Source organism: Pavona decussata, unplaced genomic scaffold, assembly GCF_977016875.1.
Source record: "Pavona decussata unplaced genomic scaffold, jaPavDecu1.1 SCAFFOLD_174, whole genome shotgun sequence".
Taxonomy (NCBI): Eukaryota; Metazoa; Cnidaria; class Anthozoa; order Scleractinia; family Agariciidae; genus Pavona; species Pavona decussata.
In genome coordinates this window covers 1,124,784-1,196,872 of record NW_028145585.1, presented here as the reverse complement: position 1 = coordinate 1,196,872, position 72,089 = coordinate 1,124,784, and the positions used below count along the sequence as shown (strand labels likewise).

Genomic DNA, 72,089 nt, shown 5'->3' with positions numbered 1-72,089 from the left:
GTCGTAGCCGAATGTAATCCGTTGATCAGTTCGCAATTAAAGATTAGTACTAACACGCTTTTGTGCGGGCCCTCTCGATCATTCCGCTACATTTTCGCTTCGTTTACGTCTCAGAGGACAAAATATGATATTACAAATCATGAAATCAAGTTGTGAATTAAGAAACAACTACTCACATTTACATTTTGCTGTCCAAAGGACGCACGGAGCAAGCTCGTATGTAGCCAAGTGGCACTGGGCTAGCTATCGATACCAAAAACATTCAATATGATCGATACTGGGGTATCGATACTCGCAAAAAATATCGGTTGGTTCGCACGTTCGATACTGCTAACGTAAGCACATCCCAGCATTGAGTTTGTCGGTTTTCAAAACAAAACAGACGTCTCAATCAGGGGCAGGGCTTAAACTTATGGATTTATTTACTATTTATTACCACAGACAATGGAGATATGTAGCAAAAAAAGTTTGAAATAACTACAAGGCTAATCTGACTGTTTAGAAAACTTAACACGACAGAGACCAAACTGAGAGTCAAAAATGCAATCGTGTACAGCTGTTTCGAGCTGGTTGGCTCTAATCAGGACGGTGTAGCAGCAAGAAGTAGAATGTTCAACCAACGCGTGGGTTTGGCTTAGCATTCACAAAGATGCTTACAAAAAAATTTGCAAGAAAACGGAACCGGCTTACAAGGTACTTGATTTTAACTCCACCTTTGGAAGTGGAGATTTTTAACATGAAAAGAAAAATCCCGTTTGTGTTTATTCGATAAGGACGATAGTTTAGATAATAGTCAAACCCCACTCCAGAAACTATGGGGAGAGTGGTACGAGTGAGGAATTATGGGATCGTTTGGGTAGACGGATGGAACTTGCGCCCCAATGAATAATTACAGTTTCTCGACAGTTGTACAGGAAATACCCTTTTAAGTGAAAACTGTTTAACAAGAGCCAAAAAAAATTCAGAAATGCACTTATTCGTAGGCGCGATGTCCTCCGGCCATCCAAACGATCCTAGAATTCCTTTTTCGTACCAGTCTTATCACAGTTGTTGTAGATTCAGTCGGTATAGGCCATTTCCGAGTTGTTGTGAACCTCGTTATAAAAGCGAGGCTAAGTGGAACGTTTTTCACATAAAAATTAGTTTTGTTTGCATATGAATGAAAACTAATTTTCATTATAAAGACTTTGCATTTAGCCTCGCTTTCATAATGAGGTTCAAAGCAACTCGGAAATTGCAAATGGGAGGATGAAAGAGCTGAAGACGGGCATGCTTAGACTGACGCCTTCATGTTTTTTTTTTTTTTGGCTCTATAACTGACCATAACTATCTCGGTAAACTTAATTAACTCATTAAAAGGTAATAAGCAATGTTTCTTTCCTTACTGGGTGACCTACAAGGTTATATGAAATGAGGAAGGAGTTCTTTTGCTTCTCTGTTGTTTACGTTGTTTGTACCATTTTGCAGTTGTGTGCTTAGTAAACTGGCCTTTGATTGGAAACAGGACTGGCCGGATGATTTTCCTCAGATACAACCCTCAGCGCTTTTCATATGTAAATGCCAACTTGTTACAACAAGAACAGTATGATCTACTTGTGAAAAGCAATGAGAATTCCAGTAACGCAAACTGCAAGGCTGATACTACGTGAAAAAGTTGACTTTGCGAGACAACAACTCGACAGAAACCGACAAAACAGGGCTGCAACCGTGGACAGCTGTTTCGTTCTTATTGGAACTCATCAGCACGGTGTAGCAGTTCTATATGAAACCAGCAACAGAGCCAGCTCAAATAAAATGCAACAAAACCCTTGCCCTATGAAGTCTCGTACTTTGAACCTGCCCGCTCCCCGAATCACGCGTTGCCACATATCGCGTGCCTCAGGGAGAAAGCAGGCAAAGCATCGAATTCCTGTCCCGCAAAGTCAACTGAATGTAGCTGGATTCCAGCCTCGTTTCCAATCAAAGGCCAGGTCACTAAGTACACAACTATAAAATAGCGTATTTTGCAGCTTAGTTGGGACACCATTTCAATAAGGCGTCGCTCTCATTGGCCAGCTGGAATCGAAATTTTACTCATTGTGGAGAAATTCACGTTTATGTCATATATACCTGATCATTTTAAGAATATTTGAAACTTATTAACTTTCGACTAAGTCTCATGCAGGGTATAGTCCCTGTACTATTTTGTTATTCTAAATCTATGTATGTTGTTAGCTTTTCAATGATACATTTTGCATTTCAATACCTCCCTCCTTTCACCTTTTACTTAGCTTTTAGTATCAGCGTCAACGTTTAATCTTTTGATGAAAACCTGACGCGTTACGAGCGGAATGAGACTGGCAAAGCGCCGACGAAGTCTCGCGCCAGCCTTTCGGGCAAACCACACACACAAAATCAAATTCATGCCTTGTCTGGAAAGCGTGCTTTGCTCCGCGAACTCCCGCTAAAGTACTCTTTTGCAGTCTTTTGACTGATGTTAAGTAGTGTCTCTATACAGATGGCATCTAAACATTTTGCAAAGGGTGTTCTATGTTTCGCAGCTAACCAAATTGTCTAAACAAAGGTATCGCTACTTCACCTGCAAATTTGTGCCCGGAGATGATTTTAAGCAATTTGTTCATGCGTGTGATAATCAAAACTTTATTACTGACAAACATTTCTTGGATCTTGCTCATTCTGTCAGTTCAGCCTATTGAATGAATCGAAAGATCAAATAATTTTTTTTTAACACCGACAACAGCACAAGACAATTAAAAAACGACGTGCAGCAGAGTTAATGTTGTGTAAATAGTGTGAAATAAAGAATGAACCAATGAACCATATGAGAAAACGAAAAACAAAAACGCTAATTAATATGCTAATTAAAAAAGACTGGGATTTTCCTTGTTTAATAAATTTCTAATGAGTTTGCAATCCGGTTAATTATCCTATCCTGATTTGTTTTTCTACGGCGGCATCAGCAAATAATGGATCTGCTCGATGCGCGGATAAATGATGACATTTTCCTCAATCTCGTCCAACGGGCCTTCTTCACGACACACACAGTTTCATACCAACTAAAGAAGAAATGCATTAAGTCTGTTTAAATTCCATTCAGTGGTTGAAACATGACCAAATAGAAACAATTTAAGCTCAGTAAATAAAAAGCAAACAAAAACGAATGAGTAACAAAACCTTAGTCTGCTCAATGTGAGCAAGTTCCTTCAATCTCTGAGATAACCTTTGTTATTTTATGGTATATAACCCAAGTTTACAAGTCCATTTCATTACAAAAGATAATGCATTGCAGTCCGTCAAAATTACTCTACATTACGTTAAATTCGTTAGTTTGTGTTCGGAGAAGTTCTGATAATGTAGTCAGTTTAAGTCAGCCCTGACCTCGACAATGTATCCAACAGCTCGAAATACGGAAGAGAATCAAAAAACTGGCGAGGCATCATCACCTTGCAGATGGCGTTTCTCCTTTTGCTTGATTTAATGAACATTGCTTTTAGTCTCTCGTGCTCGTTGGCCTTAAGTTCCTCTTTCTCCGGCAATTCTTCGCTACGAGTGCGCCGACTTGGTCTTTTCTTGTCCAAAAATTGAAGCATTGGTCTCTCCCAAGATTCTTCGAAACTCGTCTCCATTTTGGAATGGGAAATGATTAACGCTCTAAGAAACTCGTTAAAGGTGATAGAAAACCAAAGGTGGAATCAACAGAGGACGACCTGTAGTATAAAGGGATCTTTCGTTTGTGTTGTGGTTGTTCTTTCACTTGGTTTGTGTTTTAAGAGTTTGTGTTTGTTCAATTAAGGACCTTTTCGTTTATTACCTTTTTAATTTACTTTCCTTAATTCAGTTATAATTCCTTTAAATGGATGACTAGGCCATTTAATTCCTTAATTCAGTTATAATTCCTTTAAATAGATGACCTTGAACATGCTAAGATCAGAAAAACAGGGCAAGGCTACTAAGCTATTTTACCGGTGGAATAGGTCATTTCCAAGTTGCTCTGAACCTCATTGTAAAAGCGAGGCTAAGTGCAAAGTTTTGTTATGAAAATTAGTTCTCATTCAAACACAAGCAAAACTAATCTTCATATGAAAAACTTTGCTCTTAGCCTCGCTTTAAGGATGAAGTTCACAGCAACTCGGAAATGGCCTATTAGCGGCACAAGTTCAAACTGGTTCGCTTTTGTAGCTCTGTATTTGTTCGTATGAAATGGGTAGTAAATTAAAATCTCATAACGGATCGATATTGGCAGAGTTGAAATAACGTTTTTACCGAGTAAACACCTATTATAAAAATGACTTTTATTCAATTCAGTGTTTTGCCTCAGTTTTCTCGTCACTCGGCAAGCTTAGTCGAAAGGTTTTAAGCGTTGCACCAGTCTTGTTCAAACAGATGTTTGGCTAGCCGAGTTGATAAGGTGATTTGGCTACCACTAAGAGATTCTAGTGCTGACGTTTCGATCGTTGGCGAATTCAGTAGCCTAACACTTGAAACATCAGCGCTCTTAATGGTGGCCAAATTACCTTGTCAACGCTGAACAACTTATTCAAAGTTCAATTATGTACAACAACGAAATTTATTTCACAGTAAATCATGTATTCGGCACCAAATAAAAGCTTAATTAATGTCTGCTTCAGTAAGCGGCTGAATGTAAAAAGTTTCTTAATTGACTTAAATTACTTTTCAAGAGTAAATACAAATCGAAATAATATTTTACAGGAGTAATTAACGCCAGCTGCAATACAGAAGTTCCGTGAGGAAAATTAACACATTACTAAATAGTTACATAACAAACTTTGTTATGTAACTATTGAAAACCTTAGTTTTTTCAATTTCTCTCTTACAGGGCCCGCGCAGCAAGTTTTCGAGTTGGGTGGAGGGGGAGGGGGGGGGGCTTGAAAGACAAACGAGTAAGATGGGTCAACTATCCGGGGGGGGGGGGGATCCGGGGGCATGCTTCCCCAGATAATTTTGATTTTAACTCCTCTCAAATGCCGAGAAATGCATTTTAAATTAATCAATGAATTCCTTAATTACTATACTGTTACCTAATAGAACCCGATATAATCTTATTTTCTCCGATCTTTAAATTCACCCGTCATACAATGATATCTCCTTTACTGACACCAACTCAAAAATAAACCAGGAATCCAAACGATTTAACTTCCACGGCATTCAACACAACGATGTATAAATGGTGCATCAATCAGAACGAAAACAAGGCAAAAAACTGAACCGGGAAGTGGCTGATATTTACTCTGTATCAGATTCCTTAAAAATACCAAAATTTCCCCTTTCTGTTATCGTTACGGGCGGCAAATTCGTTAGCAATATCTACAAGAGAAAGTCTCTCTGTTCTTTCTTTATGACTGTTTAATATTGTCAGGTTGCTAAAGCCCTCTTGTGTCATTGTGGAGCGAAGCCATGTTTTCAATCTTCGGGCAGTGGAAAACGATCTCTCACCAGATGCACTTGTTGCCAGATTTACCAAATGAATAAAAGTTTACATACTGAAATAACTTCGTTTATAATGATTTTTCTTTCTGGGGTAGGCAACTCTTTCATTTTAACTACGATGTCGTCAAAACATAAAAAATCACGTTCCTTCAGTAGTACTTTGAAAATTTCCAGCTGGGCAGTTAACATTCCAACATGGACATCATCAGCGTAAGATATTTCCATGAAGTGTAGCTCTCTGGAGTTGTCCTGCGAGTTGAGGGCTCCATATTTGCATCTGCAGCAACGCTTGGTTGATCAAAACGCTGCTTAAGTCAATAGATTCAAAGTATATCTGCCTGTAATAGTCTTGTGTCGTCGCAGGATATGCTGGTTCTAATCTCCTACCCAGATCTCAGTCGGTTCGGGAATGTAGAAATGTGACTCCTTTTCGCCAGACCGTGGGAGATCTGGGTACGAGATCATGCTGGTTCTCCAGTACCAATTTCAATCCTCCCGGGGGGGGGGGGGGGGGTAAAATTTTCAAACTGTCATTGCAGTGGGGGGTAAAACTTTTGCTTGAAAGATTTTTTGGGTGGTAAAATTTTCATACACGCGATTTTTTAGAAAACCAGCGCCCCCTCCTAGGACGTAATAAATGATCGGTCCCTAATCAAAAGAATAAACGTTGTCGTTGATACTGAAAGCTAAAAAGTGAAAAGAAGGAGGTATTGAAATGCAATATATATTAGTGAAAAGCTAATAATATACATCGACTACAATTAGAATAACAAAATAGTACAGAGACCAGACCCTGAAATGTTCCTAAAATGATCAGGAATATACATTACTTGCAAAAAAATTTGGGACGTTAAAATTTGGGACGTTTAATTTTCGGACACTTTTTCCTTCGTTTCGGACAATTTTCGGACAAAAATTTCGGACACTGCGCTGAAACATGCCTAAAGTAAATTTACGACTAAAAAACATGAATTAGAGGTACAGGCCTTCTCCAATTGCAAAGGGAGGGCTTGAGATAGTCCTCCGAGCTACGTTTAAAATTGAAGACAGCTAGCGGTTTCTTCTTCTTCTTCGTCTCAAAGAGCTTATTCAAAAGAACTATGAACTTCTTGATCTATCACCTCGGTCACCGACAGCTACAGATGAAGAACGACACGCTAGTGACAATGAAGAGGACCTTTCAATTGTGTTGATTGGTGATGATGAAGATGAAGAGGATTAGCACCATTGGCACTGGTAATGCAATTACTGTATCATAAAACTGGGCTAGGGTCGAAGATTAAAATATAAACTGCAAAATGGAATTTATCTATGTTTTTGTCTTTCATAAAAGAAACAAATATTTTCCTTTCCAGGGATAAAAAGAACGACTTTGCAAAGCCGCCTAATCCGAATTCTAGCCATATCATGTATAATCATGTATATTGGCTTTGAATATGTGATGTCGTCGTTTTATACTATACTGTAAAAATTTCGGACGGTTTTAATTTTAGAAATTTTTTTTGTCCGAAATTAAAATCGTCCGAAATTTTTTGCAAGTAATGTATGACATAGGCGTGAATACCTCCAAAATGAGTAAAATTCGGTAGGATTCCAGCTGGCCAATGAGAGCGAAGCCTTCTTTAAATGACTATTACTGTATAAAAACGTTCTGTAATAGCAATAAAATTAAATTTTGCTTGAAAATGTTCTCGTTTGGCGCTCCTTCCATAGGTTCAGTTGATTGGTGAAGACGCCCCCGTTGTACCGTTTCAAACTAGCTCTGTTCCTGACAGTGTGTGTATGCAGTAGCTCAAGGTATTTATTAAGATAGTTGAAATAGTCACGCGGTGTCAACATCTCACTATACTGCCTTTCGTCTTGGCCCTACCATTTCACCCGATTAAGTTAAATTTTTACTTTCAGTGGTCGTCTGTGATGTTTTGCGAGAATTTTCTTCTTTGTTTATTTTATTCTACCAGGTTCTTTCGCTGAAAACTGACATAAAAGATGCAGGAATTATTCGAAAGGAGAAACACAGAATTGAAAATCGACAGAAGAGGAAATGCATATACAAATCGGGTATAGAACACACTAGTGTTAAGCGGGAGTAACTCAGTAAGGTTGGTTGTTGTTTTCGTCACAAGTTGTGCGTTTCTTGATTACTTCCGTCACAGAATCTAATTATGTCAATGCTTTCCTCAGTAAGGTTACAAATAGCTTAATTCTTGTTGATTAAAATGCTTTTGTTCTTTAAATGGATTGGTAGGAGCCCTGTTTGGGTAGTATGTTATTTTAAACGTTTGCTTCGGTGTGCCAGAAAAACAAGAGCGGGCTTTTTAAACGTCACGCCCGAGTATTGTGATTGGTTCATTTCGATTGTCACGAGTCACACAAATCTCGCAACACAGTCGTCTATCCTGTTAGGAACAGTCAGCAGTGAGCTGGTCATCCTTGAAAATCTTCTAAGATCATCGGATAGATACTTTATTCCGCACAGAATTCATAAAGCTAACACTTATCTACAACGAAGCTGGTAACACTAAACACAAACAGGTCAAGAGTTAATCTATAAAAGTTAAAAATTGCAATATTAATTACAAACAAGTTAAAACAATATCATACATAACAGGTTACAATATATAACATGCATATTGAAATCTACACGCGTCGGACAAATAATTGGTAGAAAAAGACCTTAGCGAGCTGGAGCTTTTTGTAATAGCATTTAGTCTGTTGTTCAGACTGTTGAAGTTATTTGCTATATAACTGATCTGCTTGTTGCGCCGACCAATGGTGACATTTTTCTCAACCTCGTCCAACGGGCCTTCTACAGGACACCCAGTTTCATACTAACTAAATAACAGATGCATTAAGTCACCTTAAATTCCATACAGTGGTTGAAACGTGACCAAATAGAAACAATTTAAGAGCTCAATAAATAAAAAGCAAACAAAAAAGAATGAGTAATAAACCTTAGTCTGATCAATATGAGCAAGTTTCTTCAATCTCTGAGATAACCTTTGTTATTTTATGGTATATAACTCAAGTTTAGAAGTCCATTTCATTACAAAAGATGATGCACTGCATTTCGTTAAATTCTTTAGTTTGTGTTCGGAGAAGTTCCCGCTGTGTAGTCAGTTTAAGTCAGCCCTGAATTCGACAATGTATTCAACAACTCGAGATATGGAAAAGCATCAAAATATTCGCGAGGCATCTTCACCTTGCAGATGGCGTTTCTCCTTTTGCTTGATTTAATGAACATTGCTTTTAGTCTCTCGTGCTTAGTGCCCTGAATTTCCTCGTTCTCCATTTCTTCGCTACGATTGTTCCGACGTGTCTTTTTTTTTTGTCCAAAAATTGGAAAATTGGCCCAATGCTCTATTTTGGAATGAGAACAATAACGCTCTAAAAAAAACTGGGTAAAAGTGATAGAAAACCAAATGTGGAATCAACAGAGGACGATCCGGCTGTAGTATAAAGGGATCTTTCGTTTGTGTTGTGGTTGCTCTTTCACTCGTTCTGTGTTTTAAGAGTTTGTGTTTATCCAATAAGTGATCTTTTTATTTTTAATTCCTTCTTTTAAAATTAATTCCTTAATTCAGTTATAAATCCCTTAAATAGTTGACCAGGCCACTCCTCTGCGACGTACGTACATAGCTTGTTGTTTTGAACATGCTAAGTTCAGAAAAACAGGGCAAGGTTACTAAGCCATTTTACCGGCAGGACTTACGGCACCCGGTTCAAACTGGTTCCCTTTTGTGGCTCTGTATTCCTTCGTATGAAGTCGGTGGTAAATTAAAATCTCATGACGGATCGACAGAGCCGAAATAACGTTTTTACCGAGTGAACGCCTCTTATGAAAATGATTTTCATTCAATTGTTTCGCCTTTTCTCGTCACTCAAGCGTAGTCGAAAGGTTTTTTTACCACAACTGTTTCTAATCTCGCAATCTGATTGGCTAAGTTTCTGTTGTCGATAAGAGTCTAGACAACGCTGCTCGCGTCAATCAGCGCGCGGAAATTTTGACAGTTATTGTAAAAATTTTCTTTGGCGTTGATATTGTGGTAAAAAACAAATCGAATGTGGTTTAGCGTTGTCTGTACTCTTATCGACAACGATATTCGTCATCACAGTGGTCAAAATTGGTTGTAGACTCACTCGGCTGCGCCTCGTGAGTCCACAACATTTTGACCACTGTGATGACGAATATCGTTGTCGATAAGAGTACAGACAACGCCAAACCACATTCGATTTGTTAATTTTACCACAACTGTTTCTAATCTCGCAATCGGATTGGCTAATTTTCCGTAGTCGATAAGAGTCTAGACAACGCTGCTCGCGTCATTCAGCGCGCGGAAATTTTGACAGTTATGTAAAAAAATGTTTTTGACGTTGATATTGTGGTAAAAAGTGCTGGTCAAAATTTGTTGTGGACTGTCCACAACATTTTGACCACTGTGATGACGAATATCGTTGTCGATAAGAGTACAGACAACGCCAAACCACATTCGATTTGTTAATGAGCGTCGCACCAGTCTTATTGAAACAGATTTTTTGTTAGCCGAGTTGATAAGGTGATTTGGTCACCTCCCATGGGCCACCTCTAAGAGATTCTAGTGCTGACGTTTTGTGCGTTGGCGAAGGCCAAACACTTGAAACTTCAGTGCTCTTAATAGTGGCCAAATTACCTTGTCAACTCTGTTGATAAAACCAAACATTCGTGTTATTCCCCCACCGACGCAACACCACAGTTTCTTTACAAACTAATCCTCTTATCTACTTGTTGAAACAGAGGATGTTGTTCATCCTGTGCCGACAGTAGTTATAATCAGTTACAGTTGTTCTCCGCTACATTTCTTCGACAACGCTGAACAACTTCAAAGTTCAATTATGTACAACGACGAAATTTATTCCACAGCAAATATTCGTCGCAGAATAAAAGCTTAATTATTGTCTGCCTTGGAATGAAAAAGTTTCTTAAACAGTGGCCTAAATTAACATTTCAAGAGTGAATACAAATTGAAATATTATTTTACTAGAGTAATTATCGCCAATCGTCAATACAGAAGTACTGAGGAAAATTAACACATTACTAAATAGCTACGTAACAAAGCTACTCGCTAAAACATCAGTTTTCTCTCTTCTGATGACCCTTAAACTCGAACATTTCGAGAGAAGTTACAACTGTGTAGTCAGTTTAAGTCAGCCCTGAATTCGACAATGTATTCAACAGCTCGAGATATGGAAGAGCATCAAAATATTCGTGAGGCATCTTCACCTTGCAGATGGCGTTTCTCCTTTTGCTTGATTTAATGAACATTGCTTTTAGTCTCTCGTCTACAGTACCTTGAATTTCCTCGTTCTCCATTTCTTCGCTACGATTGTTCTGACGTGTCGTTTTTTTCTCCAAAAATTGAAGCATTGGTCTCTCCCAAGATTCTTCGAAACTCGTCTCCATATTCGAATGGGAATTGATTAACGCTCTAAGAAACTCGGTAAAGTTGATAGAAAACCAAAGGTGGATTCAACAGAGGACTACGATCGCCAAGTATAAAGGGATCTTTCGTTCGTGTTCTAGTTGCCCTTTCACCCAGTCTGTGTTTTTAGAGTTTGTGTCTGTCCAATTAGTGACCTTTCTAAATTTAATTCTTTAAGTTTTTAATTCCCTTAAATGGATGACGTACCAGGCCGCTCCTTTGCCTCCCACGTACATACCTTGTTATTTTGAACATGTTAAGGTCAGAAAAACAAGGCAAGGTTACTAAGCCATTTTACCGGCAGGGTACAAAGGGTAAAGGGTGTTCTATGTTGTGCAGCTAACCAAATTGTCCAAACAAAGATAGCGATACTACACCTGCAAATTACTGCACACAGATAATTTTTGATGCGTATTATAATGAAAAAAAACTTTATTACTACAAATATTGCTTGGATCTTACACATTTCGTTAAACTTAGTTAGTGAAATAATAATAATAATAATAATAATAATAATAATAATAATAATAGTAATAATAATAATAATAATAATCTTTATTGAGGAAATGACTTTCACTAATAAGTGATTTACAAAAGAGTCCTCAAACAGTTTTGTTTTCCAACACCGACAAGGGAGTTAAAAAACGACGTGCGATTTATTTTGGGTGAAATTCGTTTGTATTCACTCTTGAAATGTTAATTTAGGCCAATTTAAGAAACTTTTACATTCCTCTGCTTACCGAGGCATACATTAATTAAGCTTTTATTCCTTGCCGAATACATGATTTGCTGTGGAATAAATTTCGTTGCTGTACATAATTAAACTTTGAAGTCGTTCAACGTTGTTGAAGAAATAGCGGAGAAAGTAATTGATTATAACGACGGAGGTCGACGTACCGGCGGCACAGGATGAACAACATCCTTATTGGCCTCTGTTTCAACAAATAGATAACAAGCTTAGTTTCTAAAGAAACTGACGTGCTGCGTCGGTGGGCGAGTAACACGAATGTTTGGTTTTATAAACAGAGTTGACAAGGTGATTTGGCCACCTTTAAAAAACGTTAAGAGCGCTGACGTTTCGAGCGTTAGCGAAAGGCTAATCAATTCTGTTGATAAAACCAAACATCTGTTTCAACAAGACTGGTCTGAGACTCAAAACCACAGTTTCGACTAAGCTTGAGTAACGAGAAAAGGCGAAATAGGTGAGTGAAAATGAACGAATACAGAGCAACAAAAGGGAACCGGTTTGAACTTGTGCCGCAAGTCCTGCCGGTAAAACGGCTTAGTAACCTTGCCCTGTTTTTCTGACCTTAGCATGTTCAAAACAACAAGGTATGTACGTACGTGGCAAAGGAGTGGCCAGGACAACCATTTAAGGAAATTAAAAAATTAAGGAATTAAATTTAAAAAAGAATCTAATACCTTAAAGAAGAGGTCACTAATTAGGCAAACACAAACTCTTAAGACACAGATCGAGAGAAAGGACAACCACAACACAAACGAAAGATCCCTTTATACTTGACGATCGTCCTCTGTTGATTCCACCTTTGGTTTTCTATCACCTTTACCGAGTTTCTTAGAGCGTTAATCAATTGCCATTCCAAAATGGAGACGAGTTTCGAAGAATCTTGGGAGAGACCAATGCTCCAATTTTTGGACAGAAAAAGACCAAGTCGGCGCACTCGTAGAGAAGAAATGGAGAACGAGGAAATTCAGGCCGCCGAAGACGAGAGACTAAAAGCAATGTTCATTAAATCAAGCAAAAGGAGAAACGCCATCTGCAAGGTGAAGATGCCTCGCGAGTTTTTTGATGCTCTTCCATATCTCGAGCTGTTGAATACATTGTCGAATTCAGGGCTGACTTAAACTGACTACACATCAGGAACTTCTCCGAACACAAGCTAACGGATTTAACGGAATGTTATGCATTATCTTTTGTAATGAAATGCACTTGTAAACTTGAGTTATATACCATAAAAGAACAAAGGTTATCTCAGAGATTGAAGAGTTTGAGTTTGATTACTCATTCGGTTTTGCTTGCTTTTTTTTATTGAGCTTAAATTGTTTCTATTTGGTCATGTTTCAACCACTGTATGGAATTTAAACTGACTTAATGCATTTGTTATTTAGTTGGTATGAAACTGTGCGTGTCGTGAAGAAGGCCCGTTGGACGAGATTGAGGAAAATGTCATCATTTGTCCGCGCATCGAGCAGATCCGTTATTTGCTGATGCCGTAGAAAAACACATCAGAATAGGATATTCAACCAGATTGCAAATTAATTAGAAATTTATTAAGCAAGAAAAATCCCAGTCCTATTTAATTAGCATATAATAAGCGTTTTCATTTTTTCTTTATCTCATGTTTAATGCCTTGTTTGAGAAAATTATCGCTGAATACTCGAATTATATCCAAAGGAACTCTGTTGCACGTCGTTTTTTAACTGTCTTGTACTGTTGTCGGTGTTTGAAAAAACTTTTTGATCTTTCAAGAAATGTTTGTCAGTAATAAAGTTCCGATTATCACACGCATAAACAAATTGCTTAAAATCATCTCTGGGCACTAATTTTCAGGTGAAGTAACGATACTTTTGTTTGGACAATTTGGTTAGCTGCGAAACATAGAACACCCTTTGCAACTGAAATGTTCAGATGTGATCATCATCGTCCAGTTCATTCGTTAACTCCCCGAGATAGTCCCCAAGGGCTGGCGTCCAATCATCTGGTTGACTTGTAAACATAACAGAATCCGTGTTAAAATACAGGACTCTTGTCTGTAGACGTTCTAGGACAGAATAGAGTTTGAGTCTTGCATGTGCTGTCATGAAAGCAGCAATGACAACATTCGTCTTGTCTGATCCTGATATAAACCCTTCCCCAATCGTGTAGTAAACTTCTATGCACTCATCATTGACAAACTCAATGTATTTTACTTGGGTTGACTGGCAGGTGAAGAGCCGAAATCTCAAACCTTACAAAAGTTGTTTTGATAATTTAAATTTTTTTTTGCCGAAATAAAGTTTGGCATACTTCTTTGCATACTGTGAGTAAAGACGAGAGCGATTCTCGCATGTGTTTAAAAAACCTTACCAAAAATGGTGTTCATCTAATCAATTCAAACAATAAAACATTTCAATTATAATTGAACATGGCGTTGAAAATTAAAATGACTCGAAACGATTAACGGTTCTTAAATTTGGCTAACCTCATCGTCTAAAAGGTAGTCGTAATCCCACATTTTTACTGCGTTTCCTTTTTGCTGTTTCTCCCAACATTCCACTGACATTCCATGAATTTACTGTCCGTTACATCGCACTCAAAATCATTCGTTTCGTGCTGATTGCATTCTTCTTCTTCTTCTTCTTCTTCTTCTTCTTCTTCTTCTTCTTCTTCTTCCTCCTCCTCCTCCTCCTCCTCCTCTTCTTCTTCTTCTTCTTCTTCTTCTTCTTCTTCTTCTTCTTCTTCTTCTTCTTCTTCTTCCTCCTCCTCCTCCTCCTCCTCCTCTTCTTCTTCTTCTTCTTCTTCTTCTTCTTCTTCTTCTTCTTCTTCTTCTTCTTCTTCTTCTTCTTCTTCTTCTTCTTCTTCTGGTGTCGAGTTTTCCAGAAAGATCTCAGAATGGAATGATTCCAGTTCAGCTGCGGCTTCCGTAACATTATCATAGTTGAATTCAGGTGTTTCTGGCGTGTCAGGAGAGGCCATCAATTCATCCACGAGATCGGTTAGCCAGTGTTCTGATTTCTGTACTCGTTCAGATAATTTGTTTGACATTTTGTTAATGTTCTTTTCTTCTTTAAATTGATCTTGCACCCTTCGTTCGTGAAACGGAACTATCTGATGTTGCTCAACCATAGTTTATTGAGGGACTGGTTAGGAAATCTTGCCACGAAAACAATGGTGCTGCAATTTATGTTGAAAGGGCCGCGACCCTGCACAAACCTTTGTTTTAACGTTCACACCACAGTTGAATATCTTCACAAAAACATTTCGACCAGTCAGTTGCTCCAACACATTCCAAATTCTATTGTTTTTTGAGCAGGGTCAAGGCCAAAAAAGAAAAAAAACACATATAACAAAGACGTTTGTCAGGTTTCATAACCATTGCCTTTAATTAACTATGGCTCTACGGATGGGAAAAGATACATGCATTTTTCGCGCCACAACCGTTCACGATTTCACTTTTGTCCACAGACAGAATGGCTTACAGCCCAAATATTTAATTTCTATATGAACTGACGTCAAGTCGACAGTCTGACCAGCTATGTGAACCAATTGATTCCACGTCTCTTCCTCATACACGGTCCATAAGGCTTTCACGAATGTCCTGATACAGTGGAAGTCGACATTTCTTTTGCTGTAGGTCATGTGCACGGGCACTCTCTTTTGGGCGGCGTTTATCAGTTGAAATTCAGAATTGCGTGAAACAATTTTGTACCGTTGCTGAATCCGTCTTTCTTCTTTTGTTGAAAACAGCATTTGAGACGTCAGCGCCGTTGAACACTACTTTTAGCTTCATTTTCCTGAGGTGGAATAAAAATACTCGTACCGCTTCTGTATTTTCTGTATTTTTACAGCCAATTTTTCGGCCAAAAAGGGCGCTGTCAAACCAGGTACGATTTTAAGGCAAAACGCTTATAAACCTTTCAGAATAAAAAGTAGCGATATTAAAACATGACGTTTCGGCGACGACATGTCACCATTATCAAATGTAAATTATAATAAGATTGGTAACGTTATATAAAGAAAGGAAGGTGTGAAATTACATTAGATCCATTAGATACATTAGATAAATTACATTAGAAATTACATCTCGTTTTTACTCTAATGTAATTTCACACCTTCCTTTCTTTATATAACGTTACCAATCTTATCATAATTTACATTTGATAATGGTGACATGTCGTCGCCGAAACGTCATGTTTTAATATCGCTACTTTTTATTCTGAAATGTTTTTCCAAATCCTTAGTTATCAGAAGCTTATAAACCTGTCAGATTTAAATACGCCAATCGCACAGTAAATTGTTTGACGTTATTTTAACGAACTTGTAAATTGAACGGTTGAAATTTAAATAGATGAATCAAAGCGTTTTGCAGATGATACTAATTTGTTAATGTCTCATAAAAATCTGGATACACTGATAGCCAAAATAAACGAAGAATTAGAAAAAGTAACCATTTGGCTACAATTAAACAAATTATCACTCAATCTCACAAAAACTAACTTTATGCTATTTAAATCATCAAGGAAGAAAATAGATCATGAATTAAGAATTAAGGTAGAATACCATTGTATTACTCAAGTACAACATACAAAATTTCTTGGAACAATAATTGATGAACAGTTGAAATGGACTGAACACATCAATTATGTAGCAAACAAAATATCAAGATTTACAGGAATATTATGTAAGGCAAGGCATTATATAACTAAATCTTTGCTGAAATCAATTTATTATGCTTTAATCTATCCCTATATTTATTATGGAAATATTGTTTGGGCTAATGCATACCCATCCCATCTAAACAGGATATATAAACTACAAAAGAAAATTGTACGGATAATGACTTTCAAACAATACAATCATAGCTCGAAACCATTATTTGATGAGTTGCAGGTACTGAATGTATATCAAATTAATTATTACACCATTGCCATATTAACAAGACAATTCATAAATAATCAATTACCTACTTCTTTGATGAACATTTTCAAGACTAATGAAGATGTGCATAATTATAATACACGATCAACCAAAAAATTACACAAGCCTTTAATCAAAACAAATATAAGAAAATTTAGTATAAGCTATAAGGGAGTAGATATATTTAATAACTTGCCAAGTGATCTTAAAAAACCAGGTGTCAATCAACTTTTAAACGAAAACTAAAAAACTTTATCCTTACAAATCAAATATAGATATAAACAATTCTTGTTTTTTTTTACTCTTCGCTAATTAGGATTTTTTCTCTTGCATGATCTCTTTGATGTTATTAGTATATTTTAGTTGTAGCTCGTTCCTTGCCCTATTATATGAATTTATAATTTAATGTAGATTAAAATAATTTCATATATCGCCAGAGTTATTAGTAACAGTTAGTAAGGGGGGTCTCCTCGATAAGCCTAGAAAGGCTTCTGAGACTTCCTGCTCAATGCTGTTTCTTCAGTGATGGATGAAATATTGTAAAAGATGTTGATTTTGGGCAAATAAATAAAAATAAAAAAAGCGTTCATCTTTTAAACACCAATCGTACAGTACGAAGTTCAATAATAGTTTTACGCATCGTGGCCAATCAATTCTTCCATAAACTAATTTATTACACCCACTTTGAAATCACTGGTGATCCTTGCAATCTGATTGGCTTTCAACAGTGCGATTTATTCCCAAATTGCACCATTTTTGCTCTGAATCGCATCCTTTCTTTAGCCTATCAAATTGGAAATGAAGCAACAAAAATAGAATATTAATATTGACAATGATACCCTGTGATTTCAAAATAGGTGTAATAAAGTGGTAATTGAGCTTTGTGTCGTGCAATTTTGGTCTGAAATCATACTTGTGATTTCAAACCAAATCTCACGGGTGTGATTTCAGACCAGATTGCACTCCACCCAGTTCAATTACCATTATGAATCACCGTGTATGAGTTATTATTAAATTCTCAGCCTCGGATATTGCATTTCTAGCGTTCTGATTTGTTCACTAAATCTCGCTAATCAGCTCATATACCGTAGTTTGACCTTATATGGAAAACGAAAGCCCCAGGTGTCGCTAAGCTAACTTTTTTTTTCGGCGGGAAGCAAAAGTTTCTTCGGAAAAATGTACAAAAAAAAAAGGAAAAGAAAGAAATACCAAACAATGCCATCTCAATATAACAACAATAAAAGCCGCAAAGTTCGGTATGACACTATTTAATGGTACGTATCTCTGAAGTTTCCTTTAAAATCTTCAAAATTGCAAGATTTTACGATTTTTAGATCACATAACAACGACAATAACAACCGGTTACCTTCAAAAATTTCAGGATGGCTTGCAAATCCTGACGGTAAGAGGTTAAAGCCAATTGAAGAAATTTCTCACGAAGAGCCTTTATGTTTTTACGAATTTACGAGGACTCCAGATGGTTCATCTACGAAATCCGTACGAGCGGCGGCCATAATCACCACTCAGCAAAACATTTGCACTAGTGTGCACAGCTCTTACGCTTCTCAAATAAGCTTGAAGTTTAAAAACTTGCACTGAATGCTTGTCTCAGTGCGTTTGTACCTCGTACACTTGGACTTGCCTGAAGTGTTTTAAATCGTTCGCGAGAAATTCAGTTCAGCATGAAAAAAGCCGTCCTTGCCCTGATCTCTTCCTTCGCTCGGCACCACACAACAGAACATTTGCTCAAATGTGCACAACTATTACGCTTCTCGATGAGCTGGAACTTCAAAAGCACTTGAATGCTAGTCTCAAAAAGGTTATAATTCGTACAGTTTTCTTGAATTTTAGATGTCCGATTTTCTTCGCTTTCGATTTTTCATTCAACTCCGTTTGCAAAGCGCTGCGCGTGTCATGTGATCATTAGGTTTCGCGCGCTTTGGTCGGAGGTTGCCTCAACATCCGGTCGTTTAAATTTAAAAGAAATTTTTGCTTAAAATATAAAAATTCAGTAAACTTCAACAGCAATGTCCAAACGCGGAGAATTTAATAAAACAATTATTCCATTCGCGCTTGTTGGATATGAGATTGGTTATAGCCAACTCGGCGCTTCGCGCCTCTTTGGCTATTTACCATCTCATATCCAACGCGCGCTCATGGAATAATTGTTAAATATCCAATCAGTAAGTTTTTACTGAAGTCATGTCCCCAGAGCCGCTCGGCTTTGACTACGTCACGTCAACATTCATAAGCAAGAGGGAAGAGCTCTGGTTGTGTCAAATGGTTGGATCAAAGAAACCTTGCACGCTGTGTTAAACTGAAAACGAGTTGTCTTCTGACTCTTGTGCTTCTTCTGAAAAACGAAACGATACGAAAGATGGACTGTGAAATCACAAGAGTGATCATTAGGTTGGTAAGTAAAATTATCCATTATATATAGTTTGTGTTATTGATGTCAAATGCCGGAAAATTATATTGACTATATTGCGTTGCTCTTCAATGCTGATTATGCTACGAATGCGCGCCGCAAATGGGCGACAAAAACCTTTTTTCCTTTAACTCAAGAAACAAAGCTGTATTTCTCGAATATAGTTTGCGTTAATGATGCCAACTGAAAACTATTTTGTGTTGTTCCATACTGACTATACTTACCCAAGGGCAAAATAAGATCAACTTTAAGAATTACTTTACGAATGCGCGCCAAAAACCTTTCAGTTTCCTTTAAGTCAAGAAATAAACCTGTGTTTCCCGAATATAGCTTGTGTTATTGATGCCAAATGAAAATTAATTTTGTGTTACGCCTCAATGCTGTTTATACTTACTGGCTGAGAAAATGATATTAACTCCTGTCACTTTTCACTTGGCGAAAATGATTTACAATAGCGCGTCACAAATGCGCGACAAAACTTCGCCCTGAATTTGAAGTCAAGAGGGAAGAAGATAATGCTCTCAAATATGATTTTGGTTTCGAAAACAATTTAAACTTTCTGTTACGAGTATTTATGTTAGTAAATTGAATAAACACGTTGGTACACTCGGAGTGTTCATTTTGGAGGATAACTTTTTAAAGGAGTTTTGTTTTCTTCTTTGGTGTACACCTCCAAAATCTGAATCTCTTAAAACGTTTTGAGGTAAAATAACGAAAACAAAATAGATCTCTCGCAATTTCTTTGACATTAAGTGAGAAGAATGTTATGAAATGTTGTTATGAAATTATATTATTGAACTGGATAACCTTTGACTGAAAAATGTTCTCTTGCGCAAATACTTACTACTTCGTTCAAAAAGATTTACAAGTCAATGTTAACTTTGCTATTTTATTTTATTCCTTGCAAACATGACAAAACTTTATTTTTGCCTTCAACATTTTTTTGTTTATTAAAAAGTGAAGTATGAAAACATAAAACGACGCGCTGAAACGGTACTTGCCTGTTGATATCAATTGAAAAGATATTCTCTAAGGACGTCTTTTGAAATCAATACACGTTATGCGACAAGCGAATCAATGTTATGAACTGTTGTTGTATGAATTAATTAAAGTAGGCATCCTTTGGCTGAAAAAAGTTCTCTAGCGCTGTTTAAACTTACTAGCGGAGAAAATGACATAAAATGATATAAACTCCTGTAACTTTTCACTTGGCGAAAATGATTTACAATGGCGCGTCACAAATGCGCGATAAAACTTCGCCCTGAATTTGAATTCAAGAGGGAAGGCGATAACGCTCTCAAATATGATTTTGGTTTCCGAAAGCAATTAAAACTTTCTGCTACGCGTATTTATGTTAGTAAATTGAATAAACACGTGGGTACACTCGGAGTGTTCATTTTGGAGGATAACTTTTTAAAGGAGTTTTGTTTTCTTCTTTGGTGTACACCTCCAAAATCTAAATATCTTAAAACGTTTTGAGGTAAAATAACGAAAACAAAATAGATCTCTCGCAATTTCTTTGACATCAAGTGAGAACAGAATGTTATGAAATGTTGTTATGAAATTATATTATTGAACTGGATAACCTTTGACTGAAAAACGTTCTCTTGCGCAAATACTAACTACTTCGTTCAAAAAGATTTACAAGTCAATGTTAACTTTGCTGTTTTATTTTATTCCTTGCAAACATGACAAAACTTTATATTTACCTGCAACATTTGTTTTCTTAACAGTGAAGCATGAAAACAAAAAACGACGCGCTGAAACGGTACTTGCCTGTTGATATCAATTGAAAAGATATTCTCTAAGGACGTCTTTTTAAATCAATACACGTTATTCGACAAGCGAATCAATGTTATGAACTGTTGTTGTATGAATTAATTAAAGTAGGCATCCTTTGGCTGAAAAAAGTTCTCTAGCGCGGAAACTTGTTACACTTCGTTCCAAAAGATTTACAAGCCAATGTTAACTTTGCTGTCTTGATTTTTATTCCTTGCAAACGTGACAAAACTTTATCTGGTAAGATTTCCGCACAGCCCCATGCATTAATTATGTATACATTTTGCGACTCAACTGATTCTATTCATGTTCGTTCTTTGTGTAAGAGGATTAGTATGACATTTATACATGTATAATTAACGTATGGGGCTGTGCAGAAATCTTTCCCTTGCCTATTGACATCAATTGAAAATATATTCCCTAAGGACGTTATTCGACAACTGCTTTGTAAAGAAACGACGCCACACTAATGAACTATTGCTAACTGTATTCTTTTCTTATACTTTATTACAGGTTCTAAAACTGTAAGCTTCATATGAAAGATGCCATGTTGTGACAACTTTGTGCACGTAAAGTGCGTCAACAGGTACGACAGATAGTAGCTTTCAGTAGAAACAAAATGCTGTTAGGTCCTGTATGATATTTCAAACTCCTAAACGATTTATTTCATTTCAGATGGATAGGAACAAGAATAGAGAGCAGTTATCACTGCCCAATGTACAGGGCGGAATTTCGTCAGCCTTCGGAGGAGCATAAGCTAGGCGGTTGAGGAAGAAATTCTGCAGAACCTACAAAGAGTAAGAATAGGTAGTTCCATTTCAAAAGATATTCCTCATTTTAGTTTACAATTCATTCACGGACAAATGTAAACAATACATGAATGTGTCTTTTATTAGTATCACTGCTGAGCTGTTACATGTGAGCGATGTATAAAACATTTTCATACATTTTTTCTCTGTTCTCTCTCTCTCCTATAGTTCTGCCACGAGCGACGACACCAAGAATTAAAGGGATTTTGATCCAGAATGTGTGCCATGCACTTATTTTTTTAAAGGGTTAAACCCCAGTATCCAGAAACATTCATTCCGAATGACTTCGTTGAGGTGAATTGAAGTGTTACGTTCACTAAAAATTACAGTGCTTTTCGCGTCATATTTTTCTAATCAAAAACATTTCAGCGTGTTTTTTAGCGTTTAGTGATAAAGTCACCGAAAGCTTTGCTAGTTTTGTGCGTACTGAAGCGGTTTTGTTAATTGTTATGTTCTCAAAATTTTATGTTTGCGAGCACGACTCTGTTTTAAGTTTACACCGCAGCTTACTTGGTTCGTTCTTCGAACAAAGTGAAATCGTTTCTTGTTATTGCTCAAAGAAATCGTTTTACTTTAGATTTTGAATTTTAGAATCGTTTTACCTTTAGATTTTGATTTTAGAATCTTAACTGTGCTGTTTTTTTTCCTTTCAAACATGACAAAACTTTATTTTTGCCTTCAACATGCTTTTTTCTTAAAAGTGAAGTATGAAAAAAAAAAAACGCGCTAAAACGGTATTTGCCTATTGATATCAATTAAAAATATATTCTCTGGGGACGTCTTTTGAAATCAATACACGTTATTCGACAAGCGCTTTGAAAAGAAACGACGCCACGCTAATGAAGTATTTCTGTGTATTTTCTTATACTTTATTACAGGTTCTAAAACTGTCAGCTTCATATGCCAGGAAGAACCTTTTAAATTACGGAAGATGCCATGTTGTGGCAACTTAGTCCACGTAAAGTTCATTAACAGGTACGACAGATAGTAGCTTTCAGTAGAAACAAAGTGCTATTAGGTCCTGTATGATGTTTCAAACTCCTAAACGATGTATTTATTTCAATTCAGATGGATAAGAACAAGAATAGAGCAGTTATCACTGCCCAATGTGCAGGGCGGAATTTCGTCAGCCGTCGGAGGAGCATAAGGCAACTGATGAAGACATTAAGCAAAACCTACAAAGAGTAAGAATAGTAGTTCAATTTCAAGATATTTCTCATTTTAGTTTACAATTCATTCACGGACAAATGTAAACAATAGATGAATGTGTCTTTTATTAGTATCACTGATAAGCTGTTACATGCGAGTGATGTGTAAAATATTTTCTGCGTAATCTTCCATGCTAGTCATTTCTCATACATTTTTTCTCTGTTCTCTCTCTCATATAGTTCTGCCACGAGGGACACCCAGAGAGGGAGTTTGATCCCGACTATGTACCTTGCACATATTTTTTAAAGGGTTACAACTTATTCAAAAACACGATTTTTGTATTTTAATTAGAAGGATAGTGGCATGCATGGATTCTATCTGCCACGGAGATTAGAACTGCAGACACTGAGAGAGGCTGATAAGAAAGGTCCGCAGGTATTATTTTTCTTAAGGACCTACCATGTCTGTAGTTGTCGTCTTCAGTTTTATTCTTCTAATAAAAAAATCGTGTTGTTGAAATTAGGGTCTAATTTTTGATAATTTGCTGTTGTTGGTGTTGTTTTCTTATAATTATTTTTATTTGCACTCACGTCTTTTTGCTCTCTATAAAATGAAATGTATACTCTTAATAGAGGTGTGCGCTGAATAGGGGTTCGTTCTAAAGGGAAATATAAGACGTTAATTTCGGGACCCGGCTTAGTGTCCGCTTAATAGAGGGTGTCCGCTTAATAGAGGTTTCACTGTAGTTTCAATTCATTCGCATTTATTATTATTATTATTTTTTTTAATTGCAAATACATCTTTATGAACAATAAATGAATTTTTGTACACTTAATGTCTCTCTTACGGTTCGAAGGCGAACGTTTGTTTCCTGCTCCAATTCCATGGCATAAAAGGTTCATTGCTCAAGTCGCTTACAAAATTTTGTCAAATGATGATCTTTAGCCAGTATTCGGATTGAACTTGTGACTTTTAAATGTTCTTTAAATGACGCCAAAATTTCTTCTCGTTCATAAAGTAGAAAGTGGGTACCAACAATTCACCAACCATGACTTCCATTCCATTCCATTCTCATCGTTAGTGATTTCTACTTTGCGGCGCTCTGTTGTATTGATACACAATTCATCTTAAAGTTCATGTAGTAAAGTTACCACTTTGTCTTCTATATATGTAAGTGTTGAAACCGGGCCGTTAAAGCCTCCATATCCAGAGCAAAGATCTGTCGTTCGATCGATCATCTCTGTTAATATCAACGGATTTTTTCCCGTTACTTTTAAATTATTTCCTTAAAACCAGTTTGACCAGTTTCCTAACAAGATGTGGCCACTCCTTCTACGCAAATCTTGAAACACAGTCGTCTATCTTGTTAGGAACAGTCAGCAGTGAGCTTGTCAAGATGCCGGGATGCGTCCTTGTGAGTTAGTAACTGGCTCTATAATATTTTGTTCATTTATAAGTTCTTCTAAATAACTGATCTGCTCGATGCGCGTACTAATGATGACTTCTTTCTCAACCCCGTACGTCGAACGCGCCTTCTTCTCGACACACATTTCATAATAACTAAATAACAAATGCGTTTAGTCTGTTTAAATTCCAAACCTGAGTGGTTGCAACAGTGTTGAGTGTGTCACTCTAACTTGTGTTCAGAGAAGTTCCTGATGTATAGTCAGTTTAAGTGAGCCTTTACTTCCACAATTAAAACAACTCAAGATATGGAAGAGCATCAAAAAACTCGCGAGGCTGATCTTCACCTTGCAGATGGCGTTTCTCCTTTTGCTTGATTCAATGAACATTGCTTTTAGTCTCTCGTCTTCAGTACTTTGAATTTCCTCGTTCTCCATTTCTTCGCTTCGATTGCGCCGACATGCCGTTTTTTTCTCCAAAAATTGGAGCATTGGCCTCTCCCAAGATTCTTCGAAACTCGTCTCCATATTCAAATAGGAATTGATTAACGCCCTAAGAAACTCGGTAAAGGTGATAGAAAACCAAAGGTGGAATCAACAGAGGACGATCGTCAAGTATAAAAGGATCTTTCGTTCGTGTTCTAGTTGCCCTTTCACCCAGTCTGTGTTTTTAGAGTTTGTGTCTGTCCAATTAGTGACCTTTATAAATTTAATTCCTTATGTTACAGCCCGTCGCACCAGATCAGGAAGGGTGGTTAAGAAACGCGAGAGACTGGACTTATGACTACCCTACCCTACCCTACCCTAGTAAATTAGCTTTCTAAGTCACGTGCCCTTGTTCATCTTGCTCGCTCGTATATCGAAAGTGTTGTAATGTCGCTAGATCGGACGTCAAAAGGTTGTACATCGATGTCTAATGGGCATTAAACGTTGTGTTCAAGAGGAAAGCTGTGTTGGTCGAGTTTCCTAACACCTTAATTTTATAATACCTCTTAAGGCATTATAAAAATGGCTGACCAGGCCGCTTCTTTGCCACGTACGTACATAGCTTGTCGTTTTGAACATGTTAAGGTCAGAAAAACAGGGCAAGGTTACAAAGCCATTTCCCGGCAGGCAAAAAGGGTCAAGGGTGACTGTTCTTTGTTGTGCAGCTAACCAAATTGTCCAAACAAAGATAGCGATACTTCACCTGCAAATTACTGCACACAGAAAATTCTAAACAATTTGTTCATGCCTATTATAATGAAAAAACTTTATTACTACAAATATTGCTTGGATCTTACACATTTCGTTAAACTTAGTTAGTGATTGAAAAATCAAACATTTTTGTTTTCCAACACCGACAAGGGAGTTTAAGAACGACGTGTGGCAGAGTTTTGGGTGAAATTCGAGTGGTCAGTGATAATTTTCTCGAGATTTTTTTCAAACGAAAAAAATAAAATCGTCGAAATCCATGCTAATTAAACAAGACGAGAATTATCTTCGTTTAATAAATTTCTCATGAGTTTGCAAATTTGGTTGAATATGCTATCCTGATTTGTTTTTCATCGGCATCAGCAAATAACTGATCTGCTCGTTGTGTGAACAAATGATGACATTTTTCTCAACCTCGTCGAACGCGCCTTCTTGTTTTCCCGACACACATTTTATACTGAACTAAATAACAAATGCATTTAGTCAGTTAAATTCCAAACAGTGAGTGGAACATGATCAAAAAGCGATTTAAGCTCAATAAATAAAAGCAAACAAAAACGAATGAGTAATTAAAACCTTAGTGAAGAACGTGTGCAAGTTTCTTAAATCTTTCAGATAACCTTTGTTATGTTATGTTATGTTATGTTATGTTATGTTATGTTATGTTATGTTATGTTATGTTATGTTATGTTATGTTATGTTATGTTATGTTATGTTATGTTATGTTATATAACCCAAGTTTTCAATTGCATTTCATTACAAAAGATAATGTACGAAATCTTTATGTTCGAAATCATTCGTTGCATCATGTCGTCTTGCTTTGAAATTTGCTGGTGTTGAGCGTGTCACTCTAGCTTGTGTTCAGAGACGGTTCCCACTGTGTAGTCACTTTAAGTCAGCCCTGAGTTCGACAATGCATTCAACAGCTCGAGATACGGAAGAGCATCAAAATATTCGCGAGGCATCTTCACCTTGCAGATGGCGTTTCTCCTTTTGCTTGATTTAATGAACATTGCTTTTAGTTTCTCATGTTCAGCGGCCTGAATTTCCTCGTTCTCTATTTCTTCTCTACGATTGCGCCGACATGTCTTTTTTTTGTCCAAAAATTGGAGCATTGGTCTCTCCCAGGATTCTTCGAAACTCATCTCCATTTTGGAATGGGCACATTAACGCTCTAAGAAACTCGGTAAAGGTGACAGAAAACCAAAGGTGGAATCAACAGAGGACGATCCTGTAGTATAAAGGGAGCTTTCGTTTGTGTTGTGGTTGTCCTTTCACTCGGTCTCTGTTTTTAGAGTTTGTGTTTATCCAATTAGTCACCTTTTCTTTTATGTCGTCTTTTTTTAATTGACCAGGCCACTCCTCTGCGATGTACGTACATAGCTTGTTGTTTTGAACATGCTTAGGTCAGAAAAACAGGGCAAGGTTACTCAGCCATTTTACCGGCAGGACTTGCGGTACAACTTCAAACTGGTTCTCTTTTGTGGCTCTGTATTTGTTTATTTTCACTCTCTTATTTCGCCTTTTCTCGTTACTCAAGCTAAGTAGAAACTGCGGTTTTGTTTTCGTCAGATTGTGTTTCTATTGTTTTACTTCCGTCACAAAATCTAATTATGTCAGTGAGGATACAAATAGCTTTCTTATTAATAACGTTTTCTCCCTTAATTGGATTGGGAGGAGCCCTGTGTGGGCAGAATGTTATATTAACCTTTGCTTTGGTGTGCCAGAAAAACAAGGGTGAGATTGGAGCGGCTTTTTTTTTGAACGTCACGCCCTTGGGTTGTGATTGGTTGATTTTGATCAATTTGTTTGTTTCACCTTTAAGGGTTATTTCGCAATTAAAGGTGCGGCTTTGGTCTTCTGCGCTTGCGGCAGATTATCACGGGTAACGCAAGTCTCGAATCTGGCAACCTTCTTCTGTGATGTTGAGCAACACACTCGTGTATCTAGTTAGGAGATAAACTTGACTAAATGCGTCCATGCAGGGGTTGATGGCGACAAGGAAAGAGAGAGCCTCTCTCGCTCTTGTTTTCATCCTTCCTAACTTCTGATAAGAGTCAGGTGTCCGTTTCTCAATACACCCGTAAAGGTTTCAGGCCCAAAAAATGTTTTTCAGATCCCTTCTCTGTAGATTGGTGGCAGTTTTGGGTCCAAACTAGCTGAACGGGTTTCTTAATCTTGTAAAAGGATATTTCAAAGTTTTTCTTTTGAGTATATAAAAAAATCGATTTTTCTAGTGATCAAAATTGTGCAAGTAAAATTTTTTCGTGCCCCGGCAAAACTTTTTAGGGAGTTTTAAGAATCACACCAGCAGGTCTGCGAACGTCAATCTCGTTCGCTCTTCTGAAGTTCGGTTTAGGTCGCTGATGCAACTGACGGCATGGTACAGCGCGCGTATAACGCGCTCATATGAAGTTGCGTTTTGAATATTGTCGCAAATGAGTGGCATAAGGCCACCTCCGCACTAACATGTTTACAGAAGTTTACGTTTTCAAAGGATTCCCGTGATTTGGTTACCGTTTTAAATAAGGTGCCTTTGCCGCGAAACTTATTCGAGGGCGCGGAAGACCCGTAAAGAAAAGTTTGCGTTTTCAGTTTGACCGACCTTTTCAAAAACATCTGTTTTCGGGCTGTCCACACCGAAGCGTTTTCAACAAAGTCCACTCTGGAGACCACTTTCAAAACCGTTGCGTTTTTTAAGCTGCCTCCACAGTCTCCTCCCTTCTTTATAAGGGAGCGGAGCATGGCAACGAATTCTCCCTTTTCTGTCTTTCCCCGCGCACCCGCTACAGTTTCGAGAGAGACTGGAGAGCGAATGAGGACGAAGCAGTTTTTTAAGCATATTTGTGCCGGCGGTACATGAACACGTATAGAACTGAAACAAGAGTGCTTACACGTGGAAGGGGCTTTTAAATTTGCGGGGTGGCAACGCCTCTCTTAGCGCGCCCAGCGAACACAAAATTCACCAAAACTGAAATTTTATTCACGGACCCAACTTTGACATATACAAAAATAAATTTCAGTCAACCAAATTCATGGGATGTCCTCATTTAAATGTGAACTTACTACTACCATTCACTAAAGCTCATAATGATGGATATACTGAGAGCAACTTCGCCATTTTCCGTGGAAAAATAACCACCATCAACTGTATTTACACCTGAAACCTCGTCAAGACAAGTCTCTCGTCGCCTGAGGACGTATTTTTCTTTACGCGAAACACGCCCGCGATGTTTTTGTGTTGCACCGATGTCAAACAAACCCTCAACCACGTCGTATAAAGCTTGAAGTTTCTCGTACAGGCAAAAACCAATTAACAAATGAGAGAGTATCGCAGTTATGTACGCGACTTAAGAAGTTGCCAAAAGAAAGCCTAAAAGAATCAGGCTTGAACGGGATTTGAACCCATGACCTCTGCAATACCGGTGTAGTGCTCTACCAGCTGAGCAATCAAGCCAACTGGGAGCTGGTCATATTGTGAGTTCGTAACTGATATACCCATAGAAGTGAAGTGATGGAAGTGGTATTTATGAAATTTATATAGTTGAACTGCGTATGAAAGAACTAATGCACGAGAGACCATGGCGGCTAAAGGGTCTTCTAAACCGCTTGGTGTGGACTGAATATGATCTTAGAATAGATCGAAAGATTAATCGTAGCCAAAATTCATTGGGGCACTTTGCAAACTGAAGTACACGCAAAAACACATATTTATATTAAATATGGTCTGATTTTAACACCCAGAATAAGTTAATTGGTGTTGTTAGCCCTTCGCTGGCCGGGCGATATTGATAGCGAATGAACGGATTGAAAAAATGACAGAAACAACGCTTAAAATTTACGTTGCTTGAGGCAGAGAGTGCGAAACTTACGAGAAACGTTTGTGTAAATGTCCAAAGGCAGGATTATAGGCAGAGTGGTAAGAGGGATAAATAAGGACAAAATTCAACGGTTTTACTGAGCGTGTACTAAACCTACCGACGCAGTTATTACTGGCTCCCACGTGTACGGCCTTTTTAGAAGCCAAATAAACGCTTAACCTTTATCTAGCGTTTTCTTTGGGCTGTTCGATTTTGAGCATCCATTTTCGTTTCTCAGTTGTTTATACGAAGAGGGGGAAGCCCAGATCTTACGAAAACCGTCTTTCCGCAAACTTATTTAATACATACACCAGACAGAATCCAGTAACGAAGAATTCAAATCGAGGCAGTGTCCTTTGGGGCCTACATTGTGGATCACCGACCTCACACGCCAGCGGTACGTTTGCCCATGCGCAGTGGCTGTTCAGTCCGTCGGGGGCCCTTCTCCGATCTCATAAAACAGGCTTCGCACGTCTAACATGGAAGCTAGCTCAAGGACTTGCTTTTCAATTCCTCCATTGAGTAGAATTTCCGCAGGCAGCTTGGGGAAGCTCTTGGGATAGTAGTCCGAACCCTTAGAAAATGAGGAGGTACATTTATTTAAAAAATTGTTACATAATTGAATTCTTTCCCCGATGAAAAAGGAGTATTCTGATTTATTCCCTGAGCGCTCTGAGTTTTGCAATACGGAACGCTAAGATGGAGCTAAACTGCGTCGCAGGTGCAACAAAGGGGATTGGAATAGGGTGTATAAAACCCGCGCGCGAAGTGCATGGCTCTCCCCTCGCTTCGCGCGCGTGCCTGATTCCTCTCTTCCCTTCTCCTTTCTAGGGTCTGCCACGCAGGCTAAGATGAACCTCTCACGAATTTCTCCCTGGAATTCCATTATACAATATACAATGTATATAAAAAGCAAAATATAAGAAGCCAGTTAAAAATGTAAAAAATAAGATAAAATAAATAAATTGGGCAATTTAACAATAAAAGAACCTTGAAACGTTTGAAACACTAAACTAACAGCGGCACAGCAGTCGCTAATACCGAGTCAGGGGAATACTACCAGAAGAATGTTTGCGTGAGAGGGGTGTACATTCCAAATGAATGTAGTATGTATGAAATCATCATTTTTCTTTCAGGCTTTCTTTCTGCAACGCACCGATCATTTGTTGTAGTCTTCACAGCCAATAACATCACGGCTGAACTAACAAATGACCAATAACATCACGACTTCGTTGACTAATCAGGCCACGGTTGTTCAAAGAGTGGATAACTTTATCCAGCGGATAAAATGTAATTAGTTGTAGTGCACTTTATCCGCTGAATAGCGATTTATCCACTGGATAAATTTTTAACTTTTAACGACCCCTCACAAGAATCTTTAATTTTGAAGGAGGTGGGGTTTCTTGGAAGAAGAGGAAGAAGAGGAAGAAGAAGAAGAAGAAGAAGAAGAAGAAGAAGAAGAAGAAGAAGAAGAAGAAGAAGAAGAAGAAGAAGAAGAAGAAGAAGAAGAAGAAGAAGAAGAAGAAGAAGAAGAAGAAGAAGAAGAAGAAGAAGAAGAAGAAGAAGAAGAAGGAGGAGGAGGAGGAGGAGGAGGAGGAGGAGGAGGAGGAGGAGGAGGAGGAGGAGGAGGAGGGGGATAAAGTTATCCGCTCTTTGAACAACCGGGGCTACGTCAATAACCAGAGACATTCACCTTTTGCTCACGATCCATAATTTACTTGACTCTTATGATGACTTGTTCTCACGACAGGTTGTGAAAACGTCAGGCGGTCAATGTCAACTCAAACAGTCCTTCTCTGGACTACACTCACCCCGATGACCATAATTTACCTACTTATAACATGACTCCAGCTATGAATGGTTGGCAACCGCTTTAGTTGCATACATAACTCTTGGTCTTTTCTTCATACAAAATATTATATTCAAAATGTTCGGAAATTAATTCTCACACACTCGTTGTTCAGATGGCTCGAGAAACTCCTCGGCCACCTGCGAACACCGAAAATAACAGGAATTTTTTTGTTCTACATCTGAATCGCACAGGCTTTGTCAATATCAGATAGCCACCATACTGTTAGGCCGTGCCCTGATAGGAACATACCTTGAATGCTCGATGAAGATGCATCGTGTAAAAACAGAAAACAAAACGAAGAATCATCACTCGTAGGAACTCGTCATCAAGAAGCTGAAAGAAGACAAGATCTAGAAGAACAAAAAGAAGGTTTAATTAGTAATTCTAGCTCGTCGTTCAGAATCCGTCCAATCTTCTCGATCATAACCATTTTCCACTTTCCATGTAATTCATTATCATCGCTTTCGCATTTTTTTCTCACAAGTAAACTATCGCTGACATTCTAGTTATGTAGATTGGAAGAACGAATTATAAGGTTATGAAGGATTTGCAGCTCACCTCCTCATGAAAAGTTTTCTATCAACAATTTTTGTGGCATTATGCTCCTCAACATGCATCAACTTAGCCTCGCCTCCACTGACTCCCGAAGCCCTTAGCCTACTGTATCTCGGTCGATCAAACTTACCAACGGATCGGGACCAGTCGTAAAATACTCGGAGGCTATCGTTCATTATGCGTCGAACTTGTCGCTGACAGCTATCCCACAAGTCGCTGCGGAGGTCGGCGATGTTGCAAACGTAACAGAAAGCCACCAGCGGACTGAAGAGGAACAGGCTGAAGAGGCTTCCCTTCCGACTTTGCTCTGCAAGAACAACAGTGAACTAAACGATTCGTATGGCATAAGAATGAGACATGGAGGAAGCTCTAGTTGTTAGTGTGTCGGGCTGTTTCATATATTCATATTCATTTATTCATCCTTCACGGGTATATTACGAACTCACAATACGACCAGATCCCAGTTGGATTGATAGCTCAGTTGGTAGAGCACTGCACCGGCATCGCAGAGGTCACGGTATCGAATCCCGTTCTAGCCTCAATTTTTTTCAGGCTTTCTTTTCCCAACTGCATTACGTTGCGTACTAACTGCAAGGATCTTTCTTCTTTTTGATCTTTCATCCGCAGTTCAAAATATGTGTTTTATTCATTTATTCATCCTCCACGGGTACATTAACGGAACTCACAATATGACCATGCAGCTCCCAGTTGGCTTGATAGCTCAGTTGGTAGCGCACTGCACCGGCATCGCAGAGGTCATGGTATCGAATCCCGTTCTAGCCTCAATTTTTTTCAGGCTTTCTTTTCGCAACTGCATTAAGTTGCGTGCTAACTGCGAGGATCTTTCTTCTATTTGATCTTTCATCCGCAGTTCAAAATATATGTTTCACATATTCATATTCATTTATTCATCCTCCACGGGTATATTACGAACTTACAATATGACCAGCTCCCAGTTGGCTTGATAGCTCAATTGGTTGAGGACTGCACCGGCATCGCAGAGGTCATGGGTTTGGACCCCGTTCAATTAAGTGTGCCTACTAACTGCGAGGATCTTTCTTCTATTTCATCTTTCACCCGCTGTTCAAAATATATGTTTCATATATTCACATTCAGATCTGAAATTATCGCACAAGTCAGTATCACTGATTTAGGATCTTCATTTACCTTGCATTGTTGTGGGAACCATAATGGGTGACATCAAACAGATCAGCGGCTGCCCAAACAAGCTTGGAAAATGCTGTAAGAAAATAATAAAAGAAAACTATCAAACACGCACGCAATATGTACAAACCAGTGTAAACAGTGTAAGGGAAACGGTTTTTCTACCAATTAGTTTACAGCGTTTTACACCTTTAGCATTCGGACATAATTACACGTTTTAATTTGGCTGTACCTTTGCTATATAAGCTCCACGGCAATTTGTTCGCGACAATTAGAGCTGAAATGTCGTGTTTATCTGGCTAGATCGTTTCCCGTGCTTATCACCCGTTCAATGTCAGTGGTGGATCCAGAGATGTCGATAAGAAGAAGGCCCGGAGTTTAGAGGATTGGGGGACGGGATAGAGGGGGGGGGGGGGGGGTAGGAGAGATATAATCTCGTACCCAGATCTCCCACGGTCAGGCGGAGGGGAGATCTGGTAAAGTTCGATTTGAGGCCCGGAATACGGGCCTGCCCATCATCCTTAGTCCACCGTGCTACTCGTAACTGTGATCATTCCTGGTGAGGTTTTCGCTTTCGAGGGTGCTCTTCGGAACGTTCTTCGGTCGAGAGGACAACAAAACTTGAAACTTAAACCAAAACGAAAAAGGCAACAGGAGAGATTGCAATCAACAAGCGCGGTAAATCACTTTTTTACTAAGATTAGTTCCTACCCTTTGTGACCATCTAGACCATCTTTGTAATGAAAACTGTTCCAAGACTAATCCATCGTCATTGCGCTTTCTCCACTCAAGATCAACGTGCTTATCGACGATCAATTAAAAAGACTTAAATCAACCCGAGTAAGCTGTACCAGTTTTCGCCTTAGATGGTAACTGTATTGATGATACTGTAATTTACAGGCAGGGAAATGTCACATAATTTTTGTGCACCCCAAGGTAAAGGTAGCAACAGACAGTGCAGAGAGTTTTTGTTGTCGAAGCTTTATCAGAAAAATTTTGTGGTCGTTGTTGTAGATGAGGCACAATAGAGTTACTGATTGGCATCTTGGTGTTAAATTTCGCATTGGAAAGTCAAATGGTTCATGTCATATTTTCATTTGCAAAGTTTCAGAAATTGTGGTCTACCAGTGATACGTAAAAATTATTTCTTCTCTTTGTAGTCTTTCAGCTGATTTGGTCACACAAATTCGCCTTCTTCCATAAGTTAATGGTTTAAATTTCCAAACCAAATGGATTGTGTAAATGCGGCAGGTTTCTTTTACAGGCCAAAGGACACAACTCAAGGTCACTGTAATAATATAATTTTATATGAACCAGCTAAACAGGGCCTCCTCCTACCTACAACAACTGTCCACTCCTATAACACCAGAAATTCTGCCAAGCTTAATTTCCACCGACCACAAGTTAGAACTAACATAGGCAAATTTACTTTTAAGTACTCTGCTTCTGTCATATGAGAAACTGTCCCCATGGCATTGAAAAAAACAAAAACTTTTAACAGGTTTAAGAAACTTTATAAGGCCCACCTGATCTCTTGTCAATCAAATAATATATGTTCTGTTTAATGATCAAATATAATAGTATGTAACTATCTAATAATAATAATAGAGAAAAAAATAATAATAATAATAATAATAATAATTGTCTGCTTATATTTTGATCTTTGTTGTCGCTGCTGTTGCTGCTGATGATGTGTTGTCCTTTTCCTTTCTTTTTGTTTGTTGTTGTTGTTGTTTGTTTGTTTGTATGTTGTTTATTTGCTTTTTTTTTGTTTTTATTTATTTATTGTTTTGTTCTTCTTTTATTAAGCTTGTCCTGTTTAGATTTCTTGCTTGGTTCAGTGTATCTCGAGCATACCTTAATTTACACAAATGTAATTCTCTCTTGTACATCCTAGGCTCTACAAACATTTCCTACATTTTCTAAAATCTCAATAAAGCTCAGTGTCATTTCTTTGTTTACTTAAAAGTAGGTGGTGGTCAGCTAGAAAGCCTTTGCTACTTTGACCACCACACACATTTTATAATTTGTACTGTATTTATTTTTATCTTGTAATCATTTGTTGTAATACTTTTCTTTCTATGTTAATGTTGTGTAAATAGTGTGAAATAAATGAACCATGAACCATCCTAGCCCTAACACCATGCTACTGTCTTGGTTATATACCAGCAAACCAGAAAGACCTGTCCGTGTAAATGGTAGGCGCCCAATTATGTCCAACATTAAAATACTGAGTACACCCTTGCTGTTTTAAAGGGGTTTTTTTTTCTCAAAAATGGAAGTTTGAATTTCTTTTGGGAAGTGGAGGTACCACATCTGGATTCGGGATCTGAAGAATGTTTGGTTACTTGCAACATGTGAGCAAACAGAGCAAGTCCCAATGAGTTTCCCATTAGAGTTTTATTTGGTAGTGATGAGCTTTCCATTTCAGTGGTTCACATAACACTTGAAAAGTTTTCACCTGAAATTTATGTTAAGTTTAGGGGACATGCCCCCTCGACTGCTTCTTTGATGACAAGTTAATAAAGGTTATAATTTTACACATAGGAGTCCACAGACTCGAAAATTAGAACCACATAATACACAAGTCCAATAATATTTGACTCTTGATATGAAGAACAAAGGTCATTATCTGCATTTGATTTGCAAGGCACAATGAGCTGCTAAAATAATCATTGTTGTACTGAGCATTGCATTATTTGTACATGCATAGAGGATGATACACTAAGAATAATACAAGGTTCTTTATGTCCAAAGCAGCTATCTTGGTGCTTGGACACTCACCTCTGATGGGATCCTTGATTTCAGCAAAAAAAAATAATAACAATAATAATAGGAAGGTGTGAAGGTCTTTTGGGCTCATAAAAGTAGCAAATGGCAGATAAATAGAAAACAAATAAAAAAAAATATTTCCACTATTTGTTTTCCTGTGCATGTCTGTGTGTTCTAATGAACTGTCACCCATTTCTGCAGCAAAACAACAGCTTTCACAGTAAGCTGATCTTCAGTAACCATGAATTCCTAAGTATTCCTTACCCATGGCCTTCCATAGCCAGGAAACAACATTTAATCAAACTGTCAGACACAAACCCACTGCAGAGAAGTGGTGGGGAAAAGAAACTTTGAAAACAGTGTCTGTCTTGGATGAAAATTCCTTGTTGATGCCAATTCCTTGAGCAAAAAAAATTTTCTTGTATTGATATTTGCACCCGTGTCAGGTCCTAACTTTTCTTAATATTAAGACCAGCAACACAAAATTATGTTCAAGGACTTTTCACACAAGTACACAAAAAATATCAGAACAGTGAACCTTGAACATTTAAGCCCCAGTAGTGATCAGTATCAAAATTTCTCCTAATATTTATCAATACACAATCAAGGAGAGGTCATGAGATCACCAGTGGTGAAATTTCTTGATATTTCAACAACCTCCCTATAATGCTACTATGAAAAATGGACATGTAGAGACCAGTAAGGAGAAACTGTATGTTGACACTGAGGCTTAAAGGTTAAAAGCTAATAAATACAGAGCCATATTGTTGGTGATTATTCGCAGCTTCTTTTATGCTTCGTCCTTCCACCACCCCATGCGTCAAAAAGGGCTTAGTTACTTGAGAATCCCTTTTTATTCAGCCTTCTCATTATCCATTTTCTGGTAATTATATTGTCTTATTCTAATGGAAAGAATAACAACATCCCAGTGAATGACTACAGTTTTTTCTTAATTAATTGCATCTTTGTTCAGGGGGCACAACTTCAGAGTACAGCAAACGAGGAACACTTTCCTCAGTATTCCCTACAACGAAGATTGTTGTCATGACAATAACAGCAACAGAAAAACAACCAAACTACAATCATACAAAGTTTGAATATGAAAGATTTATGGAGTACTACAAAGGCCCTCCTATCTTAACACAAAGTAATGTTGACCAGTTTGATTACATATTTTCGCCCACAGCAGATGAACTTTTCACCACCAATGTCAAAAATTAAGCCTGTCAGCCTATTATTTACTCATCATTAGTACTGTGTGGATTTGGGGGTGCCTTTTGGGTGGAAAGCTTGGCGATCACCAGTTCTACCTTACTCCCCAAATTCCTCAAAATGCACTTTTGGCTCAGTCTCATTCTCTACAGACTGACAATGAATATTATTTGCCACAATCTTTGGGAATGGGGTTTGATTCTCATTGTGTTGGAAGGATAATAATTTATTCATTTTGGTCTTCCGCAAACCATGGAAAGTTTTTTCCAAGAAAGTGGAAGAGATGGGAAGCCTGCTACATCAAAAGTTTACTTTAACAACAATCATATTGGTGCAAATATTGAAGAAATGCAACCCATCATGACAGATTAGTGTAAATACCCCAGAAATCTGTGCAGGGGAAAATTTTTGCGTATAACCACTTTGGTTTTGGCTTTTGTGTGAGAAATGCAGCTGTTGTGATATCTGTTGTCTGAAATGACTGTCATTGCTCTTAATTATGTGTTGAGCTGTGTCCAGCTGTTTTAGCCCTTGAAGATATTCACATCACTGATAGGAACTTTAGGAACTTGCTTCTCCCTAGAAATCAGGTGGAAGAAATTAAGGCAGAGTTAACAAGAAATAAAGGAGAAACTGAGGCCAGTGATAACTACCGGTATTTGTATCAGAGAATGTGCTAAGGATTAACAATGGAAGTAGTAAATGAAGTGTGTTTAGTACTTCAAGGACTCCATACTAACGATAAAATAATGGAGAAATTCCCCTATCTTGAAGAAAAGAACAATGGCAAAAAGATTCTAAAAACTATAAGTGATGTCAAATCCAAAGAGGCATGTCCTCCTTTTAAAACTACTTCTTTTCTAAAGCCTATCTCAAGCATAGACCTGCAAAACATTAGGTGGTGCAGACATGTAAACCAATGTCCCCATTTTTATTTTAGAGGAAGGCTAGTTTTATATTTTGGATCCAAATTTTTTTTCACTCAGTAGGTGGGAGAGAGGGGATAAAATTAAACTAACTACACTTACATAAAGAGCTCTAATCGGTTCAGACAAGGTGTTCTCTGTTGTAGTACGGGTTTCATTACTATTATTTTGGCGGTCATAAGTCGGACATTTTTCATTTCTCTTAGCTGAGGGGTGGGAGGGATATTGATCTCACCAGCAGATGAATAATAATATTGTGTGGACACTCTATCAATTTCTCCAAAGTCCTATGAGAGATGTTGTATGGATCTTGAAGGAATAAGCACACTGGTCTGAAAGGACTAATATTATATTATGAAGTCTCTTACTCAAAGTCCAGTTCAATTTATAGAAGGAAAATAGTCTTTTAGCAGAAGACAAAAACTGAAAATATGCTAGCAAATGCGGCGCGCGTGTTCAGGAACTCAAGGTAAGGTATTTTGGGAAAATTAATTTGCGTTTACTAAATAAATAATCATTTTAAAAAAAATCATTTTTTGTCAAGAAATACCAAAAAAAAAAAATATATGACCTACCTCCATTTTATCCCCAAAAGTAAGCAAGCTTATATCCATCGTGTTGGAAACTCGTGTAATTTGGCAAGGCCGTTTGAACGTTACTGCAAACTCTTTTCGGCTAAAGTCGCTGTTGTCCTCCGAAAAAACAATTCCTCACTGTTCTCTCCCCACACAAAGGGCATGTATGTGTTAAAACGTCGCATGACAATCTTAATCGGAGCGAAAACTTTTCCGTGTTTTTGTTTCTTCCCCGAACTGAGCGAAAACCAAACACAGAAGGAATGAGCCAATCACAGAGCAGATTAGAATGAGGCATTCTTAATTCTGGTAACCAACCAGAAATGGCGTTGTATCGAACTTTACCAGATCTCACATTTCGACATTCCCGAACCGACGACTGAGATCGGGGTACGAGATTAGGAGAGATATTTCAATATGAACTATTCAGTAATCAAATTACGACGTTTGGTAAACTTGCTAAACACTTGAATATATAGTTTTGACCAGGGGTCGATTTGATACAACTTTTACGCTTGTAGTTGACAATCTGCGTCGTTGGTTCTATATGCACACACAAAAAGAAACTCAATGAAGGGTTCGAAACCGAGTTGAATTTATAATCGTCCTTAAAAACATCTAAAAGTGTTTGTTGAACTCACTTTCTTCATGAGCGTGTAATAACAAGGGCCCAGATTGTTAGCTACAAATGTGCTTCTTAGTAAACGAATTATAATTACTACTTAGTACGAAGATTGGTATGGAGAATTTGTTGGTTGATGCTCACCCTAAAGGCATAACTGTTGGAGCTATCCACTATCATCATGAGTGGCTTCCTGCTGAAGGGCACAAGGTCTTCTGGGTACAAACTGAAGCACGCAGTTAATTAGCTAAACATCTTGTTCATTCACACCATGCAAGAGAAAGGCTGACCTGTTACCCAGGTGTTCATCCACTAACGTTTGGCACGAAATTTTGAAGCCACCGAGGCCAGTACACTGTCTACCGGCCAGTAAAGGACTTTGAGTTCACACACAAGTTCAAGAAAACTCCTGGGCCCAGTTGTTCAAAGCCCGATTAAGCTAATCCTGAATTAACGTGAACTTTGATTCGAGTTTAATTGATAATCAACAAAGATTCTTCGAAAAGATTTTTGGCCCTCAGTTTTAACTTAGACTTTTCTTTACCTTTAGCTCGAAATTAGCCTTTAAAACCATTTTAAACGAGCGCGATGAAAGCGCCGATTAACTTTTAATCGTGGAATAGCGTTAATCGGCTTTCTAACAACCCGGCCCTGGGTTTTAATAGTTGTTTAAGGTTCGATTGAGCGTTTCAATTCAGGTTGGTGACTTTTTAATGACGACTCCTGGGCATGTCTTTAACCTTACGTTTGATTCTGACTACTTGGGGGCGCTCCCGTTAACAAAACTGGCCGCTTAGATCTGTCAGTTTGTATTTGGAATGTGTCATTTGGAAGAGCTAGTCCTGCAAATCGTTCAAAATGGCAGTTTCTGATGTGGTATGCGCCATTGAAAGGAATTCCAGGGAATGGCATTTAACCAGTTCTTCAAGGTGGTGCATCCCATTTGTGAACTGACACGTCTGGCCAATGAACCAGTTCTGACCACTTAAATTCATTGCTTTACATGACTCTGGGGAAGAAGAAGGAAGTTCTACCCTTGCGTGAGCATCTCTCTCGCACGCCACGAAAAACTGCACCTTAATAGAGAGATTTAGCTTCGCGTTTACGGCTAACGCCAAACAGGAAACGTCAAGCCGCTGTTTGTTCTAGAATGCATAAACTTGTGTTTCTCGTACTCACTTTTCTCCTTCTCATGTTTGATCGATAACTGTCGCCTACTGGGTGGAGATAAGCTTAAACCGAAAAAGCTTCATTGTTTTTCATCAAAGAGAAAAATTCAGTCTGGCGTTTGCCGTTTGCCGTAAACGCGATGCTAAATTCGATTGAATGGCGTAAAACCAAAACCAATGCAATTACCGGCTGACCAATGACAACAGACTTAACCAGAGCAGTGAACCAACCAGAATTCGATTCAAATACGTGTGAACCAGCGTCAAGCGCGGAAAAAACGCGTGCGAACAAGTCACGGTTGGTTTTGGTTTGGCTTTGGCTTCCCATTGGTTGAGAAAATGGCGCGAACTTTGCCAACCAATCACAGAGCGCTGCAACAGTAAAGCGAAACCAAAGCAAGCGCGAAATTAATTTCGACACTCAACTAAAAGCAGCTCTGTAATCGATCCTTGATCAACGAAAACCAAGATCTTAAAAATCAATTGGACAAAATACAAGAGTCACACACCAGTGGACGTCCTTTAAGTTGGCTCTTGCGCGCCGCGAACCTTCCTCATTTCCCGTCTTTTTGTGTGACATGGCAACTCCTCCCATCTCGTATGGACCTGGTGGCAATAAAGCACATTCCGCTTCAGTTTATGAAAAGATCACTGCGAGGTGCAAAGCTAATGATTTACCGCGGTCAAGCATACAAATAAGGAAAGTTTTCACTTTGAGAGCTCAAAGAAGATAAATGCTTTGCGAGTCTGTGAGTTTACTAAAAAAGTTTCAAGTTGTTTAATGTGAAACATGTGGAAAGAGAATAAACGGCACTGCGTGTTTGTATTTACTGTTTAATACATGACATGAATGAATGGTCACGTATCGTCATCAGGACGTGGCGGTATATGCACGATAGCTCTCTACAGAACGCGATTCTGTGCTTATCTCCCAGCCTCATTCGTGAAGTATTAGCAAGCCTTTCGGTGATGCAATCTTCCCATCTCCTTCTCTGTCTGCCTCGAGATCTTTTGCCAGGTACTTGTCCTTCGGCAAGCCTTTTTCCAAAGAATAATGCTTTTTCATGTGTCGAACGAAATTAAATTTCCGCCTATATACAGAGTTCAGCAACCATCCATCTGGAACTTCAAGCTCATTTTTAATAGGGGCATTCATCCTTCTCTGACATATGACATACTTCACATTAAAAAAACTTGCCGGAAACTTTTTTAGTAAATGTTGTTTAGTAAACTCGCAGACTCACAAAAAAACTTCTCAGCTTTGAGCTGTCGAAGTAAAAACCTATTCTTTATTAAACAGATTTTTCTTGTTTTTTTTTTTTTTACATTTGACTCCGGTTAAGGCTGGTGGATGCTTCGTATGCTTACCTTCTTCTCCAGGCCTCAAACTCCCAGGACAGCCATCACTGGACACGTACACCAACATGACTCCATTGTTAGGAAGTTCCTAAAAAATACCGACAACAACATTTCTTATATCTTTATCAAAATAATGCAAATCCAAATAATTTTGTTCCATCTTGGTTCTTTTGTATTCGTGTTTCGGTTCGTTCCCGCAAACAAAGTACTGCAATGGTTCACGATCAGCGTCTTTACTTGTATCAACCTTTCAAGCACCTCGATAACAGAAACTCGACCTCGTTCTCAGGGTCAGAGGAGAGACCCTGGGAACGAGGTTGACAGAAACTATGGTTGAGTGATCGGCTTCCAGATTAAGTTAAGTCTCCAATCAGGTAACTACTGTTACGCTACACGGTAACCCACATTTATAAGCGTTTTTTGACTGATGTATGCAAAGTAATATAGCAAACACTCGAAAGAGTATTTCATTGCATTTCCAACACCTAAAAGTGGATTGAAAAAGCAAGGCGCAACCGAGTTTTTTTAACCAACTTTGAGGTGTTTGAAATCTCAAACCATTTTAAAATTATTATTAAAATAATTCTTGGAGAATTTAAAGCAAAGTTCACCAAATTTTATGATACCTAAGATCGCATTTCCAAATCCCCTTCGTGGTAGTGATTTCCTTTGTTTTCTTTCATAAATTATTGAAGAGTAAACACCATTCTGACAAGCTATGGCCACTAGGCAAGCATTCACAGGCCCGCGCTTCACAAAAATTATTTTGTTCAAGAAGTAAATTCACTGCCTAGTACTAACCTTAACTCCGCAGGCCAGAAACACGTACAACTGTGTTAAGGTTGGTTTGTACAGAAGATATTTGTGAGGATTGGGTCTCTTGGTTGAGGATTGAGCGACTTCGCCGTTGGTTTCCTGAAGGAAAAGAGAAGGTATACTTCAACTGCAAAGACAATAGTAACTTCCATCTGACTCCGGCACAAAACGAAATTCCGTGGATTTCGTTGACAAATTAAGCTAGAAATCTATAGAGATGTAGACCCAAAGCCTCAAGTGAAAAGTCTAGATTTGCAATCGGAGCTCGAGTTAACTTATATCGCTTACATGTATACAATGGTATGAAACTGAATTTAGCCTTGGCTCACCCTGTCATCGGCGGGGCTCTCAGGGACCTCAGTAGAAGTGACCAAGGTTCGTGAAGGAACCTCCCCGGGTTCTCTCTCCAACGCCTGTAGCATTCGGAACATGTCCAACGTCAACTCGCTAAACTTTACCTTGGAAAAGAGGGTTGTGCTAGGTTAGTTTTCCACAGACACAAAAATTGAACATGACTACATGTGTGAAAGATTGTTAGCTTAGAGGAAGGTAACGAAATAAAGGAAAGGAAACTATGTATAGAATTTTAAGAACGTTACACTGAAGGCAATACAAATTTGTCGTATCGTGTATACCTGCTTTTCACAGTTTCCCACGATGATGATCTCCTGGAGAGATAACGACGTGGCGCTGACAGGCCTTTGAGGTGGAATTTCCTGAAAAATTAAAATAGGGACGAGGAACGATTGACGTTGGCCAAAGTGAGGTTGGTTGCATGCACATGAGCAAGTTCTCCTTGGTAAGCTTTCGTGACATTTTTGATTTTTTGTAAGGGGTGCAGACCTTTTCCGTGACATGACAAATTTGGTCGTACACCGGTCATGATTTGGCTGGCTTAGTGTTATAACAAAAAAAAATATAACATGGTAAAATGTAAGTTAATGGATTAACCGCTGAAAATCAGGCAAACGTAGTCATAATATCGCGTGTAACATCATCTTCTTTGTGCTTGTAAGACTTAAGCCCCTCTCAGGCTACTGTGGGAGCACGGGCCCGGTTCTTGGGCATGATCGTGAAGTAGTGCAAGTAAAGCGAACATATATTTTCAAGTGACGTTTTCGTTGGCGTTTTCGTCGTGGTTGCTTAAAGTCCCTAATGAGCGGCGTAGCTTTCCCCTAGTAACCGCCCCTCCAAATTTACAAACGAAAAGCCCTAGGAACGAGTTTAGAAAGCCGCGAGAAAACCATTCCCCTCGCGGCTTCGCTGCTTGTTAGCCCAACTGTCGCCTTCGCCCAATATCCCGCCAGTTTTGCAGGCTACCGTGCGTCAGCTTGTAAACAAGGTCAATGCACCAAGACGATCGCTAACGTTACCTAGAATATGTCAATAACTGTTGTTGGGGATTAGTTTTGTTCTTTATAACTAGTTCTGGATTTACACTTAGTTCGACTTCTAAATGACAGCTGAAAATTTAGTTCACGTCCTTAGTCAGTGCAGATTACTCACGTTTTCGCCCATCCTGTGTGATAAAGTAACTGGGACAACATCCGGGGTCATAACTGTCACCAGAGAGTCTGCCTGCATGACAATAAACCATAAAAACGAGAAAACGGGTTTGACAGGTTTCTAGATAAAGAGCTGATGGTAAGTTCTCCCCCGGTAGGCTACGTACCACCCGTTCAGCGAGACTGAGTGCAAAGCTTTTCATATAAAAATTAGTTTTGTGTGCATATGAATGAAAACTAATTTTCATAACAAAAACAATGTACTTAGCCTTGCTTTCACAATCAGGTTCAAAGCAACTCGGAAATGGCCTGTTTGTGTTTGGCGAAACGTAGCGCTAAGTTGCTTCTTTATCGTAAACTCTTGTTCGAATGTTTGACGACTGCGGGAACAGGCTTTTAAGTCAAATGCCAACTGGGTTGGGATTCTGAAATCGAGTCTTGCCTATATTAATTATTACTCTAACCTCCATGAATGCTGTGACTTCACTTATCACCAGTCTCCATTCTTCATCGTCGTCCGCTTCGTAAACACTCACATATTCTTCTACATAGTGGTGGAGTTCCTGGATCAGTTCTTTGACAAGATCCACCTTATTGAGAAGAAGGCTGACAACTATAAAGCGTGCATAGTAACGCAGCTTTTTCACCATCAAATCGGGCCTGGAAAGAAAATTGAAAGAAAAACAAAAAAAGGAAAAATATATTTCTGACGAATGATGCAGGGTTTTATGTCTTTTATACTGAGGCTGGTTGGCGGACATTGTCATGGTATATCTTATATGATATGCTATGGTATTATGGTATGGTATATCTGCCGGGGTGTCGAGTCAACGCAGTCTGGCGGTTCTTTTTGAGTTCCTCTTAGTTTCAACGTACGTCATTGCAGAACTAAAGTGGCAGCGTTACATATTTTGAGTGTCACTTTGAACAGCCAAAAACATACAGGAATGGATGTAAACGTCAAAATAACGGTTTAGTTTAATTTGTTAACAATAACCTTACCGCTGCGCAGAAACTAGTATTATTCATCTTTTGCTGCGAATGGCTTGGATGGAAATGGATTGCAACTTGAAAAAAAAAATGGCCAAATTTTTTCAAGTTCCTCCTATGTACCCTGGAGAAATGGCTAAAAATTTATCATAGTTTACTCTTGCTCGGAAAAATCATTTCATATTTTTCTCCCAATGCTCTAAGAACAATCTCGTGTTATATCAAACATTAACTGAGCAGTTTTGACCAAGCTGCAGCACAAACTCCGCCGCTCTATACTTGGAAATTTATGGCTTCTTACTGTCTTTTATTAAATTGCCCTTCTTTTCTTCGTTTGTTTCTGTGTTCGTGTTCTGTACTATCTTGAGTTGCTTCTGAATAGACTGTACAAAGAAGTTCAAATATCTTTCTGGGGGCCCCCTAAAATTGCAGAGGGGGGCCCACTGGACCCTCATTGGCCAATTTCTAGAATAAACCCCACGTACCAATTTATCGGTCCGATTGGTACAATTTGTGGCCGATTTCTTTTTCTGTTGGTGAAGCGCAGAGTGAAAATCGGCCCAACTCAAAAATCTGTAGCACTGCCAATGTTTTGTGTAAATCGGAGCCACTTTCACCCGCTCTGACAGCCCCCCCCCCCCCCCCCCCCGTTTTTTTTTTCTTAAATTGGGCCAAATCGGCCCGATTAGTCGGTGCGCGCACATTATTATAGCCTTAAAAACCATAATAGCCGCTTACTTCTCTTCCTTGCTAGCTTGGCTGTAGTACGCCCTGGAACGGATGGCAGAATAAAAACCAAACGACTCGTGCAAGTAGTTAGCTTCACTTGTTCTAAGACTGAGAAAGCCAATAAGAAAATTAGTGTCTATCAAAATTCAATTCAAAGAAACTTGGCCACCATAAAGAGGTTCGAGGGCTGACGTTTCCAGCGTTAGCCCTCGTCAGAGCGAAGCGAATGCCCCCATAAAAAAAAACTACAGCTGAAACTTGTCAAAAACAAATTTTATACAGTGGTTTGAGTCAGTAAAGAAAGTCTTTATATCTTTGTTACAATTTTTAAAATTGTTTAAAGGGGCAGTATCATGGGAGATCGATGGGGGATATCATGATTTTCGGCCAAAATTTACTAAATTTAAACTTTGAACTCTGTGTTAATTAAGTTCTCAATCGCTAATTGAAAGAAATATTAATACTGATTCTAAGACGAAAGGTTGAACCAAAATATAGTACAACCAGCGATTTTTAGTGCGTTACAACAGCGAAATTTGAAAACGTCTGCCAGACATTTTCAAATTTGAACCCCTCTCTATCTTGGTCATCTGCCGGCGAAAATATCCTTGGATAGTTTCTTTACATTCTGATAGTCTTTTAATGGACTTTTGTCATTATATCTTGGCTGCTATCAACCAAATAGCATTTTTCCGATTCTCGATGTGTTACTAAAAATAGCGTGATACTGTCCCTTTAATCATCAACTCAGAGTTTAGCTCTGGTTTTCTGCAGACATATGCCATTTCCTAATACACCTCGGCACAACGGACGATGTACTCGTCTCTCACTATGGTTCTACAGGACTCAATGTCATACTTCTTTGATCACAAAATCTAGTAAAAGTGAAGAACAGCTCACCTCCTCCGACTGCCGGTCAACTGTCAGTCGACTGTTTCTTTGGTCATAGATTTCAGAGTGTTTTAGTCAAATTTTTTCTTCTTACCGACTGTCGGTAACCTGTCGATAATCCGTCGGTAATCTTTCAGCCGACAGTCGACCGACAGTTGGTGGAGGTGACCTGTTCTTCAGTTGTACCGAAAATCTGGTGCTTTATGAGGTTGATTTTTGTGCCAAATGAAGGTAATGGTGTTGATGCCATGCTAACTTACTAACAAATTCAAAAATTTGCTCACTAGTAATGGTAGTAAAGCTGTCCAATTTTGGATGCAATTTCTCCTATTTGCCATCTTTTCAAGTTATATTTGGAATCCAGAATTGACCTGCAAATAATATGTAACAAAAAAAGATCATTAACACTAACAACACATGACACAAGAGGAAATAAGCTTGTCAACAACCTCGCTCAAAACCAGCTTCTGACCAGTGAGCAGAAGTTGACAGGTTCAACTCCCTTCTGAACTCAGATTGTGCAGCTCCAGAAAACATCCTGATACTCCCCCATGGAAGGTTTTTTTGTTTTGCACCCCCCTTCCCCAGGAAATTCCAGTTTAGCTTCATACTTTGCTTCTGGAAGTTTGGCTTCTATGACCCCCCTCCCCTAGGAATTTCTGATGACTGTCCATGGGGTGGTTATGAATTTTGTCTGGAACTCCACATTTATTATTTATCTTATGGCTTGTGACACGCTGAACACTTGTTCTCTCTCTTAGTTCATGACTGAGCTAAAAAAATTACCAATTAAAATTTCATTTTTTTTTTCAGTTTTAAGTTTAACAACTGTTTTCTCCTGACCATGTCTCTTGACTATTCAAGCCCCAGTATCAACATGTATATTCTCCACACTTTTCTTATATAGTTCTTTACGGAAATAGTTGGGAAGAATTTATGTACAAATCAAGACATTTTTTCTTTGGTGATCCTTTCCTTTATTGACATGGCCAACTACATGTTTGATTAATTAAGTAGTGATAGAGTGGTTTCCAATTGAGCGTTGAAAATAATTGCGTTTTTGCTTTGGTTTTGCATTACTATGCTCTGTGATTGGTTGATAAAACTGGCGCCACTTTCTTATCCAATAAGATGTAAAACCAAAACCAATCGTGCCTCGCTTGCATGCGTTTTCCCGCGCTTGGCACCAATTACATGTATTTGCTCTGAATTCTGATTGGTTCATTGCGCTGTTTGCACCTGTTGTGATTGACCAGAGTAATTACTCTGGTTTTGGTTTTACGACACTCGATTGAAAACCGCTCTACTGAGGGTAGGAATTAGATGCTGACTCACTATTGGGGCCTTATAACCAAGGGTTAAACTATATATCCTGGCCTTTAAGAAAAAGGTTTTTCACATGGAGCATTTATCAACATACCTGTGTTTCTGCTGAAACTTCCACAGCTGAAGGTAAAGAAACAAAGATAATATTTTAAGCAAAAAATATACGAATTAAGCCAAAGAACAATAAACTAAGGCAAATTAACGATGATGATGATGATGATTATTATTGTTATTATTACTGTCTTACTCTGGTATAGACATCAAACGTTTTTCCAAAATGTGTCTGCCAGTGCTTGTGTCCAAACTGAGGCAAATCTCTGTGGAGAATAATAGAATTACAGGCTTGCTGGTGAAGACATATTCTCCCAATAAAATCATAAAAAAAAACTTCTAAGTCAACAATTGCTCATTTGTAATGCATATTGTTTAATTACAAAAAATATATACCATTGAAACAAATTTAGTGTATCTACAGCAGCTAAGATGAGTCAGAGTTGAGTTAAAAACCAGTCTACAGAGTAATTATTGCAGAACTCGATGAGATCTCGCGCATGCAAAGGCATTTTACTGGCATGCACCACATGCAGCATGATCTTTGAAGCTACCAGCATGCACGGATGCATGCAGGTAATGCTACATTTCAGTACAAAACCTCACCTGGAGATTCTTAGTCCCAGGGGTAGAATGATATATTTTTGTTTGCATGTATAAATGCAAAACAAAATTGTTTTGAAGTTCTATTCTTAAAACGTATAGTTATTAAATTAATGCTGGACAAACTTTTCATTTATTTTAGTATATACTTAAGTTAGAGTGGAAACAAACATTCTTAACGGTATAAATAGGGGCTGTTTTCAGCAAATTCCTTTGACGTGCATCATGGAAGTTTTGGTGTTGACTCTAAATGTGCGCAAATGATACTCGCGCGTGCATGTGCCAATTTTATTGCTTTGCAGACTGTTAAAAAAGTGAGGTTAATGAAGAACACCCCTGACATGTAAATACTAACTAGGTGCACGGCCATAATATTGTTAACTAACATTAGCAACATGTTACAACTCAACCTCAGTGACCAGAGTAGCCACCAATAAAAACACTTGGTTACCCCTTACACAACCAAGGCACTTTAGACTGATTCCAGCATAACCCTTACGAAAATAGTGCCTATTTTATATCTATTTTATATGTATTTTTTAAGCTATTTTTTTCCTATTTTTTTGGTATTTTTTCTCTATTTTCAAGACTATTTTAAAGTTATTTTTTACCTATTTTAAACCTATTATTTTGAAACAAAAAATAGTAAAAAAATAGACCATCCAGCAAGTCATAACTACCTACAAGATAGTTTTAAAATAGCTTTAAAATAGCTATAAAATAGCTATAAAATAGAGAAAAATGTGTATGCAATTTGAAATGTTGATTATAAAATAGGCTTAAAATAGACATAAAACAGGGATAAAATAGGAAAAAAAACTTGGAAAATAGGATTTAAATATGTTTAAAATAGACATAAAACAGGGATAAAATAGGAAAAAAACTTGGAAAATAGGATATAAATAGGTTTAAAATAGGGATAAAATACCAAAAAATAGGGCATAAATATCTTTAAAATAGGTTTAAAATAGGGCAATAAAATAGCTATAAAATAGGTTGAAAGTAGGTGACAGTTCAAACTGTATCTAAATCCTCAGCCTAGATTTTCTAAAGGAGGTGTGCTTTAGTTGTGGTATTGGTCAATATTACATATCATAAATTTAATGATCAATAAATTATAGTCCTCATCTACCTACATATGTATATCTGGATGGTTAATAACATGCATTGCACACTATATGAATTTACCATTCAAACCGTATACCACAGCCAGCTTGACAGGGCTTCTGATAGGGTGCGGAAAAAATTTGGAAATTATGCGGCACTTTTAAGTCTCATTATGCGGCAAGAAAGCTCTATTATGCGGCAAATTATGCGATTTCATTTAAGCTAATTTAACCTTGTTTTATTAGGTCTAAGAGGAGCACAATCCATTTTTTGCTGTTCAAGAAGCAATTAGAGCACGGAGAAATGAAGAAACAGCTGAAATAAATCATTTGTTGCCTCATTTCAAATTATTGAAAATCAGATATTGCTAATTTGGTCAAGTCACCGTTTGTTGCTTCCCACCCGCATTTTTTTCCGCGTTCCGCTTGTGTGACTCAGCTTCAATGTGCTTGTCAACCACAAACTTTCGAAGATGATCAACTACTATGTTGCACGAAGAGCAAAACATCTAGGAAGATCAAAGGAGACACTGCTCGCAGCGTAAACAACAGACCATCGTCAACATGAAATGTTCCTTCGGGTACTTTCTTGCCCTGTCTTTTGCCGAAATATTTATAGGAAGGTGCGATCTTTTTTTTCTCATGCGAAGAAGCGCTCGGCGTTTTAACGACAAACTTCTCCATAATGAGGATGTTTGTTTCAATAAATATTATTAAAACAAAATAACTACATATTGCAAGCGACTATCAAGCAGTTTTCACGCCAATACCTACATCGCAAGTATGAAGGGATCAAATGACATCTTAAAAATATACCAATGATTGTGATTGGTGTATTTACATAAAAGGATTGTTTATTCTGAGCAGTGATCACTTGTTTAATATTGAAAACCAGCACCAGGTCCCCAGCATGTAAAATGAAGCACAGAACGCCTGTTTGTTCGCTTAATCAACAAACGAACGCTTCCAGGTGATTTTTGACGCCTTTTGAAAGAAAAAACTCCTTGAGATAACGCTTAAATTATCGGAAAACTTAACATAAAGCGAGATTTTTGCTCTTTTTTCTTAAATTGTGCGATTTTGTACAAATTCTGCGATTTTTCATGAATTATGCGATTTGTTGCGATTTTAGGCCAATTATGCGAAATCGCAACATCGCATAATATCAGAAGCCCTGGCTTGAGCTACAAACGTTTTAAGTAACAGCAGGACAATTTCACAATGAACTTCTCTGGAAAGAAACATTCAGAACATGGCTTTGTCTAGAATTGTGTTAAGGTTTAAGGGGAAGTGCTAATAAGAAAGATGATTGGATTGATAAAAAAGATTGCACCTTTGCCATTTTTAACTGTGATATCAAGCAATGACCAAGACTGCATTAGGCAAGTTAAAAATATTTTATTTGGTAATTGTTCCTGAGTTGTAGCAGCATAACTCACGATTCATTACAAAATCGAATCAGTAATAATCATAGCTTGGTAATGTGCATTTGATCTCCAGTGAAATTATATTTTTTATTGTACTGACTGTCCAGAAAATCGACCCGCGGGACTTTTTTTAGCTAGCGGGATTCAAAGCTCTTGCATGAAATCAAGGCAATTGGTCAGCCGGTCCAAGATTGCAACTAAACCCAAATCACACAGCGTTTACACGTAGAAAGATTTAAAAGCGACATGAAAAGTATGCATTCTTCTAAAGTCAAATGCAATAACAGATAAAAGTCTGGCAGTCATAAATGACTTAGCTTATTTTTATCAGGATTTTTTCTGACTTGACTCTGAAGCTGCAGTCTCGAGTATTGGCCTTCACAATCTGTAGTAAAACAGAAAATTGTGCACTTTATAAGTCAGTTTGTCTTATTGATCAAGGCTGTTAGTATGATTTTTGACACATATTGCAGTGAGCTTTTCCCCCGTAACAATGATGAGTAAATTAAAAATATGAGGGTATACAGAATTTAACTCATGGTGCTAAAAAAGTATAATGTATTATTGAGCATGTAAAAAATAATACTTATACATGTACTCCATGAAGTTAATCATGCAACTTGAATCAAAATCAAGATTAAATGAACAAGTCTTCAGCTTATACCAAGACATGATATTAATCTGGCTACAAAGTACTCCTTAAAAACGTTTGTGAAGGCTATAAATATTATGGAAAATCCAGTTCAGATTTGGCTTTGCAGTGTACGGAATGTCATAGAATCTAAAGCATGTGGCATGATCAGAGGTTGGAGGAATGTATAGTTTGTCATTGTAATGCGAATCTTAACTGTTATTGAAGCCAGTTATGGTTTATTCTTTTCAGTGGACCAGTATATTAAAAATAAATAAGGAATGTCTACCTCAACAATCTAGAATTTGGATCGAGCCATAAAATTTCAAGAAGCACATCTACTCATTCCAAGCAGACTATATTTATTTATAAAATCACACATTTTCATGCAGTTTCTCGTCAAAATTATTAACTAAATCAAAGCATACCTCTTTCTTAAAGTAGTCATCCACATTATGCTGCTTGAAGACATCATTTTTAGCTTAACAGAAGCAAAAAAACAGGGGAAAGATGTCTGTAAACCTGAATCCCGCTAAAATCTGAAATGAAACGGTTTTTCTGCGAGCCTGCAGTGGCATGGCTGCTGACCAAAATAGCTTTGTTCATGCCCAGTCTTCCCAGTCTGGCTGAAATCCAAGATGGCTGCCATTGTTGCTGTGCAGAGACTCCACCGTTCTTTTGCCCGTTGTAAAAAGCTAGCTAGCATTGTACTTGAACGATTTATGATTCAAAACTTGCTGATCTTTTTGGCATTAAATGACCTCGAGATTAATTGAAGGTAATAGTGGTTTTCACAAATGCATTTCAGTGCGTGTCTTAATTAGTTGCTCATTTATTTATGCATGGTTCCGAAAACTTACAAGAAAGAAGCTGTGAATTATGAATTCCAGTGTATAGTGGAAGTTCTGCTTTGTGTGAGTACAAAACAGCTGCCTCAAAATTACATTTTTACATACATTGTGAGCCATGCAAGCTTGAATTGCTGAATAAAATAGGAAAAAAATATGATAGGTTAACCATGCATAGGAAAAAAACAGTATTAAAATAGACTATTTTATACATATTTTGCAATAGACTAGAATCTACCACCAAAAATAGGAATAAAATAGTATTTTAAATCTATTTTGCCATTTGTTCAAGGTTGTCATGGATAAAATAGGATTATGATAGCCTATTTTTTTCATATTTTCCAAAGGAACTGGCCATAGTCAACCCTATGTGCAGAAAAATAGAAATAAAACAGTCTAATTTATTACTATTTTACTGAGCAACAGTGATGTTTCAAATTAAAATAGGATTAAAATAGCCTGTTGAACGAGCTATTTTTCAGCTTGTTATGAAAAAATAGAAATAAAATACACCACCTGGTTCAATCTTGCTTTAAAATAGGTTTAAAATAGAAGTAAAACTCAAATAAAATAGATGGTCTATTTTCCGTATCAGGTAAAATAGAAATAAAATATAATAAAGTGTGGATAAAATAGTATAAAAATAGGTGTGATAGGATTAAAATAGCCATAAAATAGGAATAAAATAGGACTGTTTTTGCAAGGGAAGGGCTTTTGACAATTAAAGACAACACTTACCACACAACAACAGCAGGTAAGCAAGTCTACATTAACTTATTTCATGAAAATAGCTAGCGATAAGGGCTAAATATGATCACAAAATGTGTTCTAAATTTAGGCTAGCGATATTTGTAAAAGCTCTTGAGGAAAGGGGCTATATAATTTGTACAGTCTAATCTGTAAAAAGTGCGATTGTCCAGGGTTTTTCTAGAAAGGGGGGATGTACACATAATTTCTCCCCATTACCCTGCATGTGCCTAGCTCCCAGGAGTCAGGCAGTGTCAGCCTTTTCACTGGCATTTTATTATTTCTTTCTAATGGGTCGCCCATATAAAAGTGACAGGGGTGATCGTCAGAAATTTTGAAAAGAACCCTTAAAAGGTACCAGAATTCTGTTTTTTGGGCATGGTCAGAACAATTTTTTATCGCTAAGAGGTACCAACTCTAAAACAATACACCAATTAAAATTTGACAATTTTTAATAGTATTAAAGACTATTTCTTTAAAGGCCTTCCACTTGTAAAAATTTTTTGAAAGCATTCTCATAAATCTCTATTCCATTTATATGGATATACATATATAATGAAATGCATCCTGGTTTCTTGACCTCGTTTACTTGGAGTTCCTCTCATAGTTTTGGCCCAATACCCTAAAAGGTACCACCATACCTCTGATGGAAGTCATTTTAGATTTTAGCATCCTAAGGGGTACCAAACTGCGAATTTTAACCCCTAGAAGGTACGACAATCACCGGTCACTATTATAATGGGAGTCCCTACCCCAGGGTTTGAGCATCTAAAACATGTTCCAGATTTCATGCTTGTTCACTAAGAATTTGACTCAAACAAGAGTTTTATCGTCACTTTCAAGATTGCAAATACAAATTTTAAAGGAACTGACACAGAAAAGACCAAACAAACTAACGAAGGGCCAGGGTACATTCCACGACGGTGAATCCGTCAGAGAAGGTAATTATCAGCCAAGGTCTGCTCAAGACTAGAAAGGTTTTTTTGCTTGAGTCTCCCTTCCCCCCCCCCCCCCCTCCTACGCACCCCATTTGCCCCATACCTTCCCTTAAAAATTTTGGCTTTGATACCCCCCATCCCCTCAGAATTTCCAATGACCTCTCATGGGGTGGGTATGGATATTTTCTGGAACCACATGTTCCAAGACCGATACTGCAAAAACTTGCCCAGATGTACAAGATAAGATAACATAGACAAGAACCTTATTCCAGTTTGGTGCAAGCTAACTGTGTACACTAGCTATGCTAACTAATCCAGAAAACTGACATGTTACTTAAGCAGAACGTCACCTTGCATAATAGAAAATAAATAAAAGCACCAAAATGCATATAATTTATTAGGAGAAAAAATATTTATATATATTAAAAGGCGATTAAAGGCAGTTATACTTTAGCTGCATGTCTTGGCTCGAGCCGAGACTGTCCTAAACTCGGACAAGCGGCCACCAAATATGTGCAGCAAGTAGAAAGTCTAGTGTCCCAGATAAAAGAGAGGACTCAGGTCAAAACCCCGAGAATATAGGCTTCCTGAACCGTAAAGTGAATGGTAAACTTAAGAAGATTTGGAGAGACCCATGCCCACGCTTAACCCGCTAAATTGATCCCTGATCCCATTGACTCCTGGACTTTGAAAATTATCTGGGACACTGAAAAACGCATGGAAAATAACTGAAAACAACGAAACATGTGCACATCCCAGGGATTCTAAAGAAGGGAAAAAGGTAAAACAACTCCCATCCAGAAATAGGATATTGTTGAGCACCTTTTGGAAACACACCCTCCAACCCGACAACCACTACAAGCACGACTACAAGCACTCTTAGGAAACAATCAAGTAACAGGAAATATAAGAAACCTCAGTGCATTGAACAGCTGTCGTGACTTCTCCTGCAGCTGGCAAAATTCCACCACGATCTTTCGTTCTTCTACTTTAGAGGCGGTAGAATAGTTGTTTACGTCCTCCGCCATGTTTGTTTGACAACACACTGCTGTGCGCCACTATCGTGGGCTCGCAATTATGATCGCTGGACTGAGAGCAGGCATTATGCGCGAAGTAGTCCGGTCCGGTTTGAAAGGGAAGTATCATAGGGTTTTGGGTATCTTTTGTAAAAATGATAAAATAAGGCCTTCAATCAGCTGCCAAATAATTCTAGAATGACGAGAGGAAAGAAATCAACTCAATTCTTGTAAGGAACAACTTGTGATCTGTTCTAGCGCATATTGGAAACAAAAATGCGAGAACTTGAAAAACATATATTAGCCGAGTAACATTTTTCAAGCCGGCCTATTCTGTCTCTGGCCAGAGGCACTAATCAACAGTTTTATTGCACTGGGGGGATAATTTATAACAAACTTGACAATTATTTCTTTATTTCTCCTGACAGACAAACATTTTTGGGTTTTGAAATGACAGCAAATTTGCGTGATACTTCCACTTTGACCCGGTTTACCACAAATTAATTGTGAAATTATAACTGGTTAACCGTGTTGTATCTGTCGCGATGTCTGTCCGACCATGCTAAAATTAGTGATTAGAATGCAAAGCAAACAGAGGGTCCTGAAGGGGTAAAATGGGAACTGGGATTGTCAATTAAAGCAAGTGACACACTCGGACACCAACCCACGGCCTGGCCAGTACCTTACGCATGCGCACAGCCATACCACCCAGGCAGTGGCAGCCATGGACAGCTGTTTCGGCCTTGTTAGGCCTCATCAGCATTGCATAGCTGTTTTTGCTCTGGAAAAATGGGATCTAGGTCACTGGGACTGGGATTTGGTCACTGGGAATGGGGAAAAAATGTCCAAAATGGGAATGTGATAAATATTTTGTAACCATGACCAGTCGAGACATCACCTATTTCCCGGGATTGAGAAAAGTCAAAAAAGTGTTCAAACACCCTGTTCGTGTCAATTTTTACCGTGTTCAGCCAGCGTCCGCTCGATTTATTTTACCCCAATCGATTTACGGTGAACGAATTTGTGTACAGTGGTGTGTGTAAAGCCAAAGGTCTATAGAGCATGCGTATTTCCATAATACAAACAACACGGTGGGAGGGACGGCGGGAGCAGAGTTGTCGCGTAAGACTCGCACTGTTGTCGTGGAAGTTAAGTACTTTTGTACTCAAAATGTTGTTATAAACATCGAGAACTGTAAAATGGAATTACCATTGGATTGTTCAACAACCCAGATGGAGAAGAATATTTGTAGAATGTGTGGTATTGAGGAATCGAGTAGACTAAAAGGATTTGCTATTGAAGTGTTTTACATTGTACAAGAATGACAGGCCTGCACGACTCCGGCCCTAGCGCATGTTTTAGCCTTTTTTTTATAATTTGGCTTTCACGAGTATATCTTTGATTGACCGCCCTCTTCTGTAATATAGGAGGGGCGGGTCTGTAGATTTCTTTGAGAAATGGTTGTTGCTCTATTAAATACCAGGCTTTCATGAGGATTTGTTTTAAGTTTGACACTACTGGGTGTTATTGGGTAACGAAAGGCAAGATTCGTTTGTTCTCCTTTCGGTTTTGAAGGAGTGCCAGTTTCCTGTTTCAAAATTGCACTTCTGAGAGGGTCCTTTGAACAAGGTTCTCCGGATGACCTCTTTCCCGTGACGTAATTTAAGATTTAGAATTATTTTGCTCTTCAAATATTTTTTAGAAGAGTGTTTTTCTGAGAAGTCGCAGAGCCTCGCCTTTGTTGAAGTCTTTTTTTACCCCTGGTGGGTGGCGCGAAGAAAAATACGTATTTTGAAATGTTTCAGCAGATTTGAAGTGCCTACGTACATCAAGAACTGAATTACTTCTGAATCTTTCGCCTTTATAAATGTTTGTATCCAGAAATGCCACCTCTGTTTCTGAAATTTTAGTCGTAAATTTAATTGTGGGGTGGTGTTTGTTTGCTTGCTCAATTAACTGCATTATCTTCTCTCTCCGAGGGAAAACTGTAGTCTATATATCGTTTTCAAATGAGCGGTTTTAATGCGCTTTGGTTTAAAATATCCGTTTCAACCTTAGCCATGAAGATATTGGCAAAGGCGACTGCTATTTTTGTACTCAGGGCTGTACCATGGATTTGTAGGCAGTGCTTTCCATACAACTGGAATGAATTTTCTTGGTAAATTAAACTTAGTGTTGGGTCGTATTTAGAAGCCGTTATTTTGTGGATGCGAAGAGAAAACAGCTGGTATGTGTAACACTGGGATTTTTTCTGAATTCTGCTAGTGGGAATGGGATTTGAACACTGGGAAGTGGGATTTGGAAAAAAAATGGGCTGGGAAATGGGATTAGTACTCCCCCTTCAGGACCCTCCAAACACACAGGGCCGGAAATTTTGACTCAAGAAAATTCAAGGAAGATAAGCTTTAACTTTTAATAGCCATGGTAAAATTTCCTTTTTCGCATAGCAGTTAGACTACCCACCACAAAAATTGTTTTCCCCATGAAAAATTCCAGCACCCACTGAACACCTTTTGTTGTTATTTTAGCATTTTATTCTAAAACTTGGAAAACTGCCGAGATTTTCTGGTTGTGAAGAGCCCGGGGGCAACCGCTCTAAACTTAAGTGCCGTACGGCTTGGACAAGAAACACAAAAACCTCCATTTTCGCTAACATTTGGCCCAAACAACCTCGTGGACCGGCTCCAAATGGAAGGAAACTGAAGGTAGCTGGGAAGATTGATGTTCCATCCTCATCTAGGAATCGCTTTGGATTGAAAGAGTCTGGAAACCGTCGAAAACAGTAGTGGTGGTTGGACATGTCTGGACACAGTCGGCAAATCAAGGGTATTGGGGCAACTTGTCGGTGTTCAGACAAAAATCAAAAAGTAATCAAATAATAGGGAGCTTAAAGGCTGGTTTCCATATGATCGCGGATCGCAGATCGCAATAAGATCTGCGATCGTCTGCGATCATATGGAAACTACTTCTGCGATCGTCTGTGATCCTGCGATCGCGATCGCAGACGATCGCAGAAGATAGAACCATGTTCTATCTAAAGGCTGGTTTCCATATCCAGACGATCGCAGACCTTATTGCGATCTGCGATCCGCGATCATATGGAAACCAGCCTTAAGCAACGACGACGGCGACGGCGACGGCAACGACAACGCCACAAAACAATAGGTTTAATGAGCAAAAACAATCGCTCTGCACGTGCGTTTTACATTTCGGTACATTTCTTTGCCTTCCTCTGCAAAACAACAACGTGAAATGACCACATTTAAGGTTTTGTGGAGAACGTCAACGCCGGGACGACGGTGATTTTTTCATCTTCTTTCTTAACTTGTATGCTACTCCTACCAATTTGGTTCCTGAATAGTTCGTCATTTTTGTAAAAGTTGAGCGAGTTGAAATAATCGCGAAGTAGCACAAATGAAATAAAGATATATTTTCAGGTGACGTTTTCGTTGCCGTTGACGTCGTCGTTGCTTAAGCTCCCTAACATCGTACCCTGACGGTGTTTGTCTTCGGAGAAAACGTGGTAAAATCGATTTATACGTTCTCCAATCTGATTAGTCAATGAAAACGGTCCGATGCAAAATTTCACCTTTGCTTTGCACGCGCAAAGACGCATGACTTACCTGATTGTCTAGGAAAGTGGCGTCTTGTATCAATTTAAACTTAACGTCTCATTAAACGGCGACAAGTTTTTATATAATCAACATACATTTTTTGTAGTGTTGTCTCTCTTTTAAAAGTTTTGCTTGTTTTGCTTGGCAATCGAAGTTTAATAATAAGACGTTAAGTTTAACTCGATACAAGAAACCACTTTCGCAGAACAGGCAGAAGGACAGAAGTGTCAAGATAAATTTTCTGTAAGTCATGCGTCTACGCGCGCGTAAAGCAAAGGTGAAAATGGTTTAATCAACTGACTTACATCAGACAATTTTCATACATTGGCCAATCAAATTGGAAATGAAAACATGATCAATTTTACCTGATGTGTTCTCCGAAGACAAACGGCATCCTGCAGGGTACGCAATTACACGGAGTTTACCAGATGTTCTCTCCAGAAGAGTAGGAAGATATGGGTACGAGATTAAACTTGAGTATAAGTTAATCTGCTTTGCACTTTAGGCGCCTGTCTCTCCAGGAGAATTACCTCTTGTACTTATCTTTTTTTCTCCTCCAGACATCTTGCAGAGAGTATATAGTTAAAAGAGAAGAAATTTTATCTATAACTGACTTTTTACAATCTATTGATTTTCCTCTTACTTTGCCATCTAAACTGGGCAATTGAAATCGCCTAGTACTACAAAGTTTGATAGCCGCGTAGCACCCATGAAATGTGATAGAAATTGAATTGTAGTTATTTTATTAGAGTGCTAAGCTGAGGACTTCTGTCCGGTTGTTAGTAAAACACGCAACGAGAATCGGCGTTTACGTATCAGGCGATATTCCGCGCGATTTTGCAGGATAATTGTTACAATAACTGTCAAAATTGCCGCCCGCTGATTGGCTCGCTTTCACCATGTTTTTGCCGGTAAAAAAAAAATCAACGACAGTTTTCTGGTCTGTATCCTCAGTTATAGACCATGAAATGACGCCATAAATTGTTTAAAACATGGCAGTGAAACCACTCGCCTGCGGATCCTGGTTCCACTTAGTGGTTGAACTACAAAGTCTTGAACATTTTATGACGTCATTTTATGGTTTATAAGAGTACATATAGACCATAGAAAACTGCCGTCGATTTGTCAATTAGCATAAACGACAAAACTATAACTCAGTACAAATAAATGCACTCTGGGCAAACTTAGTACTCGTCGAAAACTTGAGCATAATACATTATAAATAATTTTTGAGAAATGAACTCTAAAAGTATCAGATTTTGAAAGCTCAGAATTTCTCCGAGAGTATTCAACATTTCGCACTGATTGCGGCTAAGTGTGACTCCTTTATTTAATGGTGTCTATTTGTTCGTAGTTATTGTTTCATACATCCTAATGTGCAAAATATATTGACTTCAGTTTTTAGAACAGGCCTTGCCTACAGTGTTTCTCGTATATAAAATCGTAAAATATTTGGGAACACTGATGTACAACAACAACAGTAAATGGACGCCTAATGCATAATGTTTACTCATCGATATCAATTTGCCCACGACTCATTTTGTGCAGGAGGGTTATTATCGGGTCATAGTTCTCCTTAATTCCAGGCTAGTCCATTCTTGGTCATGAAGCATTTCGGTAACAATGGCTGTAAGGTGGTAGTTGTTGGTAAAAAAAAAACCGTGCTGCTTTCCTCTGGATCCTCTCAAGCTTAACAATGTCCTTTTGGAGATATGGTTCCCATGCAAGAGGCACAGGCATATTCCAATTTCGGACGGACTATAGCTTTATAGGCAATTGTCTTAACGCTCTTTAGACAATTCCAAAGGTTCCGTTAAATCATACCCGATGCTTAACTCGCTTTCTCGGAAACGGATGGAACATGTTTGGACCATTTCAAACCATCTTTAAGGAATTACTCCCAGGTATGAAAAGGATTCAATCTGTTCCAGGTCGACCCCACGAAAAACGTATTTCCTTTTGGTGGCTTTCTTAGTGGAAATACAAATGGTCTTACATTTGGAGGGGTTGAATGCTATTTGCCGCCATTTGCCATTTGTTTCGCCACACTAGCTTCTAGTCAGTAGGATAGGATACTGGGGATACTGGGCATTGTTTACAATCTCAATTCGATGAACTGCGTATCTAGCAGTAGCTCCCGGGACAAGCTCTCGAACGATTATACCAAAGTGCGCCGGACTTCTCATGGACTACTAAATACTGGAGTGGAAAACGCAAAATGCAGTAAAATTTTACCTCTAAATCTGAAAAAAAAAAAACAGAGAAGGAAAACAATGAACACAGAGTATGTTCTCTCAGGGAGTTGATCACGGGGCGTACAGACTGTTCAAGCCTGAGGACGTGCCATAACACCAACCCAGCGACACTGTCCAAAGATTGACAAAAAAAAAAACACGTAAGAGACGACGCGAATCTATTGAACTTCTGATTAGGACGGCCACAGCGGCATTTCTTTGCTACATTAGCGAGTAACTGCTGCTCATACTCCAGGTATGAAAAACAAAGAAGGAAATAACTTCAGACATTCACTGTTCTGGTTCGCTTATTTTCGCCTTTTCCCATGACTCCTTCTGTTTTCTCTCTATTTTTTTTCCCTTTTCGACGCCAGGTTACCAAGCCACAGCACAAAGTCATATCAATCTCATTTGTTGTTGTCGTGAAAAGACAGAATTTCTATCAAACGTACAACAAAACAACACTTCAATGGGTTAATGTACGCCATCGACAGTTCGTACTGATTCTGTACATATCCACTTTTTGTTAAAATGGAGAAAAGCGTTACTTTCGACCTCGGAATGTTGTCTAGCAGCCCAGCTAAGTCGTTCAACAAACCGAGAATGAGGCACATCTCCGATCGCCACCCCAAACAACTTATCGACACCCTGGAAGCTTTACGGCAATGCAAGGAACTATGTGATGTAGTTATAAAGGCTGGTAGTAAAACTTTGTACGCCCACCGAGTGATTTTAGCTGCCTGTAGCCCATATTTTCGCGCCATGTTCACTGGGGAGATGGCTGAAAGCCGGCAAATGGAAATCACAATTCAAGATGTCGATGAAGCTGCAATGGAATTGCTGGTTGATTTTGCGTACACTGCTTCGATAACTGTGGAAGAGAGCAATGTGCAAGCGCTCCTTCCAGCTGCTTGCCTGCTTCAGATCTCAGAAATTCAGGAAATCTGTTGTGAGTTTCTCAAACGACAACTCGACCCTTCGAACTGTCTCGGTATTAGAGCTTTCGCTGATACTCACGCGTGCCGGGAGCTGTTGCAAATCGCGGATATTTTTACTCACCACAACTTCCAAGAGGTCATAGAAAGCGAGGAGTTCCTGCTTTTACCAGTGACACAACTTCTGGACATTCTCTCGAGCGACGAGCTTAACATTCGTTCCGAAGAACAAGTTTTTACGGCGGTCATAAACTGGGTGAAATATAGCGTTTCCGAAAGAAGATGCCATCTTTCGGAAATTTTGCAACACGTCCGCCTACCTCTGTTAGGGCCTAAGTTCCTGGTTGGGGTCGTTGGGACAGACCCGCTAGTGAAAAGTGATGAATCTTGTAGGGACTTAGTTGATGAAGCCAAGAACTATCTTTTACTTCCTGAACAAAGGTTGCTCATGCAAGGTCCCCGCACGAGACCAAGAAAACCCACTAAATGCACAGAAGTGTTGTTTGCAGTAGGAGGATGGTGTAGTGGAGATGCTATCAGCAGTGTCGAACGGTACGAGCCGCAGACAAATGATTGGAAGATGGTTGCCACTATGAGCAAACGACGCTGTGGTGTTGGCGTCGCTGTCCTGGACAATTTATTGTATGCCGTGGGGGGCCATGATGGTAGTAGCTATCTTAACAGTGTTGAAAGATATGATCCCAAAACAAATCAGTGGAGCAGTGATGTTGCGCCGACTTGCACTTGTCGAACCAGTGTTGGTGTCGCTGTGCTTGATGGGTAAGGTTTAGAAAAAAAGATCATATGCATAGTGTTCTTTTCATTCCGAAGATCAAAATTTTACTTCTCCCAACTGGTCATTAGAGTTCAGTCCACCTTTTTTCCTTCTATTTATTGTTAGCTATTTGTGGTTTCAACATCTAGGGTTGGTCAGTCAGCATAAGACTTCCCAAATTTGTGTAACGGTCTGGCAAATGTAAAATGTTCACATTGTTTTGTAGCTCCTGTTCAACATGATTGTAATCAACTCTACTCCTACTATTCAAGCTAATTTTTGAGGTTTGGAAAGTCTATTTTCACAGCAAAGCTATATTAAAGGGGCACTTGATTGATTGATCTGACAGACAATTCTTACAGGTACATGTATGCCGTTGGTGGGCAAGATGGTGTTTCATGTCTCTACATTGTCGAAAAGTATGACCCTCAAGAAAACAGATGGTGCAGAGTAGCATCCATGAGTTCTCGCCGACTGGGAGTGGGTGTGGCTGTTCTTGATGGTTACCTCTATGCCATTGGTGGCTCAGATGGCACATCACCTTTAAATACAGTAGAGAAGTATGATCCTAAAACAAATCGATGGAGCCCAGTCGCACCCATGGGAACACGGAGGAAACATCTTGGGGCAGCTTTATTCCAAGATAAACTTTATGTTGGTACGTATCAAATACAAAAAATAATAATTTTATGCTAATATGAAATACTTATAAATTCTTGTTTGCAACACAAACAACATGCTCACACCAACTTGATGTTTAGTTTAATGCAATTTGATCAATTTGATTTTGATTTTGGAGAAAAGAGTCAATGGTATGCAATGTAATATGTCAAAACACAAAATGAACAGTATGCCAAATGAAGCAACCAAAAGAGACTGCAAATACAGTAATAGCTTCCAGTTAATCTCATTAACTGTCTCTTAAAGTCCCAATTCAGGGTTGAGGGAAGAGTCAATGAAACAAAAGATTTTTTTAAAGGAAAAGTTAAGGAGTTTTATTTTTGTCTAGCCACAAGGTTTGCAAAAGAGTTTCCTTTTTGGCAAAGGTAATGCCATCTCCAAAACTATTTGTGAAAGAAAGGCCTGTGAATGACGTTAAATTTTTAATTTTTTCCAAAAGAAAACAAGGCCCAGGTCTTCTGGCCCAGGTTCATGGGCAAGATTAAAAAATTCTGCCCACAGTCAGAACCAATCAGATTGCATGATTTACAGATTTGCACCCGCTTGTGCACTGAGAAAAAAATAAATAAAATTGTTGACAACATGTGCTTTCTCTGAAAGGGATATATATGAATTCATATGTTTGTGTTTTTTCTTTTCATTAGTTGGAGGACGGGATGATGCAACAGAGCTCAGCAGTGCAGAGTGTTATGATCCCAAAACAAACCAGTGGTCTCCAGTGGTGGCAATGAACTCTCGACGCAGTGGTGTGGGGCTGGCAGTTGTAAATGGACAGCTTCTCGCCGTGGGTGGTTTTGATGGAACCACATACCTAAAGACAATTGAAGTGTTTGATCCAGTCTCTAACCAGTGGAAACTGTATGGAGGAATGAATTATCGCAGACTTGGGGGTGGGGTGGGGGTCGTTAAACTCCCGCTAAGTGATGCTTTTGGTTGCTAGAGTTAAATATGTGGCCAAAAAAGCTTATTTCACAGACTGCAAGTAGCAAATTAATCTTTTTTTTTTGTTTTGGCATTCCTGTAGCTGTTTCCTTGTTTCCTTAACCCACAGTTGTAGGACAGAGGTAAAACATTAGCAAGGAATCATGTCCTATGCTCTCCTGGGAGTGCCAAGGGTCAAAGGTGATGATGATGATGATGATGATGAATTGTTCACCCCAAAAAGCACCAAGTTCAAATCAGAGAACATTCTCCTCAAACAGTATTTTCCTAAATATTGAATAACAAATGGCATGAAAGGAGAACATTCTTTTCTAAGTAGCTTTGATTTAAATGTTGACACTTGTGGATTCCATCCATAGTATCAAAACCTGCAACAACCTTGTCCATTGTACTAAACAGCAACACAGAAAAAAAAACTGCTCATTAGCTTTTATTTGAATGGTCAAATTTTACTTGGATGCACAAACTTGTAAGTTAGTACCACCTTATAAAACAAGGGTAGTAGTGAAAGGGTTTATGTCTTGCAGGTATGATGCTTACAATGCACACAATGCTTGATTAATGTAGTGAGAATCAGATGAGAAAATTGACAGGCTGTCAAAGTGTTTGATATTTTTCTCCAGCTGCTTAAAGCATCTAAACCTTTTTTTTTGTGTGTGTGTGTGTAATTAACTTAAAATTCTATTTTTTATACCTGCAAAAGCATATTGCCCTCCTGTTTAAAATCTTTAATGAAACACATGGTGAGGGATGCCAGGTGATGTATCGGCTAAAAAATAATAGGCCATTTCCGAGTTGCTGTGAAACTCATTGTGGAAGCTTTTGATGTCAAAGTTAGTTTTGTTTGCTTATAAATGAAACTCATTTTCGTGATAAAAACTTCGCACTTAGCCTCACTTTCATGATGAGGCTCAAAGTGAGTTGGAAATGGCCTATATGTTTCCATGGATATTTCCTGACCATTGTACGTTTGATGAAGATTTTAGTACAGATCTTAGCAAGTGCATTAGCAGCTGACGAGAGATACGTTTAACTTAATCTTTGTTTACCATCATGGAGGGCTCATCAAATTTCTCTCAGGGAATGATATTTTTGTTCTATCAATATTTTCGAAGAATTTAATATATAATTTTTTTTTTTTTTTATAATTTGTGATTTATCTTATGCTTCATGCATCCCAATCAGTTTAGTGTGATCATAGAGGAGACAGGACCTGGAGTAATATTGTGGGTTCATTTATGGCGTCATTTTGCACTCCCATTATCCGTTCGTGAGCCTCTAGCCATTAAAATGACAGAAGTCACATGTGCACTTACTGTTCGTATTTTGCATTATAGAAGTTATCGCTGTGTCAAAATATTGAGCTGTTTTTAGCAATAGTAGTCTCCATGACAGGTGCCAAAAGAGACGGGAATGAGACATGAGTGTGACAGGTGGAAGAAGTGGGGCCTTTCGCACATCACACTTGACACTCACACTGTGGTTCCACTTCTCCTTCTCTTTTAGCTGCTGTGATGCAGGCTCGAACCATAGTAGGCTTTGCTGGTATTATGGAACTTAAGCGACGGCAATGACAACGCCGCAAAACGAAAGGTTAAATGAGAAAAAACAATCACTCTGCACGAACGTTTTAAATTTTTGTACATTTCTTTGCCGTCCTCTGTAAAACAACGTGAAATGATCAAATTCAAGGTTTTGTGGGGAACGGAACACACGATGGTGATATTTTTTCATTCTTTTTATTAACTTGAATGCCACTCCTACCAATTTGGTTACTGGGCAGTTTGACCTTTCTGTAGAAGTTCAACAAGTTGAAATAATTGCGAAGTAGCACAAATGAGATAAAGTTATATTTCCAAGTGATGTTTTGTTGGCGTTGCCGCCATTGCTGCTTAAGTTCCGCAATAGCAGTTGTCGGTATACACTTCTCTGTTCTTCAGGGCCCAGCTTCACAAAGCCCTGTTAAGTTAAGATGTATCTTAATTGAGTGTTGTCTGATAACAATAGTCTATTGTCACTGTAACAATAGACGTTTGTTCAGAAACAATAGTTAGGTTGTACATCTTTAGTTAGGAGGGCTTCCCGGGCATATACTTCATGGTAAGGTAAGGGTGACTATATGGAGGGTAAGTGTTATGTAGGTGACTATATGGTACATTACCATGAAGTACTTGCCACTTGGTGGTTCTGGGCCCAGGTTCTTTGATAGACTAGCATGTATGCTACAGTCAAAAATGTTCGCCGTTGTAAGATTTGTACAGTTATGAAAGACGATGCACCGTGAAAATTATCATGAACCATTCTACAATTACTGAGTTGGAAAATCAGCTGAAAAATCTTGGCTTTGGAGACTAAAAAGTTTGTGAAACTCTCTCAGCTTATACTCTAAGAAATGAATACCATGTGTATCTCTTGTATCACTTAGGTACCTCATAACGTTCATAGTAAAAAGAAAAAAAAAAGGAAAAGGAAAAAGTTAAATTAAGAACCTTGTATTTAAAATTCATCACCAAATGTGTACAGTTGGGTATTAAAACAATCTTTTGTTAGCCTGTGGCTGATAAGCATAATCCTGTAAAATGACTTCGCAAGCAGTCCTCCATTCATTCCTCAACATACATTCTAGTCACTCTTTCAGAACTCACGAGAAGCTAGACGATGACGAGTTCAATGCTTTTTATGAGGGGGTCAATATACTCAAATACTTCAAAAACTCATTAATAATTCATAAGCCCTTGACCTATCAAATAATCGATAGTACATCACGTGCAGTGACTTTATATCGATAAACCTCCTTATTAGTATGCGGTGTTTTATCAGCTGATAAAACACTCCTCATTAGTGTGGGGTGTTTTCCTCGTATGCTAATTTCCAACGTTCCCAAAAGCATCATTGTTATGAACTCTATTGACACACGCTTTTCCAGGAATGTTTTTGAAGCCGTTCAAAAAAAAAACTCGCAGCACTTGTTTTACGGGGGCGAAAACCACTTGGCTACGCCTCGTGATTTAACCCCAATAAAACACTCCTGTTCGTTTTTTAAACATTTCTTAATATCATCGCTATTGGTGATTATTATCGGTTGTTTCAGTTTCCGTTCCATTCTGTTCACGTGACCATTGGAGTAAGAAATTGCGAATATATCTAGAAGGATTTTTGAAAGAGCCCACGAGTTTAAGTCATGCCTCTGAGAGAGTGCGGAACGAATGGATTTTTGTCGTGAAATGACTCTCCAAAGTTGCCAATATAAGAACAAAAGGTGCGTAGTCGGCTTTTATTTATTGAGTGATTGATTGATTGATTTTTTTTTTTTTTTTTTTACTTTGCTCTCTCTCTCTCTCTCTCTCTCTCTCTCTCTCTCTCTCTCTCTCTCTCTCTCTCTCTCTCTCTCTCTCTCTCTCTCTCTCTCTCTCTCTCTCTCTCTCTCTCGCTCTCTCTCTCTCGCTCTCTTCTAATTTATTCGGAAATTAACGAAAGAGAAACTCTTTTTTAGCGAAAGTGCCAGGAATACATTCAACCAGTTTTGCAAAACAGTACGGAGACAGCAAGAAAGTGACATAGATGTCCAATTACGGGTATCTAATTTGAAACCCTGTTTTACGGACACCCGCTTAAGGGGGGACTTAACGTAAACGCCATTTTACCGCACTTTACATGGCTTTAGTGGAAATATCTCGTTCACGTTTCAAGCGATCCAAAAACTCTATGTTCATCCCGTAAATCTATGTTGTGGGGTGTTTTGTGAATTTTGGGGTGATTTTTGGGTATATTTGGGAGGAGATAGTTTTTCTAGAAGGATTCATTTGGTTAAATTAAGAGAAATAAGAAATATTGAAGAATTAGTGAAGTTTTAAAATAAGAATTTGTGGTTAATAATTAATAGACGGATACCAAGTTAGTCCACTAGAAACCTGGGGTGCTCTTGCGTGGGTATCAACTGTCTGTTAGTGTTCCAAAAACCAATTTCTTTCTTCTATCCCTTCTTAAAACCACTTCAAATTTCATTCAAATTTAGTTTAAGTCCCCCCTTAACACGGGCACTCGTTATTACGGACTGTTTTCTTGGTCCCGCTCCATACATTTTCCTTAAAAATCAACCCGCTTAATAAGGACACTCTGTAATTGAGTGTTTTCAGATGACGTCACGGCGGCCATGTTGGTGTCCCAAACTAAACCTCTGGGAATTGAACTCTATTTTTATGTAATTACTTTCTTTTGTTTCAGTAAACCAATATGGCCGGTAGTCACGTGAATGAAAACACTCTATACGGGCACTTTTTCTAGTCCCAACGGTGTCCGAAATAACGGGGTTTGACTGTATAAATTAAATGTCGAACTGAAGCAACGTCAGGTAACGAGGCCGGTGATATTTTTTTCCCGACTGATCCCACATTTTCGCCTTAAATTTTGATCCCTGATTCCAAAATCTTTATAAATCTTGATCCCTGATCCCGTGAAAATTAGTTGATCCCTGGGTTCAGCTCAAATGCGGAATCTGGGTCGGACAAACGGCGTATAAACTCCAAAATGGGTCAAAATGAAGTGTCGCTTGAGTTTTTTTTTTTTTTTTTTTTTTTTTAACTTAGTCCCAGCACTCACGAAATGGAGAATGACTGAATGGGAATTTGACTCCAGTCAGTTCCTCAAGTTATGATTTCCTATCGGCGTAATAGTCCCATTTTACTGGTTGACCAACTCAGTTCAGTCGCACATCTCGTCATAAATACTTGTTGTACTGGTCTGGATTTTTTTTCTGGTTTGGTAACCCTGTGACATAATTGTAACATGTTTCCAGCTCACAGCTGGGATCCGTAAGCTAAAAAAAAAGATGCCTGCAAAAGACTTTAGTGCGCGTAACGCACGATCGAGCTATTAAACCTGCATTCCGTTACGTTCTTCATCAGAAAGACTAGACGTTTCTCAAAATGAAGTCTTCTGATGTTACCTTGCCATGAACTATCCGTCCGCACTTGTAAGTAGGAAAATGAGATTACAATGAGGTCTCTTTGAAATAGATAATAGCTACCGCGGGGCTTTTCTAACTACAGTATTTCACAGAACCAGAATGATTAGATGGTCCTTGCCGCACCAGACTGAGAAAATACTAATTTAGTTTGGGCAGAGAAAGGAAACTCGATAAAGATCATATCTTTTTATATTTCTCGATTTGCATTAATTTAATTTCAGTGAGGACCAAATTTGTTATCAAAATTTTGGACGTTTCCCTTGCCGCCTCAGTGTAAGCTTTGTGCATTAAGTATGGTTACTAGGGCGTCTCAGGTATCTTCTCCCTAGCATAATCAGAGCAAGCTTCGTTATTTGCTGTATCTTCTCCGCTTAACACTTGCCACTTGATATTCTGGGGAAAGCGAGTTATTTGTGTTGAGAGCTTGGAAATGAACTTTGTATGTATCAGAACCCGTCAGTTAAAGGAGTGAATTATGCTTAAGGCTGGCAAGAAATATATGGTCTCTTGAGCTTGGTCAGAAAAAAAAATGCAATATGCAGTAGTGTACAGAGGATTTTGTCTTAAAAAAGTCTTCGTCTTTCACTGTCGAAAGGATACTTTACTATATGTCTCTACAAATAAAGACGCCTTTAATTGTCAAATTATTGTTCAGAGTGCCAAGCGCCATCCTCGTGTGATAGATTTAGACAGAGGCAAAACATTGGCAAAAGGCAATGTCCGTTATGTATGAATTTGTTTTCCGAAGTGCTTATTCAGCAGTCAAAGACCCAGGCATATAAAGGCATGGCCAAAAGCCTAATTTGCATAAAATCAGAAAACAATCAACATTTCGTAGATTGAACAAAGAAACGTCAAACTTGGCAATCAGATAAAACCTGATCACCTTAACTGATTCTTGCTTTAAAGTGTGGAATATTTTGGTCACGTGACCATTAAATGATGATTAACGTCTAAAATCTTTAAAGTAAAACGGGGTATATAAAACAAACTATAATCAAACCTTTTTGGGTGTCATACTATTACACTATGAAAGTTCATTATTAATTAGCCTTGTATGGTGGTACCTGTCACTCCTATTAGAAGTTATTAAGTCATTTCTAATGTCACGTGATCCCTGATCCACTCGCAGCACTTCTGATCCCGATCCCACGGCTTGTGATCCCATGATCCCGCGCCTGTGGTCCCTGATCCCGCCCAATTTTTTTGCTTTTGATCCCTGATTCCATATACCTCGTCCGTGAACTGTACTGTGTTTGCAAGGAACACCGTGGCAAAATAAAAGTACAGGATCTTGTAGTGACGGATTTAATCAGCAAAAAATTGTAGAACAGATAATGTAAAAAATAGAAAGGCAGGGTCATGGTCACGGTCAGGGAAAGTATTTTTCCAATACTAAATTTGAAGGGAAGTCCTTTCTTCGTAAGGGTGTGTTTGTGACAGACCCTGTGGCAAAAGACGCTACAATTTAAAACAGTTACAGTCACGATACCTTCAAAACACAAGCTAAAGTTACATAAACAAAAACTTAACAATTTGAAATTTGAAAATACAACTGGTAAATAGGTATAAGCAAAATAGCTAACGTCACAACGTGGAAGACTCCGAAAAGAAAAAACGTCCTGCTGTAGTGAGACATTTGAGAAAAGTAACATAACTTAGGAGGATGAAAGACGGGAAAAATTTTCGCTGGTTGAATAAAATGTGTAACTAAAAGTACATCCGTCTGTTATGTAATCGCAATTAAGAATCGTTGCATAATTTATCTAAAGTGGACGCTCGTAAATTTTATGTGCAATGCTATGTGACCCTGACCCAATCTATAAGGGCAACACGGGCTCTGGGAAAGAGATTGACCCTGACCTCAATCTCGTCCCCAGAGCCCGTGCGCGTTTTAGGCCAGCGGTGGCCACACGTCCACGAGCTCTGGGCTAATCAGAAACCGGAAGCAAGGATCAGGAGGGAGGGGTCAACTTCGGCTTTTCGCAATCGGATTGCTTGTCCGGATGATGCGGGCCATCGTGACGTCACTTCCTGTAAAACCCGGGAAGTTTGAATGATTGATAAACTACAACCTCGCCAAATTTTTTTCTTGGATGATCAGTCAAATAATTCTACGCCAGGCCATCAAAGAATCATAGCTATGTATTAACCTATTACCATCATACATATAAACAGCATCATCGCTCATGAAGTTAATATTTCAAGTATGAAAACACGCAAAAGTTTGACACTGGTTGATAGCAAATGCGACAAAACAGTGACGGCCTGCGCCTCTTTGAAGAAAGATAACTTGAGAATCCAAAATAATTTTACAAGGAGGGAAAAGTGGGATCTTACAGCCGTTAAGAGCTTTCGATTGGCCATTAAAAACAATTATCTAACAACTTAATAAAAATGATCAGTGGGTTTAAACGCATTTCTCCAGTACTGTCTGGCCGAGCGCTCGCGAAAAGAAAGGCGAAAACACTTTTTTTCTCCAGCTATCGGAAAAGCTACGTTGCAAAGAACCCTTCAGTACTAAGTAATTTGCCAGTTGGTAATTGTTAATGGGCAATGGGGTTTGCTTTTTTTGCTTAATTATCTCACAAAAACAGGCAAATATGACAAGACTTTCCTTGCGAGGCCGAGCGGCTGACGCCAGCTTCAAGGCAAAATAGTCCAAACATTCTGTATCTAAACATCAAAATTCTAGTGGCAATGCACAAGTTTTTTTCTCACAGGTTTTGGAATACATAAGGCGGGTTCAATTACTCACTGGACTAGTACTTAAGTTTAATTCAACTTCAACTCTTTCATCATCTTACTAATGTAAATCAACTGAAACACAGCATTTATCGTCTCCTTGCTCATTTGTTTTGTGGATCATAAGTTTATTTCTATGACAAGATGTCTCCGTATTGGAGATCTAGAGAAAGCTGAAGATATTGTGAATATGTTTGGGC

The 72,089-nt window shown here is 38.4% G+C and overlaps 2 protein-coding genes across 2 annotated transcripts; one reads left to right on the top strand and one right to left on the bottom strand.

Moving 5' to 3' along the window:
- Positions 1 to 28,268: 28,268 nt before the first annotated feature.
- On the bottom strand, positions 28,269 to 55,017 carry LOC146463887 (protein SCAI-like). The gene is made up of 17 exons (XM_085083930.1): positions 54,897 to 55,017; positions 47,878 to 47,947; positions 47,725 to 47,750; positions 46,589 to 46,675; positions 45,423 to 45,521; positions 44,159 to 44,354; positions 43,696 to 43,767; positions 42,825 to 42,905; positions 42,519 to 42,647; positions 42,175 to 42,288; positions 41,383 to 41,461; positions 40,524 to 40,620; positions 38,990 to 39,071; positions 32,742 to 32,814; positions 31,705 to 31,881; positions 31,269 to 31,369; positions 28,269 to 29,741 (listed from the first exon to the last, which is right to left on the bottom strand). The coding sequence occupies exons 1-17, from the start codon at positions 55,007 to 55,009 to the stop codon at positions 29,592 to 29,594; spliced, it is 1,746 nt and encodes a 581-aa protein (XP_084940056.1). The 5' UTR covers positions 55,010 to 55,017; the 3' UTR covers positions 28,269 to 29,591.
- Positions 55,018 to 61,215: 6,198 nt separating this feature from the next.
- LOC146463886 (kelch-like protein 20) lies at positions 61,216 to 66,748 on the top strand. The gene is made up of 3 exons (XM_085083987.1): positions 61,216 to 62,560; positions 62,918 to 63,213; positions 63,881 to 66,748. The coding sequence occupies exons 1-3, from the start codon at positions 61,377 to 61,379 to the stop codon at positions 64,174 to 64,176; spliced, it is 1,776 nt and encodes a 591-aa protein (XP_084940113.1). The 5' UTR covers positions 61,216 to 61,376; the 3' UTR covers positions 64,177 to 66,748.
- The last annotated feature ends 5,341 nt before the right edge of the window (positions 66,749 to 72,089 follow it).

Excerpts from the sequence above, each read along its gene's own strand:
- LOC146463887 (XM_085083930.1), bottom strand. The coding sequence starts at position 55,009 with ATGGCGGAGGACGTAAACAACTATTCTACCGCCTCTAAAGTAGAAGAA. Across the intron at positions 47,948-54,896 it reads CAGCTGTTCAATGCACTGAG|AGATTTGCCTCAGTTTGGAC; the intron begins GTTTCTTATATT and ends TATTCTCCACAG. Across the intron at positions 31,882-32,741 it reads GGTTCCCACAACAATGCAAG|AGCAAAGTCGGAAGGGAAGC; the intron begins GTAAATGAAGAT and ends TTGTTCTTGCAG.
- LOC146463886 (XM_085083987.1), top strand. The coding sequence starts at position 61,377 with ATGGAGAAAAGCGTTACTTTCGACCTCGGAATGTTGTCTAGCAGCCCA. Across the intron at positions 62,561-62,917 it reads GGTGTCGCTGTGCTTGATGG|GTACATGTATGCCGTTGGTG; the intron begins GTAAGGTTTAGA and ends CAATTCTTACAG. Across the intron at positions 63,214-63,880 it reads CCAAGATAAACTTTATGTTG|TTGGAGGACGGGATGATGCA; the intron begins GTACGTATCAAA and ends TCTTTTCATTAG.